Here is a 72,089-nt window from a genome sequence, read left to right on the forward strand (position 1 = left end):
AGTTCTCTGAAACGATGATCCTGCTATTCCAGTTGGGCACACACATGCAGATTTCTGTGATGGTCCATGTTCACAATGGACGTGAGTTTTCTTGTGGCTTTCAGGCGACAACAAGTTTTAGTTGCTTCAAGTGAAGTGAAATGGTGGACCAATGACGACATCGAGAAACTCATACAACTGGGTCGTAAAATACCGTGTTCGTAAAAATTCATACACGAACATTACACAAACAAGCATATAACAAAATAGGGCGTGCAAAGACATGGTTAAAAATTTCTTGATGGTATTCCAGTAGTAAAAATCTAAGCTACAAAATTTGAAATAAAGCTTCAGAAAAGAAATTATTTACTGGTGTGGCCATATTGTGTGTGTTGCCTGATAATTACTGATGGTATTTCAAATCTGTCTTCGCAACTACAGCTCATGAAACAACAGCGAAGTACCTCGAAAACATGCAAGCTGACAATGTTTCCTGATGCGAGCGAAAATCAAATACAAAATATCTTGAGAGAAGTTAACATATTTTACAACGAAGTGTTTTTAAATCTAGAAAGCAAACCAGATAGTGAATATGTTTCATTACAGACCGCTGATGATGTTTTATTTCGATAAAACGACACGCATTTGGCGACATAAGATCACATTTTCTTGTAGCTGCCTCTTGAGAGAAACATAAAAGAGAGTGGGGATGAGTTACGCAAACCAAGAATATGGTGAGTGCCAACAAAAAGTTTCTTATACTATGTTCATAATTGTATTACATGTAATTGTCTTATGCCCATTATTTTAAAGTTGTTACGAATTACTGTGCTTTACAAAGGATCGAGAATGCTCTCTTATTAGCGTATCGAACGTTCACGATTATCAGAGGCACTCTCACGATTCTGAGTCGTATCCCTATATCTGGAATTTTGTCTTTCAGCAATCCATCTTGTGGTGATTTTTCTTTCGAGAAGAGTACAATGGTACAATTCACTGGCCACTGCTACGAGTTTCTTCCTACCACTTCGCCCATAATAATTTTTTCTCGACAATATAAAGGAATTTCAAAATTCTAAATGTACTGTAATCAAATAATGTCTTAAAGGTGCTGTATTGTACAACGTTCATTCGGAGAGACCTAGTCGCAACCCCTGATATCCGTCGCTGTGGCCTCAGACCTGTCGAGTATGCACGGCAGTCCTAGGTCTAGGATAAATCACGAAGATCCTCAGACTTACGCCACACACGAAGGGATCTGGCCTCTGGGCAGATCTGAGAGATTGGTTCCGACTGGTTGGGCCTGCACGCTAGTGGGAAACAAAGAGCCTGAGATCGGTGGACTGTATCCGTCAAAAATGTCCGGGGAACTGGCCCGCGTTGCTGGCCCATCACAGAAATCCACTCATGTGTGGCCAGCTATTGTCAGAGAGGAGCGGGGGAACCTAGAGAGGTAGCAAGTGAACTAGTCTGGGGCGAAAAGCCTTAGACATGCTGCCTAATGTGTTGTTTTCATTTAGTCGGATTACACTAACATTTTTTTGTGACCAAACTCTAAGAAGGATACATTTAAGTGCGATGAAGTTCATTAAATACAAGGTGGTTCTAAAGTCACTATACATTTCAGTGACATAGTAAGTCGTCATACATTTCAGTGATATAGTAAGTCACTGTACATTTCAGTGATATAGTAACGGAATATTTGTTTCTTGCAGGTACTGCAACAGAATGCTAACCAAAGAAGAACGAATCGCTGTTGTTTCTGCTCGTCTTCGTGGAATGACGTATGAACAGGTGTGGACAGACTTTGCCCGTCGATTCCCGAAAACAGGTCCCACCAAGCTTGCTATCAAGACCCTTGTCAATAAATTCCAGCGTACTGGTAGTGCTGCAGATGAAGAACGGCCAGGGAGGCCGACCATAACACCAGACACCGTGCAAAGTGTGCAGGATGCGATCACACGTAGCCCTTCCGCATCTACCAGGAGACTTAGTACGGAGCTTGGTATTCCTCAAACCACTGTATGGAGAATTCTTCGTTACAAGCTGCACAAACGTGCGTACCATATCCAGGTCGTACATAAGCTTGAAGCGGAGGACTACGCAGCCAGACAAGCTGTGTGTCATGACCTGCTACAAGCTGTGGAAAATGATAATTTGATGCAGAATGTCTTGTTCAGTGATGAAGCTACATTTCAAACCTGTGGACATGTGAACAGACACAACTGCAGGATCTGGGCAGACGAACAACCAAGTGTGCAGCAGGAGTGGCAACGGGACACAGCAAAAGTGAATGCGTGGTTACAGATAACGAGGTCAACAGTGTACGGGGCTTTCGTCTTTGCAGAACAAACCGTTACTGGAACCACATACCTAGATATGTTGGAACAGTTTTTGGAGCCCCAGTTGATATCTGATGGGATTATGGGTGCTGTTGTTTTTCAACAGGATGGTGCACCACCCTATTTTGCCCTCGTTGTTCGGGATTATCTGGATCAAGCATTTACCGGCAGATGGATTGGTCGTGCCTCTCCACGGATGTGGGCACCCCGCTCTCCTGACTTAACACCCTTAGACTTTTTTGCATGGGGGTTTATCAGGTCTAAGAAATACCAGGTGAACACTTAACACAGCGGATTCGAGCCCCAGCTTCTGAGATTACACCAGGTATGCTTGGGCTGGTTTTTCGGTCTACAGTGGAGCGCTGGGGGAGGGGGGGGGGAGGGGGTGTGCCGTGTGCCTAGACATGCAATGTGGTCACATTGAAATGTACTGAAATTATGTCCTATTGCAACATAAGTTGCAATGCCATTACATTATATCGCTTGCGCCTTGTCCCGCGGTTACGCAGGGTCGGCCATGGTTAACCGGATTTGGCATGTTAATGTTAAGGGGTGACCGGATGTCCTTCCTGCCGCCACCCTGTAGCCCCCAGGATGGAATTAGTGTAGCCCAGCTGTCTGCGTCGAGTGTAAATCGTGAAACAGTGTGAATGTGTTTCAAATGTCTGTGAGTCGTGTAACTGAGGCTGGACGTGGGGACCAGCCCGGTATTCACCTACGAGGATGTGGAAAACCGCCTAAAGACCACATCCAGGCTGGCCAGCACACCGGCCGTCGTCGTTAATCCGCTGGGCGGATCCGATCCGGGGCCGGCGCTCCTACCCGAGTCCTGCCAGGCTATCCTGGCAGGTTTGCAAGGCTATTACATATGGGTTAATAACATTGTTTAAGTACAAAATGTATAGTGACTTTAGAATCACCCTGTACGTTGTAATACACAAATGACTGAGAAGGGGACCTTAAAGAGTGTGCTTGTAAGATTTGAGGATTAGTCGGACGTTAGTTTCCTTCGGCAGCACGACGCAATTCTCAAAAAAGCTGAAAAAATGCCTTTGAAGATTAGATTTCCGAGTACAGCCTTTCTTTAGGTTTTGATCTCGTATAAAATCAAACACTTAGGGTACTTTGAAATGAAAATTTTTATTTGTTATGTCGTGTAAGGCTAGTGTAAATATTACGCTACTGCATTAAACACAAAATTAATATATAAAAATATAATTCACATAAAAAGATTACGTTATATATAAATAAATATACAGGTTTCAGTTGGAAAGGTAGATCGAAAGTTTGCAAGTCTGCTGACAGATTCGCGGCCTCACTGCACTGTTCGTGGAGGTTTGCGCTTGGAGATGCACAGGCGGATCCCGTTCTGCGCGGACAGCACGGGTGTATGTGGGTCCAAGACCAGCGGGATGTCCGTTTCGCTGCTCACGTCCACCGTGTAGTTAGACAGCAGGTGCACCAGTCCCAGCTTCGCCTGGAGCAGCCCCAGTCGCATGCCTGAAACATATTTCGTCGTGTTGTTGGCAAGTGGTAAACGCAAAGACACGGTTGCAAATGACAAGAATTCTCCGATGGCGACTGTTAAATGGGTAAATCTATACCATTTCAAGTCTCATTAGACATTACAACTACAACTGTCCGGCGCCGGTAGCTGCGTGGTCAGCGCGACAGAGTGTCAATCCTAAGGGCCCGGGTTCGATTCCCGGCTGGGTCGGAGATTTTCTCTGTTCTGGGACTGGGGGTTGTGTTGTCCTAATCATCATCATTTCATCCCCATCGACGAGCAAGTCGCCGAAGTGGCGTCACATCGAAAGACTTGCACCCGGCGTACGGTCTACCCGACGGGAGGCCCTCGTCATACAACTCCAACTCCAGAAAAGATCGGAAGTATGAACTTTTACTTATTGTGCATTTACAGTATAATGGAAGAAATACACGATGAAATTTATGATTTGGTGGTATGCGTGGTGCACGAAGCATCGATTGGAATTGAGCTTGAATGACTGATACAGAAATCTCGTTCTGTGCTGCTTCAATTCTATGTTAAGAGCTGATCAGAGGTAGTGGCTGGCGAGCGGTGGGGCGACATTCTGTCGGTAATAGTGTTTAGTGTATCTGGGATTGTAAAACAGTTAAGATCCTTAGACACCAGGAAGGCATCTGGCCCAGACGGTATCCCCTTAAGATTTTCTTAGGTTGTTCGCAGATGATGCTGTAATTTACCGTCTAGTAAGGTCATCCGAAGACCAGTATCAGTTGCAAAGCGATTTAGAAAAGATTGCTGTATGGTGTAGCAGGTGGCACTTGACGCTAAATAACGAAAAGTGTGAGGTGATCCACATGAGTTCCAAAAGAAACCCGTTGGAATTCGATTACTCGATAAATAGTACAATTCTCAAGGCCGTCAATTCAACTAAGTACCTGGATGTTAAAATTACGAACAACTTCAGTTGGAAAGACCACATAGATAATATTGTGGGGAAGGCGAGCCAAAGGTTGCGTTTCATTGGCAGGACACTTAGAAGATGCAACAAGTCCACTAAATAGACAGCTTACACTACACTCGTTCGTCCTCTGTTAGAATATTGCTGCGCATTGTGGGATCCTTACCAGGTGGGATTGACGGAGGACATCGAAAAGGTGCAAAAAAAGGCAGCACGTTTTGTATTATCACGTAATAGGGGAGAGAGTGTGGCAGATACGATACGCGAGTTGGGATGGAAGGCATTAAAGCAAAGACGTTTTTCGTCGCGGCGAGATCTATTTACGAAATTTCAGTCACCAACTTTCTCTTCTGAATGCGAAAATATTTTGTTGAGCCCAACCTACATAGGTAGGAATGATCATCAAAATAAAATTAGAGAAATCAGAGCTCGAGCAGAAAGGTTTAGGTGTTCGATTTTCCCGCGCGCTGTTCGGGAGTGGAATGGTAGGGAGTATGATTGTGGTTCGATGAACCCTCTGCCAAGCACTTCAATGTGAATTGCGGAGTAATCATGTAGATGCAGATGTAGACTATGCTACGAATATAGCTCCATTCTTATCCATCATCTATCAGAGATCGTTGGAACAGCGGGAAGTTCCACGGGACTGGAAGAAGGCCCAGGTCATAGCAATCTATAAAAAGGGTAGAAAATCGGATGCACACAATTACCGGCCAATTTCACTGACATCGATTTGTTGTAGAATCCTGGAACATATTTTGTGTTCAGACATAATGGCCTTTCTAGACTCTGAGAAGCTCATCTGCAGAAATCAGCACGGTTTTAGGAAACAGCGGTCATGCGAGACACAGCTGGCCCTCTTTGTGCACGATATACAACAGGCTCTAGATACCGCCTGCCAGGTTGATGCCATATTTCTCGACTTTCGAAAGGCGTTCGACTCAGTTCCGCACTGTCGCTTGCTACATGAAGTGCGCGATTACGGTCTATCCGATGACATATGCGGTTGGATAGAAAATTTTTTAACAGATAGGGAGCAGTATGTCGTCCTGAACTGGGTGACTTCAACAGAAACAAGCGTAACTTCAGTTGTGCCCTAGGGCAGCGTAATAGGTCCTCTGCTTTTTACGATTTACATAAACGATCTGGTTGATGGTATTGACAGCGGCCTTAGACTGTTTGCCAATGATGCTGTAGTCTACAGGAAAGTAGTATCACACGAAAGTTGTGAACAAATCAATGAGGATTTGCGGAAAATAAATGCGTGGTGTAATGACTGGCAGTTATCTCTCAATATTAGTAAGTGTAACCTACTGCGTATAACATGGCGAAAATCCCCATTAATGTACGAGTACAAAATAAATGCCCAGTCTTTGGAAGCGGTAACTTCCGTCAAGTATCTGGGTGTGACTATTCGAAATGATCTCAAATGGAATGATCAGATTACACAAGTAACGGGTAAGGCGAACTCTAGATTGCGGTTTAATTGTAGAATCCTGAAGCGATGCAGTCCTTCAACAAATGAAATAGCTTACAATACGTTAGTTCGTCCAGTCTTGAAGTGTTGTTCGTCTGTATGGGACCCTTATCAGTTGGGTCTGATTCAAGAGATTGAGAAGATCCAAAGAAGAGCGGCAAGATTCGTGAGTGGTACATTTACCCATCGCGAGAGCGTTACAAATCTCATAGTTTGAAGTGGGACACATTTGCAGATAGACGGCGCGCTAAACAGAAGGGGCTGCTCACTAAATTCCGAAATCCGGTCTTCACCGAGGATGTAGAGCAAATATTATTACCACCAACTTTCAAATCGCGCTATGATCACCATTCAAAGATCAGGGAAATAAGAGCTCGTACTGAGACTGAGACGTTCAGACAGTCGTTTTTGCCTCGCGCGATCCCCGAGTGGATCAGAACGGTGAAATATGACTTTGGCGCGAATTGTGCCTTCCGCCACACATCACTTGGTGGCTAGCGGAGTATATATGTAGATGTAATCCAATACAGATGTTTTAAATTGGTGAGATATCTGGAGAACGCGCTTGCCAGGAAAACAGTCTAACACCCTCTGTTTTTAGGCTTGTCACGACAACTGGCGATCTTCTGTCACCTTGTTGTAATTTGTCGCAGGGACGTCGAAGGTAGGGAAAAGTTGTTGGTCTTAACGTGTCATAGTTGTAACGGTTGCTGTCTAGCTTACAGGGTACGTGATCGTGTTGTGTATCTAGTGGCACCCCACAACATCATGCTAGGATTGAACCCGTAAGATGATGACGAATGCAATGCGGCAACGTACATGCCTACACGCATGTATATGACCACTGTAATGCTGCATGCTGTAACGGGACTCGTCCCAAAAGACGACGGGTTCCGATTCCTGCGGCCAATGCCGTCGTAGGGCGGTCATTGTCGGTGCGCCACTCTCTACTGCACCAATTGAAACCACGACAACTATCGCTGTCATGACGGTTCATAACGCTCCAGACGTCGCAGTATCCCTGTGGATACTTGTCTTTTGGGCACTAGGTGCACAGGGCCCCTGAGATAGTGCATGGCGTTCAGTATGGTCCTTCTGAACCCTTCGAGTCCATACTCGTATGACTGTCGTGAGATTCCTAACGACGCGAACAGAAGAACTGCAGAACGGTAAACCGCAGTCTCGATACGCCACGATCATACCTCTGTCGAATTATAACGCATCTCCTCACCAAATAAGGCACAACAGACAACATTCAGATGGAATATCTGCATGAGAAACTCTGCACATAATCTTTACTTATGTGTAGAATGAGGATAGTGTTACATCTACTAAAGACAGGTGTTCAGTAAGTAAAACAACATATTTTTTCTCTACCAATTTCGGTTGAAAAAATTCGGATTGTTTGTGGGACATCATGAAATATTCCTGTTCAGCCCTTATTTTCATGATGTTCCATAGGTGGCGACGCTGTATGTAGCTTTCCAAATGGCGTCTGTAACGGAAGTGCGTTCCAAGCAGAGTGCGGTCATTGAGTTTCTTTTGGTGGAAAATGAGAGCATCACAGCTATTCAAAGGCGCCTGCAGAATGTCTCCGCAGATCGTAGTGAACGGAAGCACGCTGAGTCGTTACGCGAGGCGTCTGCCATCATCGCAACAAGGTCTTGCAAACCTGTACGATCTCCCACGTGCCGGCCGCCCGCACACAACTTTGACTCCTGCAATGTTGGACCGTGCAGACACTCATTGGAGGTCGGATCAATCAAACACCTTCCTGTACAACTGGACGCCTCTGTTGGTAGTGCTGATACTCTCATACACCGTTTGGGGTACTCAAAGAAGTGTGCCCGCTGCGTTCCTTGCTGCCGAACACAAGACCACAAAGAGCAACGAAGGACCATCTGTGCGGAACTTCTTACGCGTTTAGACTCTGCTGGTGGAAATATTTTGTCGAACACCGTCACAGACTATGAGACGTGGGTTGGGTATTTTGTTGATGTCCCCCTTCATGGCCCAACAATCATGTCTGGAGTGTATTGTGCTGCCTTCAGGAAATTAAAGAAACGATTAGAATGTGTTCGTCGCCACAAACATGCAAACTCGGGAGAAGCTCGCAAAACTTCACTGGACTGTTCTTATCCATCCATACTACAGCCCGGATCTCGAACCTTCCGACTTCCATCTGTTTGTACGTGGGAGGATATCACTGATGCAGCAACACGACTTTGGCTCCGACATCAACCAGTAGAGTGGCATCACGAGGGCATACTGACCATCTCAGTAAGGTGGCGTATGGCCATAGCATTGAACAGATAGCATGTTGAAAAATAGGGTTTTGTAGACGAGCGGGAAATAATATGATGTTTTGTACTTCGTATGGTTTTGCAGAGATACTAATCATTTGCGTATCCAAGTATGTAGCACACTTTACGCCAGTTTGACATTTGTTTCCTGTCACTCTCAGGATGTAGCAATCTTTATGATCAGAAGTGCACGGTGTTGTCTCAGCAAGTTCCTAGGAAGAGACGAGATGAAGTCTGGTGCCAGCACATATCCCCTGGTGTAAGCAGTTGCTCTTTGCTACCAGGAACCAAAACGTACATCACATGAAGGTGTATGCTTGTATGCAGTAGGGGGCGCAGAGGAAGCATTAGCGTTGCACTATAGCCTGGGGTCCCCAGCTAGCTGGTGCAGAGTCCCTGTACTAACGCAAAATAACCATAAATCAGGGTTAAGACTTCGAAATCATCGGTTTTGGATCATGGCGCCCAGGTGTCGCCGGAGGCTGTCTCTGATTCTTAGCGCTGAGGCACCCGTGCTACATCCACCCGTACAAGACGATAGGGAAGGACTGTTCCTTGTCTGTTTTGGAACTGGTTGGTCTTGAGCCGATAGAGGCTAGGGTCCAGTGCGCTCTTAGGTTGGTTGGGTGCTCATGTTCTTTCCTGCACCCAGGACATGTTCCCTCTAGGGAGTTCATCTGGATCGGACACATGTGAATAGGCTTGATTAATAGTGCATCCCTGTCATTTAACCCCACACTGACCAAAAACCTGGAGTACCTAGGGATCAACAGTAAGATGGTCTGGCCAATTCGCGCTCTGCATCCATACAAATTGTACCACTGCTTCGGTGACATTGGCCTACCGGTTGTTTGAAAATGTTAATCAGCGGCTAAAAGCTCCAGTCTGAAAGATTCATATGACTTTATGTATAAAATAAAGGGCGTTATGTTAAGGATATTGCACTTAAACAATGTCACTTAGCCTTACTCCATCTTACACAGCAGAGATATTAGGGGTTTAAGACATGACACTGATAGACAATTCAGTGATCCTAAGGTATAGTTCTCCATTACTTCTCCTGTTATCAGTCAAATGATGAATATATTCGACACCAGAAATCGAACCCGTTACTTCCGAGTTTCCCTCCACGGCAGTACTACACATTGTCGACTATGAGGCGGTATAGGTTTTCGTGGGTGTTCATACCATGATTCCGTTGTATTGCGTAAGGTGACGCAATTGTGAAATCACCATCCATTATTCTTGATTGAGATTTTCTGTGGTTTTCGTAAAAAAAAATTCGGTGAACGATGTCGTGACCGATCTTCCTTCACATACACGTCCTAATTGACATTCGATGTATAATGAGCGCCATGCCGACGGGACTTTGACTGTAAGCTTTCCTTCCTCCTCCTCCTCCGCCTCCTCAGATTTATATATCTACTGCAGTTTCAAACGTAGTCCGCCAGTAATATCTTTGATAAAAAAACCTCTCACCCCTTGCTAGCTCGTTTCATTATTTACGAACACGAATTCTACAGAATGAGTCCAGGAAGTTTCTGACCAACTAGTATCAGCTACTCTGACAAAGCAGGGTATAGATTTTCGACTTGCTACTTCTCCTGCTGAGAAGCTACTCATTACAATACGGTAAGTTGGTACAGGGGTTTGAGTGACGTTAAAAATGCCACTATGAAAAGTTTATTTTTCGGTAATACCCTAGTATGGTATTTTATTCAACGTGGTACATATGCAAATAGTGGTTACAAATCAATAAAGTTAGGAGAGTATATCTACGAGGGGCGTTTGGAAAGTCTGTGCAAAAATAAAAACTACTTGCGTATTTGGGGAAAACCTTTCTTATTTTTCGACTTAGTCTCCTTTTAGACTTACATACTTCGTCCAACGCTGTTCTAATTTGTTGATCCCTTCCGAATTATAGGAATTGTCTAAGACCGCAAAATAGCTATTAGCAGCTGCAATGACCTCCTCATTTGAATAAAATCTTTGTCCCGCCAGCCATTTCTTCAAATTGGGGAACAAATAGTAGTCCGAGGAAGCCAAGTCTGGAGAATACGGGGGATGTGAAACGAGTTGGAATCCTATTTTCATTAATTTTGCTACCAGAGCTGCTGAGGTGTGTGCTGGTGCATTGTCTTGATGGAAAAGGACTTTTTTGCGGTACAATCGCCGGCGTTTTTCTTGCAGCTCGGTTTTCAAACGGTCCAATAACGATTAATAATATGCACCTGTAATAATTTTACCCTTTTCCAGATAGTCGATGAGGATTATCCTCTGCGAATCCCAAAAGACAGTCGCCATAACCTTTCCGGCCAGCCGGTCGTTGTGGCCGAGTGGTTCTAGGCGCTTCAGTCTGGAACCGCGCGACCGCTACGGTCGCAGGTTCGAATCCTGCCTCGGTCATGGATATGTGTGATGTCCTTAGGTTAGATAGGTTTAAGTAGTTCTAAGTTCTAGGGGACTGATGACCTCAGATGTTAAGTCCCATAGTGCTCAGAGCCATTGAACCAATCTTTCCGGCCGAAGGAATGGTCTTCGCCTTTTTTGGTGCAGATTCTCCCTTGGCAACCCATTGTTTAGGTTGTTGTTTGGTCTCAGGAATATAGTGATGTATCCATGTTTCATCCACAGTGACGAAACGACGCTTAAAGTCCTGCAGGTTCTTCCTGAACAGCTGCAAACCATCCTTGCAACACTTCACACGAGTCAGTTATTGGTCAAAACCGTGAGCAAACGCGGAACCCATGTTGCGGATAGCTTTCTCATGTCCAAATTTTTACGCAAAATATTATGTACCCGTTCATTCGAGATGCCCACAGCGCTAGCAATCTCACGCCCCTTAACTCTTCTGTCATCCATCACCATATCATGGATTTTATCAATGATTTCTGGAGTAGTAACCTCCACAGGGCGTCCAGGACGTTCAGCATCACTTGTGCGCGTATCTCCACTCCGAAAATTTTGAAACCACTTATAAACTGTTCTAATCGAAGGTGCAAAGTCACCGTAATGTTTATCGAGCTTCTCTTTAGTCTCCTGAGGCGTTTTGCCTTTTATAACGTAATGTTTAATCCCCACACGATATTTTTTTTCGTACATTTTTTGACAATCACTCGACTTCCTTGATTCACACGAATGCCAAACACAAAGAACTAGACCAATGTAGCTGAAACTTGGTGTGCGTTCTTTGCAAAGATTCTACTAACTAAACATGACCTCGATACAAGCCGGTGTTGCCATCTCTCGGACTTTGCACGGACTTTTCAAACGCCCCTCGTATAACTGTCCATTTTCGCAAAGTGGTATATGATCAGACTGAGGGGTATTCAGAAGAAATGTTGGTGTAGGCTGTTGAACTCTGCGTGGGGATGGACAACGTGTTTGAAGAAATGGAAGAAGACCATGATGATAAGGGAAACACCGACGTGTTCTGCTAGAGTTGGTCCTCATCATCAGCTGATGAGTCCCGACATCTATTCGTTTTAGCAAGTTTTTTTCGTATCCAGCTTCAGGTTGCATCGGCAGTATGAAAACAAAGCCAAACAAAATGCGGCAGCTCCACGCTCTGCTTAGTAGGTCATAGCAGGTGGCAATAGCCTCTTGTGTGGCACCTGCCCGCCAATATTGTCGCGATCAACCTATATATATTTCAAATATTTTATCGAGAATGAAGAAAGGTATGGCTCTCCTTCCCCCGTTAAAAGCAGTGTCGAAATGTTAGTTACATTTCGTACACAACAATGTATGCCATAAAATGCATCAAACGTAAGCTGGTCAGCGACTATATTTTTCACCGTAAACTTTTCAAAATACATGCGATGTTTTACTTTACTTCGAAGTATCACAAGTAATTATGGGCAACAGCGAAAGGAAAATCAGTTCATTAGCAAGCTGTGATGTCAGATTATAAGATGCGAAAAAATCATTTTTTTATTTTATTTTTTTTACTGAATAGTTTCCTCAAAATCAAATGAGAAAGACTGCGTAGCAGAGAACATACCTGAATCCCACGACCATGGTTTTCAAAGTTTTACTCGAAAAGTAAAGGTTTTATTGAGAAAGTAGCTACAGAGATGGATATAACTTTGCTTCAGCTACATAAAACTATATAATTTCTGAGAGATACTTGAAATTTCTCCTCCCATATCCCGTACGATACAAGTTGCGTGGAGCAACCAGCGTCCGGTGTTCTGTCTGGCGATACGACACACATGGATGTCAGTGTTGCATTGTTAATGTGCCTGTGTGGTGAACCAGTTAAGCCGCTTCCACTATGTTCCTGTGTGCTCCGCTGATGTGGGTTGCTCCTGAATGGTAGCATGAGTGACACAGCGTGTCGAATCACATATCGTATCACCTTAGTGTGAACCCCGTCTTGTAGTAAAAAGTACGGATGTCTCAATGTACACAGTAAATCTACAGATGTGGTATTTCCCGTCCAGATCGAGGGGGGCATGACGCTTGGAGCATTCCATTTCCGACACCTGGAGGGCTATTGCGTCAAGGCTGTAGCTTGAGTACGTCTCAGATTTCAGTTGGAGAAGCATGTCACTGCGTATCATGTAGTGACTGTACGTCCTATGAGTTCATTCCGAGTATTGTTCCATTTACACGCTCTTTTAGAACTAACATAAATGTAAACGTACATACTGTCTGCAGATACAAAATATTCATTTCTCCCCTTGTAGTAATTCTAAATGTACTAGTGCATGTTTCCTTATCAAACTCGGAGGTGTACTTGCGAGAAAAAGTAATGCAGAAAACTAGCCTGCAAACCACTTATTGTGTAAATTTGAACCACCAACTTTCTCCTCCGAATTCGGAAACCCGAGGGGCATTCAGTAAGTAATGTAACACATTTTTTTCTCGGCCAGTTTCACTTGAAAAAATGCGGTATTTTCTGTAGTTTGATGAAGTTTCGATAGGTGGCAGCGCTATACTTAGCCTTCAAAATGGCGTCTGTAATGTAGGTGCGCTCCAAGCGGAGAACTGTGATTGAGTTAATTTTGGCGAAAAACCAGAGCATCGCAGATATACATAGGCACTTGGAGAATGGCCACGGAGACCTGGCAGTGAACAAAAGCACGGTGAGTTGTTGGGCGAGCCGTATGTCATCATCGCTAAGAGGGCATGCAAACCCTTCCGATCTCCCGCTTGCCGGCCGGTTGCACTCAGCCATAACTCCTGCAATGTTGGAACGTGCAGACACTATTTCGAGGTGACCGACAGTTCACAATCAGACACCTCGCTGCACAACTGTATGTCCCTGTTGAGGGTGCTGATACACTCGTCCACCAGTTGGTATAGTCAAATATGTGTGCCCACTGGCATCGACCCTACAGACCGGATCTCGCACCTTCCGATTTCCAACTTCGCCGTGCCAGTAAGGTGGCGTAAGGCCGTCGCATTGAACGGAGATTATTTTGAAACGCAATGTTTTGAAGCCAAAAGGTGGGGAATAGTATGGTATATTGGACTCCTAGATAAAATCACCCTGCTTTCAGAAAAAATAGTATTGCATTACTTACTGAACGCCACCGTATTCTGTTGAACCCCACTTACAAAGGATGAACTGATCAAGGCAATAAAATAAGAAAAACCAGAAATGACTCTAAAGATTTAGGTATTTATTTTTCCTGTGGACTATTCGAGGCTGGAATGGTCGAGAAATAGTCTGAATATTGGTCTATGAACCCTCTGGCAAGCACTTAGGAGTGAAACGCAGAGTGATAATGTAGGTGTATATTGATGAGCCAAAACATTACGACCACATGCTCAACAGGTTGTTTGCCCGTCTTTGCAATGAAATACATCACTGATTCTGTGTATCGTGGATCCGACAATTTGTGGGTAGGTTTGTGGAGATGTGTGGTATCAGATGTCGTCTACACACAGGTCATGTAATTCGCGTCAATAACGTCGCTGATATGCGTACACCGTGATTGCCCGATAGCGACCCAGATGGGTTTCATAGGAAGCGCAGGAGAATGTCTCCCCTGGCATAATACCGCTCTCACCAGCCTGCGCATGTGATGCACTCCATCTTCTGAACCGCCGTTCACCTCAGTGAAGGCCGTTGTGGAGACGACTATCCACCTAGTGTAATAAAAATGTGATTCACCCAAAGAGTCAACACGTTTCCATTGATCGACGGTCGAATCCCGATTGTCCTGCGACCACTGCAATCATTATCGACGATGTCGTTGGATCAACATGTGAACACTTAGGAGTGCTCTGCTGCAGAGCTCCAAGTTCAACAATGTACGGTGAATGGTGTGACCCGAAACACTTGTGCATGCACCACTCATTCGGCAGAGATGCCATAGACTACCATCTACACCACTTTACAGACAGACAAGCCTCCGAACCCCACGTTCTGTGGAGGACTGGGGATGTACAACCATTCAGAGCCTAGTGGTAGTTTCACTGTCCTTCTTACCTCTTTCTGTAGATGCCCACGACAGTAGCACATGAACATTTGACCAGTTTCGCCATTTTCTAGATACTCGTTCACAGGTTCTGCGTAAAAATAATTTTTCCTTTGTCAAAGCTGCTTATCTCAATGGATTTCCCCATTTGCAGCTCATACACTATGTGATCAAAAGTATCCGGACACTCACAAAAACATACGTTTTTCATATAACGTGCATTGTGTTACCACCTACTGCCAGGTACTCCATATCAGTAGTCATTAGGCATCGTGAGAGAGCAGAATGGGGCGATCCGCGGAACTCACGGGCCTCGAACTTCTTCAGGTGGTTGGGTGTCACTTGTGTCATACGTTTGTAGGCGAGATTTCCACACTCCTAAACATCCCTAGGTCCACTGTTTCCGTTGTGACAGTGAAGTGAAAACGTGAAGGGACATGTACAGCACAAAAGCGTACAGGCCGACCTCGTCTGTTGACTAACAGAGAGCGCCGACAGCAGAAGACGGTCGTAATGTGTATTAGGCAGACATCTATCCAGACCATCATACAGGAACTCTAAACTGCATCAGGATCCAGTGCAAGTTCTATGACAGTTAGGCGGGAGGTGAGAAAACTTGGATTTCGTTGTCGAGCGGCTGCTCATAAGCCACACATCACGACGGTAAATGCCAGACGACGCCTCGCTTGGTGGAAGGAGCGTAAACATTTGACGATTGAACAGTGAAAAAACGTTGTGTGGAATGACGAATCACGGTACATATGTGGCGATCCGAAGCAGAGTGTGGGTATGGCGATTGCCCAGTGAACGTCATCTGCCAACGTGTGTAGTGCCAACAGTAAAATTCGGAGGCTGTGGTGTTATGGTGTGGCCGTGTTTCTCATGGAGGGGTCTGGCACCCCTTGTTGTTTTTCATGGCACTATCACAGCACAGGCCTACATTGATGTTTTAAGCACTTTCTTGCTTCCCATTGTAGAAGAGCAATTCGGGGATCGCGATTGCACCTTTCAACACGATCGAGCACCTGTTCTTAACGCGCGGCCTGTGGCGGAGTGGTTACACGACAATAACATCCCTGTAATGGACTGGCCTGCACAGAGTCCTGACCTAAATCCTATAGAACACCTTTCGGATGTTTTGGAACGCCGACTTCGTGACACGCCTCACCAACCGACATAGATACCTCTCCTCAGTGCAGCAGTCCGTGAATAATGGGCTGCCATACCCCAAGAAACCTTCTAGCACCTGATTGAACGTATGCCTGCAAGAGTGGAAGCTGTCATCAAGGCTAAGGGTGGGCTAACACCATACTGAATTCCAGCATTACCGATGGAGGGTGCCACGAACATGTAAGTCATTTTGATCACATAGTGTATCTTCGATAGGGTGATCCCCCGTCCGTGTCTGCTCCGTTTGCATACTTTGTCTCCGCTTCAGTGCCCGTAACGCCACCTGTTGGCAGCCAAGGTCGCTGTGAGCAGTGATCATAATGTTTTGGTTTACCAGCGTAGATATGTTGTAGGGTTGAACTCACCTATGCAGAAACGTGGTCCTTCGCCGAACGGCAGGTAGACGAAGGGATGTCGTGAAGCTTTGGCATCGTCTGAGAAGCGTTCGGGATCGAACCGCTCGGGGTTGGGATAGTGGACAGGGTCGTGGTGTATACTGTGCACAGGGATGACGACGATGATGCCGCGGTCTAGGATCACAGCGGTGTCGCCGCTGCCGTCTGCGCTGGGCAGCCGGTACGGCCGCAGGGTCTCCCGGTTGATAGTAGCCAGTGGTGGGTACTTCCTCAGCGTCTCTGCAACATTTCGATGCTGCGTTAGTTGTTGGGAGTAACTGTCTTCAGACAGGACTGGCTGTAGATGAACTGCTGTGAAGTAAACGGATGTATAGCTCCTGGGCAAAATCTTAGGTTGGTGCATAAAAATGGTTCAAATGGCTCTGAGCACTATGGGACTTAACTTCTGAGGTCATCAGTCCCCTAGAACTTAGAACCACTTAAATCTAACTAACCTAAGGACATCACACACATCCATGCACGAGGCAGGATTCGAGCCTGCGACCGTAGGGGTCGCGCAGTTCCAGACTGTAGCGCCTAGAACCGCTCGGCCACTACGGCCAGCTTGGTGCCTAAGTTCGAAGCGGTTTTGTTTTGCATGTTGGTACTCCGGTTGCTATGGAATTATTTATTAGTTGTCTGTTTTATTTGTAATACACTGCTCCTATTTCAGTTTACATATTGTCATTTTGTCATCTGGAGATATTGGGTGCAGCTGTGGAAAATCGAGTGCCGACTGGAGAAATCGGAACACTCACGACTAATTATTCTGCTCGAGTTCAGTAGAGGAATGACAGCAGCAGAGACAGCCAGAAACATTTGCACCGTCTGTGAGGATAATACTAATGGACAGAGCACGGCAAAAAAAATGGTTTTTTCGTTTTAAGGAGGATCGTTTGACATTAGTGTCTCTCCACGCCCAGAAATTCCTTCACGGTTTGATAAAGATCGTGTAAATGCATGAATCCACACTTACCCACATCAATGTACTCGAGAACTGGTACATGTGAGCAACTGTGATAGCTCCACCATCGGGCGACAATTGCATGAAATGGGGAAGATTTAAAAATCGAGTGTGTGAGTCCGCACGCTCTAAGGCAAGAGCACAAAAATCAGCACGTGGTCATACACTACTGGCCATTAAAATAGCTACACCAAGAAGAAATGCAGATGATAAACGGGTAATCATTGGACAAATATATTATACTAGAACTGACATGTGATTACATTTTCACGCCATTTGGCTGAATAGATCTTGAGAAATCAGTACCCAGAACAACAACCTCTGGCCGTAATAACGGTCTTGATATGCCTGGGCATTGAGTCAAACAGAGCCTGGATGGCTTGTACAGGTACAGCTGCCCATGCAGATTCAACACGATACCACAGTTCATCAACAGTTGTGACTGGTGTATTGTGACGAGCCAGTTGCTCGGCCACAATTGACCAGACGTTTTCAATTGGTGAGAGATCTGGAGAATGTGCTGGCGAGGGCAGCAGTCGAACATTTTCTGTATCCAGAAAGGCCCGTACAGGACCTGCAACATGCAGTCGTACATTATCCCGCTGAAATGTAGGGTTTCGCAGGGATCGAATGAAGGGTAGAGCCATGGGTCGTAACACATCTGAAATGTAACGTCCACTGTTCAAAGTGCCGTCAATGCGAACAAGAGGTGACCGAGACGTATAACCAATGGCACCCCACACCATCACTCCAGATGACTAATACACGCTTCCAATGTGCGCTCACCGCGATGTAGCCAAACACGGATGCGACAATCATGATGCTGTAAACAGAACCTGGATTCATCCGAAAAAATGACGTTTTGCCATTCGTGCACCCAGGTTCGTCGTTGAGTACACCATCGCATGCGCTCCTGTCTGTGATACAGCGTCAAGGGTAACCGCAGCCATGGTCTCCGAGCTGATAGTCCATGCTGCAAACATCGTCGAACTGTTCGTGCAGATGGTTGTTGTCTTGCAAACGTCCCCATCTGTTGACTCAGGGATCGAAACGTGGCTGCACGATCCGTTACAGCCATGCGGATGAGATGCCTGTCATCTCGACTGCTAGTGATACGAGATCATTTGGATCCAGCACGGCGTTCCGTATTACGCTCCTGAACCCACCGATTCCATATTCTGCTAGCAGTCATCGGATCTCGACCAACGCGTGCAGCAATGTCGCGATACGATAAACTGCAATCGCGATAGGCTACCATCCGACTTTTATCAAAGTCGGAAACGTGATGGTACGCATTTCTCCTCCTTACACGAGGCATCACAACAACGTTTCACCAGGCAACGGCGGTCAACTGCTGTTTACGTATGAGAAATCGGTTGGAAACTTTCTTCATTTAAGCACGTTGTAGTTGTCGCCACCGGCGTCAACCTGGTGTGAATGCTCTGAAAAGCTAATCAGTCGCATATCACAGCATCTTCTTCCTGTCGGTTAAATTTCGCGTCTGTAGCACGTGATCTTCGTGGTGTAGCAATTTTAATGACCAGTAGTGTATGTTTATCTCTGCTTGATCATCAATTGGCTCGTGAACGGCCCCGACTATTCCTTCCTGTACCATTACTGGCGACGAGAAATGGTGTTTTTATGCTAACATAAGGGAAAGGAAAACATGGTTGTGCCCAAACAAATCAGCATCTCCGCGTACAACGGCCTGCGCGCATCCACAAAAGATAATGTTATGCATCTGGTGTAACCATTACTACTAACATTTATTGTCAATAATTGAGACGTCTTGATGACGAAATCCAAGAACAACGACCAGGAAGATTGCGTCAAGTGATGCTACTGCACGATAACGCCAGCGCACATTCTGCGAGACCGACAATAACATTATACAGGAATTGGATTAAGAAATCAATCCGCAACCACCTTATTCACATGTCTTGTGTCCTCAGATTTCCAGCTTTTCCTGTCTCCATCGAACAGCCTTCAAGGAACTTCCTTTTCGGATGAAAATGCGCTCCCAACATGGCTCGACGAGTTCTTCGCCTAAAAACTACGTAATTTCTACAGTCGGGAATCGAAAAGTTACCCAAGCGTTGCTAGACTGTTGTAAATAGTGACGAAGAAAATACTGTTGATGAGTAAAGTCTCTGCTGTATCTAAGGACAGCCTTGTCATCTAAAACAAAGAATCGATACGTACAAATACTAAACGGAGTTTAGGGGCTTTACGGTGTTCCTCGCAAAGAAAATGTTCCAGTCACGTGTTATTAAACTTTTCTTCACTGTTTCACCAGTATAGTCCACAAAAGACGTGTCAAAGGACAGAAAGAGCTGCTTATTTAATCGTCCTGTTGATCGAACCATTCTTGAGAGTCATTTTATTCCTCTGCACTTTGATTTCAGTACTCGATAAGGGGGAGTCACGGTAGCGAGTAAAATCGACCTTCAAACTAAAAGAGCACTCAGTTTACAACGTATGTATTAATTCGAATTGTCACAGTCGTCTTACACGTTTTATTTTTTGTGTCGCGATCTAAATTGTGTACCGTTGCTTGGATATCGGTTTTACCTGCTACCAGGCCACCCCCTTATAGAGTATTGAAATATAAGTACAAAGGGAAACAACGACGTGATTTGCTTTTATGTTGTATTTATTTGTGCACACTGTAAATACTCCGTAAAAATTTATACCTTCCCAAAATTTATACCTTCCCAAAATTTATTTGCTCCTAAAAATGTTGCAGAATGGATGTTTTTCGGTAAATTTGGTAATATAGGTGATATTTAATGACGTGGACGTCATCAGAGTGGTTGTTATAGAATAACTTTGGAACGAGCCCGTTGCAGTGGGTAATGGAAAGGTGGACAGGTCTATGTTGTATTGTACTGTATGCATTGTAAGTTAGCTGGGGACCTAGAAACGACGGAGAGGCGTCGTCCCCGCCGCAGCCGCAGTGGTCCACAACCCCACGACGACTACCGCAGTCCACTTCACCCCTCCGCCGCCCCACACCGAACCCAGGGTTGTTGTGAGGTTCGGCCCCCGGTGGACCCCTCCCCCCCCCCCCCCCCCCCCCTCTGTAGCTGTTGTCTGTATGTGCCTAAGTTATGAAATGTAGAAAAATGTAAGCCAGCTTGACACAGTCACGTCGTTTAAATGCTTGGTATAACGTTGCAAAGCGGTATTTATAACGGAACGAGCATGTGAGAATTGTGGTAGGGTAGGCGAACGGTCAGCTTCAGTTTATTGGAAGAATTTTAGGACAATGTGGTTCATCTGTAAAGGAGACCACATATGTAGGAGGCTAGAGCAACCTATTGTTGAATACTGATCGAGTGTTTGTGGGATCCGCACCACCTAGGTCGGATCAAACGAAGACATAGAAGGAATTCAGAGGCGGGCTGATAGATTTGTTATTGTACTCTCAAATGCTGTAGTGCCTGCTTATTACTTAAAGTATTTCCATGCTATCCATCTCCTATTAATGGCAACAGAAGTAACGGTGTTCTTATAGTTTTCATACAGCTACCAGGGACCGACTGCATGTCGGCAAACGTCGTAGTTAAGGCAGAAGGCGCATTGCCATTTACCTTGTTTGTGATTTAAATCAAATTTCTTTTAATGTGTGGTGTAGTATAGCAAAGAAAATTTCCATCTCTGTCTGGTCCCTTAGATTTCTCTGTTCGTAGTTGCTATGTCTCGTATCAGGTCGTGATCGAACATGATCACGACACAAATAAATCAAGGCGGAATGCGAACTCTGTTCTTAATCTTGAGAACGCTACGTCTTCTGCAAACGATTTCAGGTGACATATAAACTATCACATACAGTACTTCAGTTTTTGAAAAGTCTTTGCTCTTCCCGCCAAGAAGTGGTGCGAAACTCACAACTGATTTCTGAATCTTCACAAGAGAATAGTAATTTAATGAAAATATAAATATTTTTTAAAAGAAAAAACACCACAAACACTTTTGAGAAAATTTGGAGAACCGACATTTGAAACTGACTCAACATTTCGCGTAAGGACCTTGAAGATAAGATACGAAAAATTAAGGCTCATACGAAGTCATACTTACTTTGCAGTCCGCTTGATAATGGAAATAGGCCGAAAGAGATCTGTCGTGTAAAATACTAGAGAAACATTATCGCAGCTGGATTCGAGCATTCATTTCCATAATGTCTTATACTGATGTATACTATGCTGCGGGCCCAACAGAAGTGAAATATTGACAATAGTGTCATACGAAGTAATGGCGAATATTCTGCGATTTCTACGCTTAAGGATTAAATTTTGCCGTCGCTCTATCTGCTAGTGGGACAGGAAAGGAAATCACTAGTAGTGGTACGTGATATCCTCCAGCACGCACCATATGGTGATATGCGGAGTGTGTATGTAGATGTAGATTATGGACCTACTGATTTCAGTGCTACAGTGAGACAGCTACAAAGGACTGAGAGCGTACCTGCCAAGACTTTGTCCAGGTACTTCATCTTGCTGAGAGCGTCGTACGTGACGGCCCCACTCTCGGCGAGTACGGAGTCTATCTCGTTCTGTGCCTGCTCCTGGATGTCCGGGTTGACTGCCAGCTCGTAAGTGGCGAAGCTCATCGTTGTCGACGACGTCTCGAAGCCGGCGGTGTAGAACAGGAAGGCCTGCGCTGCCACTTCGTCCTCCGTCAGTTCTACAAAATTTCGTAAATCGAAGTTATTTAGTTAACGCCTAAAAGAGTAAGCTCTACCGTTGCTGTTTAGCAACAGCTTTAGGAATGTCCTAGAATGAATAAATATAACACAGAATCAAATTTTCTTAGCTTAAAATAGACTTGATTTTGTTAGGTTTTAATTCATACAAATGTCAATTTCAGGAGATGGAGACAAGGGTAGAGGTAGGAAGATGGAGTTAGAAAGGATCCTTGTTGGTGAGATTCATCTGAAGTGATGTAGCAGAACCATAAGAAATGTCAGCCTTATGGCCAGACGGTTATTTGAAGTCGAATCCTAGATCAAAACGGTTGAAAGAGCTACAGAATTTCATTACTTTTGAATACATTACGGGAAAGGCAGTGATCAATGTCTTACAAATATTTACTATTAAAAGCAGTCTTGATCACGATTTATTTATCAAGGTGACCGGTTTCGACCACTACTGCGATCATCTTCAGACCATTGAGTAGGAACCTCTTTCTGTTGAAGAATCACCAACAGAAAGAGGTTCCTACTCAATGGTCTGAAGATGACCACAGTAGTGGTCGAAACCGGTCACCTTGATAAATAAATCGTGATCAAGCTGCTTTTAATAGTAAATACAGAATTGCAATCCAAATTATACCCAGGTAGCTCCACAGCTTGTGCCAAACTGGCATAGCTAGATACTCTGTATCTAATAATTATTGTCGTGGAAAACGACATATTTCTTTGGCTGTCAAAGACTGTCCACACTATTAGAAGAAACCATTAAATGCATACACATTATAAAAATTTGTGTGTGTGTGTGTGTGTGTGTGTGTGTGTGTGTGTGTGTGTGTGTGCGTGGCCTCCTAAATCACTGGAACGATTTCGGCCAGATTTGGTACACATATTCTTTGCTGTCGGGAAACAATCGCCATAAGCATCTACCTAATAGAGTTTAGAAGATATGACGCCATAAACACAGATGCGTGAAAAACTGCCGCATTATGCTTGACGTTTAAATTTATTACTCATTTGCTACTGATACTATTCGCAACATGTTTCACAGACCGCTGAATGTACCTACAAGAACACATAGTTCGAGAGATATGACGTCATAAAAACTGAGATGCGCGAAAAGTTGCCCTATCATGCATGAAGTTTTAATGAATTTATTCTTTACTTGTAAGGAACTCTACAGTCGAGTCAAATTAACGAAATCCCTGACACCTGACAGCGCTTTTGGTAGCTTTCAACCACGAAGTACAAACGGCTGGGGGCAAAAACAGTAGCAGTCTATAGAGCCAAGAGGCGCCGCCACTGAGACGTTTACAAAATCGCGTTGTAGCTACGCGAAGCATCTGTGCTCAGCGAACAGAAACTGTCCGGAGTCGTGTTCCTTAAATTGGATACTGTAGTTATACATTTGTTAAATTTCTACAATACGCATATTTCTTTTTACGACTGTTTCATAATTTCAAAAATGTGTACGTGATACGTAGAAATGAAGTATTTTCGATACTTCACTACAAACACATATCATTTTTTTGTTTTCGTTCCTGAAAAAAGTGCCAAAATGAATAACGAAGGACTGCCGCGTTTTTTCAGCTAGTGTTCAAAAACAGGAAAATGAAAATAATGTGAATTTGACAAAAGAAGCATTGAGCTTTAACAACCCCTCCCCCTCTACCCCTCTGATAGAAAAAGAGAGAAAGAAACTGCTTTTGCAGTGATTTTTTTGTGCCGAGCAAGCTTTCCGTAATATTTTGACAGCCAACAATAGCCCAGAAATGAGTGGGTTAGCGGGTGGACTCTAGTTAAGCGTGCATTTCCAACGTTTTATTTATATATTTTTTGGCGAATTTAACCAAATCCACGTGGAAGTAACTAAATATGAGGAATAATCAATCTGTTTTCTAACCACGGTGACGTGATCTTCCGTTTCGGTAACTTTAGTACAAGTGGTGGTCTCCGCTGGTCTTTCTCTCTTTGTTTTCGTAAGCGTTTACGCGGTCTTAGATACTGATTTAGCTGTAATCAAGTTTTGTTGGTTTTATTTTTATGTAACTTTGTGGCCGGATGCCCTGACTGCAGCCGCAGTCATCAGTTATAGCTGTAAATATGAGTAAAGTTTTTGCGTCCCGTGTCTGCGAAGTGGATAAACTTTGTTCACTGTGTGATCGTATTTTAACCCTTGTATGATACGAAAAGTGGGGACTAGCCTAGCATATGTCTAAACGAGCGTGAGAAACCGCTCAAAAGCCACGGTACGGCTGGACACTACAGCGCTTGTTGATGGCCCAGCCTTGAAATCTGCAGCAATTTGCGGAAGGGTTGCACTTCTGTCACAATGAACGATTCTCTTCAGTCGTCGTTGGTCTCGTTCTTGCAAGATCTTTTTCCCGCCGCAGCGATGTCGGAGTTTTGATGTTTTACCAGATTCCTGATATTCACGGTACACTCGTGAAATGGTCGCACGGGAATTGCTACGTCGGAGTGCTGTGTCGCATCGCTCGTGCGCCGACTATAACACCATATTCAATCTCAAATTTTAGTAACCCGCCATTGTAGCAGCAGTAACCGATCTAACAACAGTTGGTAACCTGCTATTGTAGCAGCAGTAACCGATCTAACAACCGCGCTAAGACAATTGTCTTTTATAGGTGTTAACGACCGCAGCGCCGTATTCTGCCTGTTTACATACCTCTGTATTTGAATAAGCATGCCTGTACTAGTTTCTTTGGCGCTTCAGTGTAAAACTCCTTATTGTTAAATTTTACGAAGGGAAAAAGAGAGCAGGAAACAAAATTAGAGCGTCCGGAATGGATTGCGGACTTCGCATTTTTCACGGACTTGACTGCACGCTGCTCACAGTAAGAAATTGCAAGATATGGAGCAATCTATTTCTCATTTGATGGTGACGCATTTAAAAATAAAATCGCCTGACAAAACGCACCACCCATTTCCCTAATGGCACTGTTCTTAACGAAAATACGTGTTTTGATATTCAGTATGGCCTTGAAAGAATTCTAAATGTTTTGAGGGGAATGCCAATCTTACATCTGTTTTCGAGGTGTTTACGAGACCGCTTGTCGGTTCATTTGAAATTGCACCTGTGTTGTGTACATAGTTCCACGTAGTCAGCTCGTACACAACTTTCCCACTAGAGGGTGCCCCGCTAAGCACAACAGCGCAGGCGCAGCACTCGTCTGTCTACACACTACGAGATGGCGCTGCCTTAGAGACGGACCAAATTCTGCTTCGGCCGATCCGCGTATTAATATGTAACGCAGCCAATGAGATTGCTGCTAACGTAGAACCATTTCTCCTTGCGGATCACACTCGCGCAGTGATACCTGAACGCGCGAGGTATTATAACGAGTGTACAGACTTCCGATTAGTCAGGGTGCATTTGTCTGCACTAGTCTGCACCGGTCTGCATTTATCTGCACCAGTCTACATTTGTCTGTACCAGTCTATAGTCAAGTTTCAGTCTGCACCTAATAAGATTACCATATTCCTGTACATAGCCATGAAGATAAATGTATAAACACTTTGTCAAGTATCAGAGACATGTGAGAATAAGATTAACATACCAAGACCAAAGGAACTTCAGATTGTCAATTGTAAATAGCATCCAGAATCTAGTTAAGTAAGGTTTATGCTTGTTATTATTTTAATAAATGTGTGTGAAAATTAATCAAGTTCTGTTTAAAGTTGGTCACCATCAATCTGCTACTCTAAGCATGCAAGTGGCATTTCTATCGTCTGACCTAATGGCTGAAGATAAACACGCCGTGATAAGACCACGAGACATATTGCTGACACTCGCCTACTTCGTTAGAGTGACAAGTCAATTAATCTGATGGTGTGTGTACCAAAGGTCTTACAGTACGCACACCACAACCTGTGTGTGTGCCAATGGAAACGATTGATCTGCAGTGTAATTCCCGTTTAAAAGGCAACTTCTTCTAGGTTAAAACTGTCCAGCACCTCTACATTGCTTCCATCAGGAAGACTAACGAGCTTGGAAACTTGACAGAATATTTCGATCTGCTTATGTGTGTCAAAAACATTTTTCGATTATGAAGCTAAATAAGTCACAATAACGTGGCAACCTGAGTGCAAAAATCTATGAAACTGCCTGCGTTTGTCCGTATGCCGACAGTTTGTACCACATAAAAATTTTACGTCATCAGCGGGCCAATAATAATTAAATAATATTTAAAATTTGATCTGTGTTGTTGATAAATGTGAAATATAAAATCAAATCGTATGCACTGCGACTACGCTGCCATTTAAATGCTCTCGAGCCTAATTCCTGACCGCCCCTTCCATACAGGATCGCAACTTCACTACATGCTAACGTGTACAACAATTGCCTTAACTACAGGAAGTGCATGAGTCCATTCGCTGAAGGACAGACTGATGCATTGCCATGGATGGACGTCACTTTGAGCTCCTCCTATGAACAAGCGTTCAGATATCAGAAAGTTTCCAGACCCAGTTCTAATGGGCTAGTTATTCTTCTTTCGATGACTAGTACCGCCTCTCAAAATATGCAACACTTTTTTAAAAATATGTAAAACGTATGTAAAAAGCTTCCTAAATGTCGATATCTGCATTTAAAACTGTTTTGTGAAATATCTGGAAAACTGCAAATCTGATTAAAAAAAAAGGTTATAATAAAAGCTGTTCGTCTCGAAGTGAGAGGGCAACCGGTTCCCGTCAGATCACCGAAGTTAAGCGCTGTTGGGCGTGGCTGACAGTTGGATGGGTGACCATCAGGGCCGCCGTGCGCTGTTGCCATTTTTCGGGGTGCATTCAGCCTCGTGATGCAAATTGAGGAGCTACTCGACTGAATAGTAGCGGCTCCGGTCAAAGGAAACCATCATAACGGCCAGGAGAGCGGTGTGCTGACCACACGCCCCTCCTATCCGCATCTTCATCTGAGGATGATACGGCGGTCGGATGGTCCTGATGTCCCACTTGTGGCCTGATGAAGGGTACGAGATTTATGATGAGACGGAGTGCTCTCTTAGGGAGACATCCAGTGACATCAAATTCTCCTCCCCCCCCCCCCTCCCCCCGCTACCCCACCCTCAGGAGACTAGAGGGAAGTCTTAGATAGGAACCCCCATTTTTTTTTATAGCGGATTCGGTTTCTCCGCGGAAAAATACGTAACTTTTGCAGATAACATTTTCTCGTTGGGTGATGGACAGCGCTATAGCAGATAAAAATCTAAATGGGTTACAAGCGCTGAAAAATGATATTACCCCAAGAAATACGCGTCAGTTTAGGAACCCAGGAGATCAGAAAGGCAGTCATTCTAAAAAATTTAATGAGAAATCAGTTCTTATAGCAAAAAAACTTGATTCTCCATAATATAATATATTACTTTGTCCATATTACTGGTGTAATTTATTTCTCAGTTCCTGGGTAACTCAGAAAGTAGTTTCTGATTCATTGAATAAACCAACGAATTGGTCCAACTGCTTTCCATCTTAGTAACAAATGCGACAGAAATTACACCAGACTAAGTAAAGTATTATATTCTGGAGAATCAAATTTGGTTGCTATTAAAACAGGTTTCTGATTAAAGATTTTAGAATAACCGCTTTCATAACATCTTGGGATCCTTATCTGATGTACCAGGTGATCAAAAAGTCAGTATAAATTTGAAAATTGAACAAATCACGGGATAATGTAAATAGAGAGGTACAAATTGACACACATGCTTGGAATGACATGGGGTTTTATTAGAACAAAAAAAAAAAAAAAAAAAACAAAAAACTAGAGTTCAAAAAATGTCCGACAGATGGCGCTTCATCTGATCAGAATGGCAATAATTAGCATAACAAAGTAAGACAAAGCAAAGATGATGTTCTTTACAGGAAATGCTCAATATGTCCACCATCATTCCTCAAAAATAGCTGTAGTCCAGGAATAATATTGTGAACAGCACTGAAAGGATGTCCAGAGCTATGGTGAGGCATTGGCGTCGGATGTTGTCTTTCAGCATCCCCAGAGATGTCGGTCGATCACGATACACTTGCGACTTCAGGTAACCCCAAAGCTAATAATCGCACGGACTGAGATCTGGGGACATGGGAGGCCAAGCATGACGAAAGTGGCGGCTGAGCACACGATCATCACCAAACGACGCGCGCAAGAGATCTTTCACGCGTCTAGCAATATGGGGTGGAGCGCCATCCTGCATAAACATCGTACGTTCCAGCAGGTGTTTATCAGCCAGGCTGTGGATGATGCGATTCTGTAACATATCGGCGTACCTCTCACCCGTCACGGTAGCAGCTACAAAACCAGAATCACGCATTTCCTGTAAGAAAAAAGGCCCGATAACGGTAGATGTGGTAAATCTAACCTAATCCGTGACTTTCTCGCCGTGCAATGGAGTTTCCAAGACAGTTCTACGATTTTCGGTAGCCCAAATTCTGCAGTTGTGGGCGTTGACAGACCCTCGGAGCGTGAAATGAGCTTCATCGGTCCACAACACGTTACTCAACCAATCGTCATCTTCCGCGATCTTTTGAAACGCCCACACCGCAAATGCCCTCCGCTTCACTAAATCGCCAGGTAACAGTTCAAGATGCCGATGGATTTTGTACGGATAGCATCGGAGGGTACGACTAAGTGCCAACCAAACAGTAGTGTATGGAATGCCGGTGCGACGAGCGACTGCACGAGCGCTGACTTTCCCGTGCATAGACGAACCCGCTACAGTCTCCTTCCTGAACTGTCTCTGCAGCATTACGCCTTGTGCTTGGTCGGCCACTGCGGGGTCTATCGTCTAAACAACCCGTGGCTTCGAACTGCGAAATCATTCTCGCCACAGCTGCATTTGTCAACGGACCTTTACCCGTTCGAATCCCGTTCCTATGGCGATAGGATCGTAACGCTGAACTAGCACATTCCCCATTCTGATAATACAGCTTCACTTAAAGCGCCTTTTCAGGTACCGTCAACATGCTGCTACTGCTGGCGCATCTGATTCTCTATCTCATTACAGCTCCTTTTATACACGATTGTCATGAGCAGTCACTGACGTTTTGCTGTCCAGTGCCATCTGCCGGACATTTTTTTTTGTTCTCATAAAACCCCACGTCATTCCAAGTATGTGTGTCAATTTTTACCTCTCTGTCTACATTATTCCGTGGTTTATTAAGTTTTCAAATTTATACTGACTTTTTGATCACCCGGGATATTTCTTAAGATATTATAATTTTTTATTGGTTTTTAGTCCATTTTGATTTTTGTCGATTACAGTACCATCTGTCACGCAACGAAAAAAATGTTAAATTCAAAAGTCAAAAGTTACGTACTTTTTCCGGAGAATCCGAACCCGCAAAAATAATGCGGGTTCCTATTTAAGATTTCAAAGTTAACGCCCCTCCGGCTCCATGAGTGTCGGGCAGGAGTGTCGAGTTTAGCGTCAATGGATGTCCCCTTAGAGACGAATAACTTTTATTTCAACTTTTTGTAGTTCCGATTTGTAGTTTTCTAGATATTTCCAAAAACCAGTGCCCCACCTCGTTGTGATGAAATCTAAATATTCTTTGAAGGACGTAAACAGTAACGATTTGTATCACATTGCTTTAAGAAATCATACTAAGCTTACGTAAATTATGAAATGGGGACAACATCTTTTAAGTAGCAACACCACATTTGCAAACAGACAATCAGCACTCACTCCATCCCTCGCCTCCATTCTTCTCCCCATCGACGGAGCCCTTGGTGTGTAGTTGAGTGAACAGGTCCATGAAGTCGTTTCTTTTTGTACCACTCTTCAGGCGCTGCTGGAGCGTTTCCTTTGCCATGTCATCGAAGAATTTGAAAATGTCCCTCCTACCTGCTTTGTATCTGAAAAATAAATGAAAATATGCTGAAACTAGTTTTGAAACCGGTACCGTGAAGAATGTGACAAGAGTGAAGAATGTGAAAAGAAAATCCCTTCCTAGACTGATACATTGTCTAAACTGAAAACAGTGATATTTCTGTGGGGTGATTTTGAACAATAGAAACAGACTGTGAAAGACTATTCCCAATCTGTCTTACTCCCCAGACTTTGGATTAGGCTATAACAGTATAGTAATACTATTGTTTGCTGACGCAACTGCTCTGTATCGTGTGATATAAGAAGGCACTCAGTGAATTGTATGCCAGGATTTGTACAAACGATAGGAGTCGAATGATATCGAGTAGTATTAGCTAATTTCTAGTTGTTGCCAGTTTTATATAACAAACAGTAATATGGTTTTTTTGAAATGATCTGGATATTCAGCCAGGCGGCGTCGTCCAAATGGTGCGGTATTTCGGAAAACTGCATGGTTGCCATCTTCAGGCGGGCCTGATAACTGATTGTCTTCTGGTCGCTTATCTGTCGAGCATACCTTGCTCGGCTTGTGCGCAGGTTAAACATTAGCATGTTATTTCTGCTACACCTCACGTTGTGATATCATGATTACCTGACTTGCCGGATGGTGAGTTGCTTGTCCTCAGTTCCTGCGGACAAAACTACTCTCGCACAAGGAGTGGCGTCTGCTGATGTGGAAGCGAATTGTCTTCAGGCAGCTACAGAGAAAATTATTCTCTCAGCAGGTCTGGCCAACGTGTTGTCGGTATGTGATGTTGTTGGTGATCCAGTTCCAGGAGGAGCCGACTGGAGGATGACTCGACTTCTCACATGGAAGGCCCTTCTAGTGAGGTAGGACCAAAGAAAGACCCAGTGCGTCGTCAGTATCCCGAGTTCAAAGAGCTTGCACACAAAGCCGTCGTGCCATATGGAGCCAAATGCCCTGGATACGTCGAGAAGCACATCTCTAAGGTACTAAGGTACTCACTTGTTTCCAGCGCCCTTATCGCCGGTTCCATCAGCAGCAGCAGCAGATGGTGAGAGGTGGAGTGGCCACTCCGAAATCTAAACTGTTTGTCTGGTATGGTACCCTCTTGATTGATGTGTTGTATGCGCCTCTTCATGTACAGACTCTCGAACACATTCTAGATGGGCAGGAGGAAGCTGATGAGACTGTAGCTGGCTGTCTGATGTTGTTCCTTGTAGGATTTTGAGATAACCACTACTTCCACATGCTTCCATGTGGAGGTATAGGTTCACGACCGATGTATCTTACTGAAGATATCGGTTAATGGCTGATGGATCCCTCGTGAACGGTTCTTCAGCAGGTGGTTGTTGTCCCCACCACCGTCTCCTGCCCTCCTGGAGTTCCAGTGACCAGAGTCGCAGAGTTACTTCTTCCTCTGCGTTCAGTTGAATGATGTCTGTCTCTGCCCTGGATGCCAAGAAGGCTGGCAGGCGCCCTTCCACTCGACGGAGGTGATTCTCCTTCACGGTGTCAGTAACTGGCTTGAAGTTGGCCACAAATGTGTCGATCAGCACGCTGGCCTTGGCATCTGGCTCACAGAAGAAGTCTTGGCAGACCTGCAGTGGTGGGATGCGCTGCTGGTGACACAAAAAACTTTTGATAACTCTCCGTGTGCTGCTTTCATTAGGATTGTCTGTGCACACAAGATCTGACCAGTTTCAGTCCCTGTGCTCTTCAACGGCCACTTGCACCTCCTGCTACACGCGGCTGAGGCAGCGTTTCGTGTCTGATTGGTGGGTGGGCTGCCAGTCAGGGAACAGCCGGTCCTTCTCGGTGAACGCCGCCAGTATGTGGGACGGGAGTTGGCTTGAGAAGTCTCGCGACTGTTGTGCTGCTCAGTGTTCTGCAGTTGAGAGAGGCTAGTAATGTGTCGGCCCCAACTTTATCAGGAGTGAGGTAAGTCGAGCGCTCGCCGTCCATGTTTCGGTAGTTTGGGCAGCTAGCTGACAGCTTTGCACCGATAACGTTCACGTCGAAATTGAAAGGGGCGTGATGCAATGACAGGATGTTTTGCGCCATGGCAGACTTGAATTGCCCTACAACCCACTGGAGGACAATGTAGAGCATCAAGTTACCTTCCATTAGGAATGTGGGTGCAGTCAACGACTGTGATATGACTTTCAAATGATAGAGGCCAGCAAACAGCCATCCTTTTCTTTCAGGCAAATTTAGATTTTGGCTAGTGCCTAGCCATTATCAGTGCACTATTTCATGATATCAATGCATGTCCTAGTACGTCAGTCCCCTGTTGTCTGGGGTCATTTCATTCAAGAGTAGTCTGTAACAGAAGCCCGAACAACAGGGGATGGACGTACTGTGACATGCATTGATGCTACGAATGAGTAGTCTTGAACGAACTGTGGCAGAAGCCCACACAACAGGGGACTGATGTACTAGGAGATGCATTGATACAATGAATTAGTGCATTGATAATGGCTAGGAACTAGCCGAAAACTATATTTCCTTAATAAAACCTGAAAGAAAAGGACGACTGATTGCTGTGCTCTATCATTTGCAAGCAGTGTAGAGCATGTCTGGCAGGCCTCTGCTGAGATAGCTGGTGGGGTCGAATGATCCCAGGGTGACAGCGCCGTTTCGTTGTACAGCGCGAGAAAAACGACGGCCACTGGCGAGAATTCCATTCCGTGCTCTTTGTGTTGAAATCGACCGCAATAAAAAGTCCCCACCCCCTCCCCCAACACCACGGCGAGCAGGGGGTCGAAGTCTGCCTCTTGGAGCAGTCCTCATGTGGCCGGTGTCCACGACAAAGACTATATTCCGGCAGTGGTGTTGACAGCCACCCCTTTGGTTGGTGTGACTAACTCCGGCAGATGGATTTGGTGATGCCTTAGTGATGTCTTGACTTAGATAACAGTACCACCTCCTGCCTGTATGGTAGCACTTGTAGTTGACTGTCTGCACATTGACGCTGGGTTTGAAGAAATTTTCCTGTCTTCTGCTGGACGTGGTGTTATATATCCCTCCTGCTATTGATCAAAAATGGTTCAAATGCCTCTGAGCACTATGGGACTTAACAGCTGAGATCATCAGTCTCCTAGAACTTAGAACTACTTAAAAATAACTAACCTAAGGACATCACACACATCCATGCCTGAGGCAGGATTTGAACCTGCGACCGTAGCGGTCGCGCGGTTCCAGACTGAAACGCCTAGAACCGCTCGGCCACAGCGGCCGGCTGCTATTGATCATGAGTCCGCCATGACCAGGCACTGCTTTGCTGCCGAGGTGTTGGGCGAAGTGCGCAGGTCGGGGTAAGAACGCCACTACCTCACATCGCTAACTGCCATACTGTGAAATGAAGCTGGGGTAGCAAGATGCAACTTTCAGGGTTTACTTAACGCTAGTGCTGTGGTTGTAGATTTGGTAGACACAGGAGATCCAGTGTTATCGTCAGAATTTGGCAGAGCTTTGGAAGACTTGCAAGCAAGCAAGGCAGGAGGCATAAATAACATTCCTTCGGTGTTTTTGAAATCTGTGGCTGAAGTGGGAACCAAACGACTATTTAGCTTAGTGTCCGAAACTTGTGGCAGAGTATGATCCTCACAATTCTGAAGATGACAACGGCAGAGGAATATAAGACTATCACATAATCAGCTTAATAGTATATGTATCCAGGCTGCTGGTAAAAGTAGTTTAGAGAAGAAGAGAAAAGAAAATTAAGGATTTGTCAGATGATGTAGTTCCAGCATTGTATGGAAATAAATCATGGACTGTGGGAAAAATGGAAAGAAAAGCAAATTGAGTTGGGGTTGAAACGTGCCGGGCTGAATCCTTGTATTAGTGCCACTTAAAGTTCATGTCACCCAGTAGATAGTGCGTAGTGTTCCCGACCTACCTTTCTTTGCTTATTCAATATTGTCTTCTCGGTATCTGCGTCCGTCTCACCTAAATCACACTGCAATTAAGAAGCCGGGATCCTAGATTACGTTTTCCAAAACCAAAAGTCTAGACCGTATTCATTGTTGAACACTTATGACAACCACAGTGCGATTTATTTGTTATCACTAACATACACAATATTCATGTGACCAGGCCTCTTAAACTTAATAATCGTCACATTAGGTAGGTCAAAAACTTCCAGTCTTTAAAAATGTTCACAATACGCGTTAAATGCTCAAAGCCGAATACAATTGCACGTTTTTGGTACCGAACGGAAAAGTTAAGCTTCTGTTTCAAGTATTATCACATCACATTCCGGCTCCGACTTGCCGCACTTTTGCTCCATGAGAGTCTGACCGAGAACTAACTGAGAACTGCACCAGCTCGGACCTTATATAGACGAGTGCTTGAATATTTGACTATTTCTGTTAATTATTATAGTTTATAAATTCCCAGGGTTAAAATGATCCTTTGTAATTGGTTTTGAAGGTAACTATTGGGTTTTATTATTTAAATAACATGAGTGAGCTGTATCAATTTAAATACGTAGAACTAACTTATGCATCCGCAGTGGGAATTCCCGACTTATAACCATGGCAGCCCTCTTGAACAATAATTTTTACTTATTCAGATTTACTTAATTCTTAATTAATGCACTTACAAAGTTGAGACTGGAGTCATTTTACGTAGAAAAATATAGTTAGCAAAAGTATCAAAACAGATCTCGGAATTATTCAGTAGTTTGGCCACAATTGGCACTGAAAGTCATACAGGCTACAGATTTCAAGTCTTAATATCTATTTAACTAATAGATTTCAGGTTAATTTAAACACTTTGCTGGAATCAGTAAAATTTAGGCTTTCTTTTGGATGCAGTCTTATAGCTAAATTCGATCTATTAGCTCATTCGAATTTTACTTAATATGTATTGCACAATATGTCACTGTTCATAACTTTTAATAGGATGCATTTCCAATAAAACTAATTAGCTCATTACTTTCAGAATAGACATTACGATGTACTGAAATAATGGCTTTTACTAGGGGAATTTTATTTAAACTATTTCTGAATTCTGTGCTGTGAGGCTGAAGGCCGCAGAATCTGTACTCAGAATCTGAGTAGTGAAAATGAAAAAAAAAGTTAATTGCATAACTAAGTTACTAAAGGAGTGTAAAACCAAAACAGGATAGCAGTGGGCAGCCCTGCTTCGTTACAGGGTGTTATAGAGCGATAATGAAATTAATTGGACTTATAAGATAAGAAATGGTTCTCTGTAGAAGCGCCAAAGAAAGGAATTTGTGGCAAACGCTGACTGGAAGCTGGCTGGAAGAAGACATAGGATGGTAGGGCACGTGTTAAGGCACAACGCAATTACTTGCATGGTACTAGAAGGGAGTTGCAAAGGGTAAAACCGGTAGGGCAACGAATTGCGTTCCGTGTAAGAGCTACAATGAGATGAAGAGTTGGATGCAAGAGAGGAAGTCATGGCAGATTGCATCAAACCTGTTGGAAAACTAACAACGCAAAAATGTAAAAAGCGCCTCCGTCGTGCACGCGCGTGGCTTACGTGAGGAGTTTCCAGATGTGCGGGGCAAACGTTTCCATAAGGACTCGCTCGATCTGGGGTGGCTGTGGGCGGAAGAGCGCCCTCGCCCAGCGCCGGAAGTCGCAGTCGGGGTTCCGCTGGCAGTTCAGCTTGACGCCGAAGGCCAGCGAGCCGATCACCTCGGTCGTGTAGAGCGCGCACGCCTCTCGGAACTCGATGACGCTGCACTTCTGCGCCGCTTCGGACAGCACCTCCACCATCTCGGTGCCGCACTCGTTCAGCGTCTGCGAACAAACGGGGCTTCAGCTGAGGCTCCCTGGACGAGACGACTGTGTCGCTCGTCTCTGTGACGCTCGCCTCAGCAGCTCTGACACGCCTTACACTGCCACGCGATGACTAGATGGCAAAACGCAATCACACAAATGAATTTTTCTTGTCCTTGAATGAGGATACCTCAAGTCGTGTGTAAATTTACTGTCACGACTTTTACGCTGATGAGCCAAAATACACTACTGGCCATTAAAATTGTCACACCAAGAAGAAATGCACATGATAACGGGTATTCATTGGACAAATATATTATACTAGAACTGACATGTCATTACATTTTCATGCAGTTTAGGTGCATAGATCCAGAGGAATCAGTACCCAGACCAACCACCTCTGGCCGCAATAACGGCCTTGACACGCCTGGGCATTGAGTCAGAGCTTGCATGGCCTGTACAGGTACAGTTGCCCATGTAGCTTCATCACGATACCACAGTTCATCAAGAGTAGTGACTGGCGTATTGTGACGAGCCAGCTGCTCGGCCACCATTGACCAGACGTTTTCAATTGGTGAGTGATATGGAGAGTGTGATGGCCAGGGCAGCAGTCGAACATTTTCTGTACCCAGAAAGGCCCGTACAAGACCTGCAACACACGTAACACATCTGAAATGTAACGTCCACTGTTCAAAATGCCGTCAATGCGAACAAGAGGTGACCGAGATGTGTAACCAATGGCACCCCATACCATCAAATGGTTCAAATGGCTCTGAGCACTATGCGACGTAACTTCTGAGGTCATCAGTCGCCTAGAACTTAGAACTAATTAAACCTAACTAACCTAAGGACATCACACACGTCCATGCCCGAGGCAGGATTCGAACCTGCGACCGTAGCGGTCGCTCGGTTCCAGACTGTAGCGCCTAGAACCGCACGGCCACTTCGGCCGGCCCCATACCATCACGCCGGGTGATACGCCAATATGACGATGACGAATACACGCTTCCAATGTGCGTTTACCGCGATGTCGCCAAACACGGATGCGACCATCATGATGCTGTAAACAGAACCTGGATTCATCCGAAAAAATGACGTTTTGCCATTCGTGCACCCAGCTTCGTCGTTGAGTACACCATCGCGCTCCTGTCTCTGATGCAGCGTCAAGGGTAACCTCAGCCATGGTCTCGGAGCTGATAGTCCATGCTGCTGCAAACGTCGTCGAACTGTTCGTGCAGATCGTTGTTGTCTTGTAAACGTCCCCATCTGTTGACTCAGGGATCGAGACGTGGCTGCACGATCCGTTACAGCCATGCGGATAAGACGCCTGTCATCTCGACTGCTGGTGATACGAGGCCGTTGGGATACAGCAGGGCGTTCCGTATTACCCTCCTGAACCCACCGATTCCATATTCTGCTAACAGTCATTGGATCTCGACCAACGCGAGCAGCATTGTCGCGATACGATAAACCGCAATCGCGATACGCTACAATCCGATCTTTATCAAAGTCGGAAACGTGATGGTACGCGTTTCTCCTCCTTACACGAGGCATCACAACAACGTTTCACCAAGCAACGCCGGTAGACTGCTGTTTGTGTATGAGAAATCGGTTGGAATTTTCCTCATGTCAGCACGTTGTAGGTGTCGCCACCGTCGCCAACCTTGTGTGAATGCTCTGAAAAGCTAATCATTTGCATATCACAGCATCTTCTTCCTGTCGGTTAAATTTCGCGTCTGTAGCTCGTCACCTTCGTGGTGTAGCAATTTTAGTGGCCAGTGGTGTATTATGACCACCTACTGAAAAGTGTGTTGGTCCACTTCTGGAACGCAATTCGGCAGAGTATCTGTGGGGCACAGATTCGAAGAGTACTTGATTCCAGAGTGTTGTGGCACCAGATGCATGCGCACAAGTCACACACTTGCCGTAAATCACGGCAGTGGGTTTGTGGGTACGGGGCTGGCGTCCGATAGCGTCCCACTTGGGTTTCGTCGTATTCAGATAAGCCGAATTTGATGGCCAAAACATCAACGTGGGTTCACTGTCATGCTCCTCAAAACCATTGCAGCAGGATTTTCGAACTATTCGCCAATTTTAAGTACACTGACGTGGGTCGTCGTAGAGTAATGCGTTTAAATGACCTACATCATACCTCGAAGGTCTTTTCCTGAACGTGGAGAGTAACTAGTATCAAAATGATCCTGCTTAAAACGAGAAAAGCATTTTCTCGTTGTGCCCTGTCCAACGCCATTATTCTCATACTTCTGGCTGCCTCCGTTGCTGTCACCCCTCTATTGAACTTTAAAACAAGAATATGTCGGAAATATTCCTGTTTCTCCACTTGGCATATCATTAGCGTCCTAAACTTCACTCACTATACAAAGATGACAATATGTAAACTCAAATAGCAACAGTGAACTACAAATATAAATGAGAATCGATAAATAAACCCATAGCAACCAGAATACCAACATGCAAAACAAAAACGCTACGAACTTAGGTGCCGAACTAATACACTGGACTTAATTTGAGGCCGGCCGGGGTGGCCGAGCGGTTCTAGGTGCTACAGTCTGGAACCGCGCGACCGCTACGGTCGCAGGTTCGAATCCTGCCTCGGGCATGGATGTGTGTGATGTCGTTAGGTTAGTTAGGTTTAAGTAGTTCTAAATTCTAGGGGACTCATGACCTTAGAAGTTAAGTCCCATAGTACTCAGAGCCATTTGAACCATTTGAACTTAATTTGAGGAAGAAATTTCTGAGGACGTACGTGTGGAGCACAGCATTTGAAAGTTATTTGCTCTGACCCGATCGTTCGTTCGTTCATGAGCACTAAAATGTTTGCCTGTTTTTTACTCAAAACTTAATTTACTGTCCTCTGTTACCACTACCAAAACCAAACTATGCGCTGCCCCAAAAAATTGAAACACTGAAATTACGTAGCAACACTATGAAACACACACTGTTCACTGGCACAATAAAATTTCAATTACAAAGAAAATTCTTAGAATTTGCGCACTGGAAATGTGAGATGAGAAGCGGAAGAACCAACAAAATATGGAAAGAATCTCACGTGAAATATTACAGCACAATCAGCAACAACAGTCCAGCATGAAGAAATGGGGCCAGCAAAAGTATGCTAAAGTAAAACTTAAATGCTGGGAGAAAGATTGGGATGATTTTCTCATACCAAAGAAAATTCTTATTTGAAATGAAAATTCTAATCTGTTCATTACACTGACGACACTGTATTGTAAACTCTTATTTCATAAGAAGGTAAAACTCACAGGAAAACAAAATCTTTACTTTCTTTACAAAAGTATTACAAGACAATGCATTTACGATTATGCAAATTGAAATGAATTAAGCTGAAATGACTTAAACAGAGGTGGAGAGGTGGACTGTTCTAATGCAAGAATCACTAACGGTATCAGTGTGCACCGGCAAAAAATTATTACCTTGAAAACATATCTATAATGCAATTCTATTCTGTCTGTTCCATAAATGCTGCGTCTGTACGTCCTTAGATCGGGTTAATAATTCACAACAATTTTCTTCAGCAAAATCCTCCTCCAACATGCACTACACTAAAAGTTCTACCAGCTTACTCCAAACATGGGTACAAAGAAGGTAACTGCGAAGAAACCATGGGTAACAGAAGAAATGCCGGCTTCGGTGGCCGAGTGGTTCTAGGCGCTACAGTCTGGAACCGCGCGACTGCTACGGTCGCAGGTTCGAATCCTGCCTCTGGCATAGATGTGTGTGATGTCCTTAGGTTAGTTAGGTTTAAGTAGTTCTAAGTTCTAGGGGACTGATGACCTCAGAAGTTAAGTCGTATAGTGCTCAGAGCCATTTGAACCATTTTTAACTGATCCCTACTATATCTAGATTGAGCCTTTGCATTTCCCTTTTCAGATTTTCTAGTTTCTTTACCACGTTCAAGATTCTGACATTCCACGCCCCGACTCGTAGAACGTTATCCTTCCGTTGATTAGTCAATCTTTCTTTCATGGTAACCTCCCCCTTAGCAGTCCCCTCCCAGAGATCAGAATGGGGGACTATTCCGGAATCTTTTGCCAATGGAGAGATCATCATGACACTTCTTCAATTGCAGGTCACATGTTCTGTGGATACACGTTACTTGTCTGTAATGCAGTGGTTTCCATTGCCTTCTGCATCCTCACGCCGTTGATCTATGCTGATTCTTCCGCCTTTAGGGGCAGTTTCCCACCCCTAGGACAAGAGAGTGCCCTGTACCTCTGTCCGCTCCTCAGCCCTCTTTGACAAGACATTTGCCAGAATGAGTGTGACTTTTTATGCAGGAAGTCTTCGGCCGCCAATGCTGATTATTAATCAAAATTGAAGTAGCGGCGGGATTCGAAACCGAGACGAAGACATTTTGATTACGAATCTAAGACGCTCACCTTTCTGAAACTTGGTGAGTTACTCCTCAGGCATGTCCTCAAGTAGTAATAGGCCAACTTTTTTATTTTAATTTATTCATTAGCTGTTGCAGAATACAGACCAAAAACATATTTCAGTACCACATCTTTGTTTCAGGCGTCTGCCGTTTTTCATTTTATCATATTTCAGAAAACTGTGGTACTACCTCCTGCACAATAGCCTAAAAATTAAGAAAATTGTTAGTTTTCTTATTTCAAATAAGATTTGCAGACTGCAGGACTTCCGTCATGGACACACTTCAGATGGACAGGGCAACTTTAACTCCTCCGATGGGGGGGTGTTTCATGATGCCTGAATTTCTTCTTAAAAAATTAGAAAATGTTGTCCAAGAGTCAATAGACAATGTACAAAAAGATCTACGTTGATTTATTCATTAGTTTTGCCAAAAAATTCGTAAAAAGTCTTACACTATAGGCTGAGTGAGGAAAATGGACCCTAAGTCCAGTATTTGCTTAATGACCAATTGCCTGGTTAGTGGAGAAGTTGAGTCAGCCCTGTGAATGCTCACCCCATTCTCAGTGCCACACAGAATTTGATTTTTATCTTGGGAATTAACCAAAGAGTTACACTGGAGGTAAAGATGTTATGTCAGTCACGCTGGATTGGGTTTGACAAAAATTCGTACCCAGGTCTGTCATATGTAGAATTCCAACAGAAATCACTTTGGTCCTTAAAACACAATGAAGTGAAAATCTAAACTATTGTGAGGCAACATTTTACGGCGTGAGTTGTTCTTCTTCTGGTAAAGATTACTGAGTTTCAGTTGTAATGTGCATGTATTTTTCCATCAGAGTAACAGATATCTTGTCAGTGCACAAGAGACATTATAGCTTAAATTAAATGTTTTATTTTATAACATAGGTAGGAATGACAGGAGTGGAGTTTAATTATTGATTTTTTGTTCTTATATATAAAAAAAGCTGCTGTTGAACACTCTAGAGAAAGAGACGATCCGAGAAAACAATGAGAATACCATCTGGCTGTGAGCAATAAAAACTTGAGAGACAGAGAGAGAGAAGAGAATTAGCTACAGTTTAATTACGTCTCACTGGCCACGTTCTAAAAATGTATAATGTTCTTTAGTTTAGAGGTATAACAATGATATACAATTACTGCGATTGTAAAAGTGAGATGGGCATTCAAAACGTTGTTCGAGATTGTAAAGATGTATCGTGTAATTTGTTCTAGATGCAATACGGGGCACATTACTGAAAGGAGCTATTATTCATTGTTCAGATTGCTGGCTGTTATTTAAAAAAATCCGTTTATAGAGAAATGAATATAGGCTTTTGGATTTTCCGTAAGGTGTATCTCTACAGCTACATCTACGTGATTACTCTGCTATTCACAATAAAGTCCTTGGCAGAGGGTTCAATGAACCACTTTCAAGCTGTCTCTCGACCGTTCCACTCTCGAACGGCACGCAGGAAAAACGAGCACTTCAATTTTTCTGTGCGAGCCCTGATTTCTCTTATTTTAACGTGATGATCATTTCTCCCTGCGTAGGTGGGTGGTAACAGAATGTTTTCGCAATCGGAGGAGAAAACTGGTGATTGGAATTTCATGAGAAGATCCCGTCGCAACGAAAAACGCCTTTGCTTTAATGATTGCCACTCCAATTCACGTGTCTCGCCTATTTCGTGATAATACAAAACGAGCTGCCCTTCTTTGTACTTTTTCGATGTCATCCGTCAGTCCCACCTGATGCGGATCCCACACCGCACAGCAATACTCCAGAATAAGGCGGACAAGCGTGGTGTAAGCAGTCTCTTTAGTAGACCTGTTGCACTTTCTAAGTAATCTGCCAATGAATCGCAGTCTGTGGTTTGCTCTACCCACAATATTATGTATGCGATCGTTCTAATTTAGGTTATTTGTAATTGTAATCCCTAAGTATTTAGTTGAATTTATAGCCTTCGGATTAGTGTGACTTATCGTGTAATCGAAATTTAGCTGATTTCTTTTAGTACTCATGTGAATAACTTAACACTTTTCCTTACACAGGGTCAATTGCCACTTTTCGCACTATACAGATATCTAAATCATTTTGCAAGTCGTTATCATCATCTGATGACTTTACAAGACACTCAATGACAGCATCATCTGCAAACAATCTAAGACGGCTACTGAGATTGTCTCCTATGTCGTTAATATAGATCAGGAACAATAGAGGGCCTGTAATACTTCATTGGGGAACGCCGGATATTACTTTTGTTTTAATCGATGACTTTACGTCTATTACTATAAACTGTGGCCTTTCTGACAGGAAATGACGAATCCAGTCGCACAACTGAGGCGATACTCCGTAGGCACCCAGTTTGGTTAGAAGAAGCGTGTGAGGAACGGTGTCGAATGCCTTCTCGAAATCTAAAAATATGGAGTCAATTTGACATCCCTTGTCGATAGCACTTATTACTTAATGAGTATAAAGAGCTGGTTGTGTTTCACAAGAACGATATTTTCTGAAACCATGCTGACTATGTGTCAATGAATCGTTTTCTTCGAGGTACTTCATAATGTTCGAACACAGTATATGTTCCAAAACCCTGCTGAAAATCGACGTTAGTGATATAAGCCTGTAATTCAGCGGATTACGTCTACTTCCCTTTTTGGGTATTGGTGTGACTTGAGCAATTTTCCAGTCTTTAGGTACGGATCTTTCTGTGAGCGAGTGGTTGCATATAACTGCTAAATATGGAGCTATTTTATCAGCATACTCTGAGAGGAACCTGACTGGTATACAATCTGGACCGGAGGCCTTGCCTTTATTAAGTGATTGAAGCTGCTTCGTTACACCGAGGATATCTACTTCTATGTTTCTCAACTTGGCAGTTGTTCTTGATTGGAATTCAGGAATATTTACTCCGTCTTCTTTGGTGAAGGAGTTTTGGAAAACGGTGTTTAACAACTCTGCTTTAGTGGCACTGTTGTTATCGCGCAGTGAAGGTATTGATTGCGTCTTGCCACTGGTGCCCTTTATACAGGGTGGTCCATTGATCGTGACCGGACCAAATATCTCACGAAATAAGCGTCAAACGAAAAAACTACAAAGAACGTAAGTTGTCTTGCTTGAAGGGGGAAACCAGATGACGCTATGGTTGGCCCACTAGATGGCGCTGCCATAGGTCAAACTGATATTAACTGCGTTTTTTAAAATAGGAACCCCCATTTTTTATTACATATTCGCGTATTACGTAAAGAAATATGAATGTTTTAGTTGGACCACTTTTTTCGCTTTGTGATAGATGGCGCTGTAATAGTCACAAACATGTGGCCCACAATTTTAGACGAACAATTGGTAACAGGTAGGCTTTTTTAAATTAAAATACAGAACGTAGGTACGTTTAAACCACTGGCTTCTATCCCGACCTGTGGAAAACCTCCCGTATCCTGATGTTCTCCAAACCCAATCAGCCTCCATCTGATGCCTCTTCCTATCGTCCTATCTGTCTCACGTCGGTGTTCAGCAAGCTCTTGGAATCCATCCTTTCCCGGCGCATCCATCTCCACCTCCACCAAAACCACCTCCTCCCAAACACCCAATGTGGCTTTCGACCTTCCTTCTCTGCTGATGACCAATCCTCCGCCTCACTCATCTCCTCTCCCTCCAGCTTAACTCCCGTCGCTCCGCCATTTTTGTCTCACTTGACCTTGAAAAGGCCTACGACCGTGTCTGGCATCCCGGTCTCCTGTTTAAACTCCAAACCTACGCCCTTCCTATCAACTACATCCGTCTGGTGGCCTCCTTCCTCTCCCGCCGCCCCTCCTACGTTACCATCCATCATGCCAATTCCCGCACCTTCTACCCCTCTGCCGGTGTGCCCCAGGGCTCTGTCCTCTCCCCTCTCCTCTACCTCCTGTACACAGCAGATATGCCCCAACCCCCCCCTCCAGTGCACCTCTTGCAATATGCTGATGACACCGAATTCCTCGCCCTCGCTCCTACCCTCCAACGGTCCCAACGCCTTCTCCAGAATCACCTTGACCTTTTTGCTGCATGGTGTAACCAATGGCTCCTGAAACTCAATCCTTCCAAGACCCAGGCAATCATCGTAGGTCGTACCACTCGCTCCTTCCGGCTCCTGGATTTCTCCCTTACTGTCTGCGCACGTCCTGTCCGTCTCACCCCCACCCTCACCTACCTTGGCCTCACCATTGACCGTCACCTCACCTGGATCCCTCATCTCCGATCCATCCAATCCAAAGCCCACAACCGCCTCCGCCTCCTCAAACTCCTCTCTGGCCGGACATGGGGGTTGCACCCCTCTACCATCCTCCACACCTACAAATCCTTAATCCGTCCCATCCTCTGTTATGCCAGTCCTGCCTGGATATCTGCCCCCCCCAAATTCTATCAGTCCCTCCAGATCCTTGAGCGTCATGCACTCCGCCTCGCCTTCCGTATCCGCCTCCCGTCCCCCACGCGGCTCCTCTATGATCTCATTCCTTTCCCCCATCTGCTCCTCTTCCTCGAACATATCCGCATCCTCTACACCTCCCGCCGTCTTGAACCCCCTCACCCCCTGGTTGCTCCTCTCCTCTCCCATCCTCGCCCCCTGCCCCGTCTTCACCGTTGTGTCCCCCCTACCCTCCATCTCTACACCCTCCATCTCCTTTCCCAAGGTGGCTTCCGTCAACTCCCCCTCCCGGATGATGCCCTCTCTCCCTCCATTTATCCTTCCTATCAACTCTGATCCTCCCTCCCCCTCCTTTCCTCTGTCCTTTCCCTGGGCTCCCTCTTCCCCCCCCTTCCGTCCTGTTTCCTCCCCACTACACCTCTCCCTACCTCCCTTCTCCCCCCCAGTCCTTTTGTATTCCCCTCCTCTGCCTACCCCCCCCCCCCCTCCCTGTCGCGTCTGCCCCCCACCCCTCTTATGGGTCCTCATCCTCCATCAGCTCCTTTCCCGGTTCCCCCCCCCCCCTTCGCTTTTACTCTCCTTTCCCCCCCTTTTTGTTTTCCCATCTCCTGTTCAGTTTCCCCCCACGTGCTCTCGACTGTGGTGTCACCTTTGCCGACTTTTTCGTGCTGTGTCCTAGTGACTATTCAGTGTTGTGTTGCGAACAGAAACCATGCTGTCGCTGGGTGTGCGTTTTATATACTTTGCGAACAGAATCCAGACTGTCGCCGTGTTTTTTTAATTGTCTATTGTTTCCCCTGTCTGCTCCGTATGTATTTTTATTCGCTTCATCATCCCTCTGTTGTTTGTTTTCATTTCCCCATTTTCTTTTCACCTTGTTACTCAATGAGTCCCCGATTTTATCGCCTGTTTTTTATTATTATTTATTCTCCTGCTCTTTGTCAGAAAACCTGTAGGCTGCAGAGCGGCGTCCTAAGCTGCTGCCAGCCCGCCCCCTTCGGGGGGAATTGAAATTCAATAAAGAAAAAAAAAAAAAAAAAAAAGTACGTTTAAACATTTTATTTCGGTTGTTCCAATGTGATACATGTACCTTTGTGAACTTACCATTTCTGAGAACGCATGCTGTCACAGCGTGATTACCTGTAAATACCACATTAATCCAATAAAAGCTCAAAATGATGTCCGTCAACCTCAATGCTTTTGGCAATACGTGTAACGTCATTCCTCTCAACAGCGAGTAGTTCGCCTTCCGTAAAGTTCGCACATGTGTAAGGTGTCAGGCAAATCCAACACCTTCCATGAAAACCCTGACATGATAAGCAAATCCAGTAGTATGTCACATAGCTCCGAATAAATCCTGACATTAAATTAACCAAAGTAATACGAGTAACGAGTGAGCAAATGGAATACCACAGACTAACACAAGAATGCCTAAATGCATGTCATACCTTCCCACCGTGAGACAGACGCAGTTCCGAGGGGAGAAACGAGAACAGAAGCCGAGAGCAGAACCGTGTTAAGCTAGAAGGCCCTACGATAAGGGACGGACACCCACGTCGCCAGCTAACCAAGAGGACCACCCCCCAGCCCACGTTAAAAGCTAGAGCCCTCCAGAAGAACAGTATAGATCTTACGATAACACTAAAAGGGCCACACCAGCCGCAAGTTTTAGCATGAGACTTTTTCGCGTCTCTGTTACGTTGCAAACTTTAAAAACATTGCCCCACCACTAAAAGTAACCGACAGGACCACCCCCCAGCCCATGTTAAATGATAGAGCCCTCCAGAAGAACAGTATAGATCTTACGATAACACTAAAAGGGCCACGCCAGCTGCAAGTTTTAGCGTCAGACTTTTTCGCGTCTCTGTTACGTTGCAAACTTTAAAAACATTGCCCCACCACGAAAAGTATAACGTTTCTCATTGGATAGACAGAACTTTTGTAGGCGGAACTTAAGGTTAACATTGAGACCCTGATTGGTCAGATGAAAACACAGCCAGATAGTTTTTTTTTTAAACCAACTTCGGTAAATTGTAGTAACGAGAAGTTAGGGGGGAGTTGCTTCCGAGACGGCGAAGGTGGAGCTGCGCCGCCCGCTGCCCCTGAAGCTGCCTAACCAACGACAAGGTAATGAACGCACGCGATGCCGCATAACAGCGCATAAAGCTTCACTCAGAACTGCAGAAGTCTCATCTGTTATATCCCAGTTTTGCGTAATACTACTGTCGATCGTCAATTAAAGCTCATGGTATTCACATTTGCTACTTACGTTAAAATCTGAAACGCGATGATTTTTCTGTTATATAATTATTGAAAAGCCACATCAGCCACTGTAATTTACGACAAGTTAGATAAGTAATTAAAGACAATTGAGGGTCACTGTAGACCATTTTGATAGTTTTCTCTCTTGTGAAACTTATTTTAAACCTAGATTATAGATGTGATATGGCATAGGTCATCCTTCGATGCATTGTAGAACTTGGAAACCCATTCAGGGAATATTCGTTCACATTCTTGTTGAACGCAGTTGGTTTTTATCATCCTGTATTAAAATATTTCCTTTTATCAATAGTGCAATTTATAAACAATGTTTTGTGAGTAGAATAAAATTTCCAATGGTAAACTTAACTGCTTTTTCGACGTTATTTTACCAGCTAACTAAAAATAGGAAAGCCTTGAACCCCTTCCACTAAATTTAGTTAGTATTAAGATTATTTTACAGGGAGTGCAGTGGAGCTGACGCTGAAATCATTAAGTATTTGGTTATATCATCGCTAGTCTCACTGAACCCTTCTGAACTCTACATGTCATGTGTGGTCTGGCGTCTCCTTACCAGCAACAGGTCCCAGGTTCAAACTAGTCAATTCCCTAAAAAACACGCTCAGGGCGTCGTTGCGCGAAAGTGGTAGGGAGACATGACTTAGAACTAACAGACACCACGCAGAATGTTAGACATGCATTGACAATTCGCTGACGCATGTAGTCAGGCGTTGTCGGTGGATCACGATAGAAATATCCTTCAACTTTACCCACAGAAAGAAATTCGGGGACGTCAGATCCGGTGAACGTGCGGGGCATGGTATGGTGCTTCGACGACCGATCCACCTGTCATGAAATATGCTACTCAGTACCGTTTCAACCGCACACGAGCTATGTGCCAGACATCCACCATGTTGGAAATACATCGCCATTCTGTCATACAGTGAAACATCTTGTAGTAACATCGGTAGAACATTACGTAGGAAATCAGCATACATTGCACCATTTAGATTGCCATCGATCAAATGGGGGCCAATTATCCTTCCTCCCATAACGCCGCACCATACATTAACCCGCCAAGGTCGCTGATGTTCCACTTGTCGCAGCCATCGTGGATTTTCCGTTGTCCAATAGTACATATTATGCCGGTTTACGTTACCGCTGTTGGTGAATGACGCTTCGTCGCTAAATAGAACGCGTGCAAAAATCTGTCATCGTCCTGTAATTTCTCTTGTGCCCAGTGGCAGAACTGTACACGACGTTCAAAGTCGTCGCCATGCAATTCCTGGTGCATATAAATATGGTATGGGTGCAATCGATGTTGATGTAGCATTCTCAAAAGCGACGTTTTTGAGGTTCCCGATTCTCGCGCAATTTGTCTGCTACTGATGTGCGGATTAGCTGCGACAGCAGCTAAATCAACTACTTGGGCATCATCATTTGTTGCAGGTCGTGGTTGACGTTTCACATGTGGCTGAACATTTCCTGTTTCCTTAAATAACGTAACTATCCGTCCAACGGTCCGGACACTTGGATGATGTCGTCCAGGATACCGAGCAGCATGCATAGCACACGCCCGTTGGCCATTTTGATCACAATAGCCGTACATCAACACGATATCGACCTTTTCCGCAATTGGTAAACGGTCCATTTCAACACGGGTAATGTATCACGAAGCAAATACCGTCCACACTGGCGGAATGTTACGTGATACTACGTACTTATACGTTTGTGACTATTACAGCGCCATCTGTCACAAAAGCGAAAAAAGTGGTCCAACTAAAACATTCATATTTCTTTAAGTACTACACGAATATGTAATAAAAATGGGGGTTCCTATTTTAAAATACGTAGTTGATATCAGTTTGACCTATGGCAGCGCCATCTTACGGGTCAACTATAGCGCCATCTGGTTTCCCCCTTCAAGGTAGACGAGTTTCGTACTTTGTAGCTTTTTAGTTTGATGCTTATTTCGTGAGATATTTGGTCCGGTCACTATCAATGGACCACCCTGTATACCACATAAATTGGTCAGTGATGGTACTGATCCCCTATGGTACACAAAACGGATCAGATCGCTGCTGCAGAAGCAGCGAGAAAAGCATGCCAAATTTGAAAGAACGCAAAATCCCCAAGATTGGCTTAGTTTTGCAGAAGTTAGAAATATAGCGAGTGCTTCAATGCGAGATGCTTTTAATAATTTCTACAACGAAACTCTGTCTCAGAATCTGGCAGAAAACCCAAAGAGATAGTGGTCATACATAAACCACACCTGTGGCAAGACGCAATCAATACCTTCACTGCGCCATAACAACGGTGAAGTCACCGATGAAATGGTTCTAATGGCTGTGAGCACTATGGGACTTAACAGCTGAGATCATCAGTCCCCTAGAAGTTAGAACTACTTAAACCTAACTAACCTAAGGACATCACACACATCCATGCCCGAGGCAGGATTCGAACCTGCGACCGTAGCAGTCGCGCGTTCCAGACTGAAGCGCCTAGAACCGCTCGGCCACTCCGGCCGGGAGTCACTGATGACAGTGCCACTAAAGCAGAGTTTTCCGAAACTCCTTCACCAAAGAAGACGAAATAAATATTCCTGAATTCCAATCAAGAGCAACTGCCAAGATGAGAAACGTAGAAGTAGATACCCTCGGCGTAGCAAAGCAGCTTAAATCACTTATTAAAGGCAAGGGATCCGGTCCAGATTGTATAACAGTCAGGTTCCTTTCAGAGTACGCTGATAGAATAGCTCTATATTTAGCAATTATATACAATCGTTCGTTCACAGAAAGCTCCGTACCTAAAGTCTGGAAAATTGCTCAAGTCTCACAAATACCCACAAAGGGAAATAGGAGTAATCCGCTGAATTATAGGCCCATATCACTAACGTCGATTTGTAGTTGGGTTTTGGAACGTATAATGCCAACGGCCTTGCCGCAGTGATAACACCTGTTCCCGTCAGATCGCCGAAGTTAAGCGCTGTCGGGCTTGGCTAGCACTTGGATGGGTCACCGTCCGGTATGCCGAGCGCTGTTGGCAAGCGGGCTGCACTCAGCCCTTGTGAGGCCAATTGAGGAGCTATCTGACTAAGAAGTAGCGGCTCCGGTCTCGAACATTGAAAACGGCTGGGAGTGCGGTGTGCCGACCACATGCCCCTCGATATCCGCATCCAATGACGCCTGTAGTCTGAGGATGACACGGCGGTCGGTCAGTACCGTTAGGGTCTTCCGTGATCTGTTAGGACGGACTTAAGTTTAGTTTTAGTTTGGAGCACATAATGTGTTCGAACATTATAAATTACCTAGAAGAAAACGAGTTATTGACACATTGCACGTATTCAGAAAACATCGTTCTTGTGAAACACAACTATGTAGCTCGTTCTTGTGAAACACAACTATGTAGCTCTCTATACTCATGAAGTAATGAGTGCTATCGACAGGGGATGTCAATTGATTCCATATTTTTAGATTTCCGGAAGGCTTTCGACACCGTTCCTCACAAGCGTCAACCAAACTGCGTGCCTGTGGAACATCGCCTCAGTTGTGCGACTGGATTCGTGATTTCCTGTCAGAAAGGTAACAGTTCATAGCAAGAGACGGAAAGTCATCGAGTAAAACAGAAGTAATATCCGGCGTTCCCTAAGGAAGTGTTATAGGCCCTCTGTTGTTCCTGATCTATATTAACGACAGAGGAGACAATGTGAGTAGCCCTATTAGATTGTTTGCAGATGATGCTGTCATTGACTGTCTTGTAAAGTCATCAGATGACCAAAACGAATTGCAAAATGATTTAGATAAGATATCTGTGTCGTGCGAAAAGTGGCAATTGACCCTGAATAAAGAAAAGTGTGAAGTTATTCACATGAGTACTACGAGAAATCAGCTAAATTTCGATTACGCGATAACTCACACAAATCTTCAGTCGAAATTCAACTAAATCCTTAGACATTACAGTTACAGATACCCTAAATTGGAACGATCACATAGATAATATTGCGGGTAGAGCAAACCAAAGGCTGTGATTCATTGGCAGGACACTTAGAAGGTGCAAAATGAAATTCGCAACACTAAAGTAAATTTCGAACGTAAAATCGATCGTTAGAACACAAAGGTTATGTTTGTCGACTACAGCGCCGTCCACCACGAATGAGAGCGATGGTTTGAGGAAACAGTACGTACTTTTTGACATAGAATCCGAATATGCAATAAAAATGGGTGTTTCTCACCAGGAAATACAAAATTGACCTTGTCCGTGCGGGCAGGTTGGTTAGTAGGCGGCTAAGTGCAGTACAGAAAAATGTCCCCTTTACTAATATCAACTTTTCACGTAGAACATTTTTTTTTCGTATGATGCATCACTTTCGGAATTCTTAGTTGTCTCAAGTTAAAACAAACACCCTGTGTTTTAGGATAGTTTCATCTATTGTTCATTTTTTGACTGAAGAATGTATTACTGACACGATTGAATTATTTGGCTTGTGCATTTGTAGATCGCCTAGCGATGTGACCACAGGACTTTGTAACGACTGTGGTTTTCTTATTCCGACCCGGCCGCTGTGGCCGAGCCGTTCTAGGCGCTTCAGCCCGGAACCGAGTTGCTGCTACGCTCGCGGGTTCGAATCCTGCCTCGGGCATGGATGTGTGCGATGTCCTTAGGTTAGTTAGGTTTAAGTAGTTCTAAGTTCTAGGGGACTGATGACCTCAGATGTTAAGTTCCATAGTGCTCAGAGCCATTTGAGCCATTTGAATCTTTTTCCGAGCAACGTTAACGTAGTTAGTAAAGTAACTGACATCACTCGTGAAATTTCAACTACTTCGCTTGATCTTGAAGAAAATATATACCAACAGTTGTAATTTTATTTAATAATTTTATTTAGCCACCAGTTTCGGTGCCTCATTCACCCCATCCTTGGGCCCCTACACACGTAGCTAGATAAGTCATCTAATCGTTTGCGCCATTATAGGGACTACTATGTCCAGCTGGACTCCGTAGACCTTCTCGGCAGACGTGGACCCTTCGCAAGCTACAATTGAACATACGATTAGATGACTTTGTAGTAGTTACGTCTCTATGGGCCTGAGGACAGTGCCAGTGAAACTGGTAGCTAAATGGAAATGAGCGTATGGCATCGTTGGCTGGGAGGCCCCATTCGGGGACGTTCGGCCGCCAAGTGCAATTCTTATTTCATTCGACGCCACATTGGGCGACTTGGGGGCCGGCGATGAGGATGAAATGATGGTGAGGACAACACAGCACCCAGTCCACGAGCGGAGAAAATCTCCAACCCGGCCGGGATTCGAACCCGAGCCCGCTTGCATGGGAGGCAAGCACGTTACCACCCAGCTAAGCAGGTGGACTGGTAGCTAAATAAAGTTGTTAAATAAAATTACGGCTGTCGGTATCTATTTTCTTCAAGTCTTCGACCAGCCGCAGTCCAATTCCATCTACAGAAGATGGAGTTACAGAAAACTTTGCTTCATAGTCTGCCTGATCTTGGATAGCCGAGTCACGTATAGTAGCAGCTCATTTCAGTCAACAGGACCTAATCAAAATTCTGATTCCTCGTCTTTCACGGTGCTGAGACAGTTACTTAGACTGATGACGCCAGGTCACTACAATTTACAGAACTTTGAAATCTTTTCTGTTACGTTCAGATCCATGAACAGAAGTTTCATTGGAAAAGAGGTCACTACAGTGGACACAGTGTTAACATTTGTAGGGGGAAGATTATACACTGAATAACGGATGTTAAAACCATTTGCAACGTGATTGAATTGCTGAGGTGTGTCAGCTTTCATGTAAGTTACTGTACAACAGCTTGACCACTGTAATGGAAGAAGTGTGGAGCCTGATACTTCTCTTAATTGACTTGCAGAAAATGCTATAGAGCTCATTAGGCACCTCACAGCTCAGCTTTTGTATACGCTAACGAAAAGTAAAACACAGTGAAATTAACCTGATCACAAATGCATGAAATAAAACTGGAAAAGCTCTCAATGTGAGCTATCGGCGCATGAAGGATTACTGGTTAATTCCTCGGTTTCAACAGAACCATTTTGCAATGTACTATTTGCCCATGACACAACAGTTTTTGGCTTCGGTACTTCCAATAGCTTAATACCTACTACTTCTCTCCAGCGAATGTCAAATGCTACTCTAAGGTTAACGTATTCTTGTTTCCAGTTTACAGTTTGGTGAACACAAGGCTGTAATGAGCATCGTCGATAGCAAAGTTCCCGGAACTGTTCTCCTAGACTATAAGTAGCTTCATCTTTGCAATAAACACTTACCTGAAACATATTCTTGAGCTTCCCACTGGTGAATAAGGGACTGAGTTTGTTGCGCAAATGCCGCCATCTTTCGCCCTTCATGAAGAACAGTTGATTCTCCAGTACCGGTTCCTTGAAGGAGAGACGTTCTCGGTCCATGAAGAAATCGAAGTCTTTGACGAATACTTGACGAATGAGTTCTGGATCGATGACTAGCAAGCTGGGAGCCCGTTTGCGATAAATCCCTACGTAACGCTTATCTGAAACAAATATTGACATCTGTTTTGTGAGTCAAATAAACAAATGTGTACTCATTGTGGACTTCACATTCAAAAAGCTGATCACAACTGGGAAAATTATAAACGGGAAGAGAAAAGATGATCAACCACGGTAAATGAACATCAAAATTTTTCACAACCTGAATTGCGCTCTGTAAGTAGAAAACTTGTAATCTACTTCGAAAAGACACTTGAATCATCGTAATGAATAATACACTCCTGGAAATTGAAATAAGAACACCGTGAATTCATTGTCCCAGGAAGGGGAAACTTTATTGACACATTCCTGGGGTCAGATACATCACATGATCACACTGACAGAACCACAGGCACATAGACACAGGCAACAGAGCATGCACAATGTCGGCACTAGTACAGTGTATATCCACCTTTCGCAGCAATGCAGGCTGCTATTCTCCCATGGAGACGATCGTAGAGATGCTGGATGTAGTCCTGTGGAACGGCTTGCCATGCCATTTCCACCTGGCGCCTCAGTTGGACCAGCGTTCGTGCTGGACGTGCAGACCGCGTGAGACGACGCTTCATCCAGTCCCAAACATGCTCAATGGGGGACAGATCCGGAGATCTTGCTGGCCAGGGTAGTTGACTTACACCTTCTAGAGCACGTTGGGTGGCACGGGATACATGCGGACGTGCATTGTCCTGTTGGAACAGCAAGTTCCCTTTCCGGTCTCGGAATGGTAGAATGATGGGTTCGATGACGGTTTGGATGTACCGTGCACTATCCAGTGTCCCCTCGACGATCACCAGTGGTGTACAGCCAGTGTAGGAGATCGCTCCCCACACCATGATGCCGGGTGTTGGCCCTGTGTGCCTCGGTCGTATGCAGTCCTGATTGTGGCGCTCACCTGCACGGCGCCAAACACGCATACGACCATCATTGGCACCAAGGCAGAAGCGACTCTCATCGCTGAAGATGACACGTCTCCATTCGTCCCTCCATTCACGCCTGTCGCGACACCACTGGAGGCGGGCTGCACGATGTTGGGGCGTGAGCGGAAGACGGCCTAACGGTGTGCGGGACCGTAGCCCAGCTTCATGGAGACGGTTGCGAATGGTCCTCGCCGATACCCCAGGAGCAACAGTGTCCCTAATTTGCTGGGAAGTGGCGGTGCGGTCCCCTACGGCACTGCGTAGGATCCTACGGTCTTGGCGTGCATCCGTGCGTCGCTGCGGTCCGGTCCCAGGTCGACGGGCACGTGCACCTTCCGCCGACCACTGGCGACAACATCGATGTACTGTGGAGACCTCACGCCCCACGTGTTGAGCAATTCGGCGGTACGTCCACCCGACCTCCCGCATGCCCACTATACGCCCTCGCTCAAAGTCCGTCAACTGCACATACGGTTCACGTCCACGCTGTCGCGGCATGCTACCAGTGTTAAAGACTGCGATGGAGCTCCGTATGCCACGGCAAACTGGCTGACACTGACGGCGGCGGTGCACAAATGCTGCGCAGCTAGCGCCATTCGACGGCCAACACCGCGGTTCCTGGTGTGTCCGCTGTGCCGTGCGTGTGATCATTGCTTGTACAGCCCTCTCGCAGTGTCCGGAGCAAGTATGGTGGGTCTGACACACCGGTGTCAATGTGTTCTTTTTTCCATTTCCAGGAGTGTAGTACATTAGATCCAATATATAGAGCATGTCAGAGTGTTTACATACGTAGTGGTGAAACTAAGAAGCGATATGAAATGGCACTGGAAGAGAAAAGGAGGATGAAAAACTTACATGTAATGAAAGGATTTTAGGAAGTTCACTTAATCTCTGAATGAAATGACACATAAGGTAACAGCGTGACAAGAGCTAGGATATTGCCCCAGCGTTTAGAGTTCTATCAAGTAACCACGACAGAAAACATCTAAAGAAATCAGAGGCGCGCTGCTAGGATCGTAAAAGGGCAGCTTAGCCCCGACGATAGTGCAACAGATATACTCGGGAAGCTTAAATGGGAGCACTTGGGAGCTTGACATTCTTGCAAAACCCCGTTGACTAAATTTAGGGAATTATTTTTCGAGGAAGACCGTGGGAAAATTCTGCTTTCGCAGTCGCATATCTCTGGTAGGGATCGTGGGAACTACGTAAGAGAGCTTAGGGTGCTTGCAGAGATAAGTTGGCGATCATTTCTCTTCCGCTCATAACGCCAACTGAGTACAACAAAGTCGCTAATATTGACAGATAGACTACTTATGGTACTCTAGAGAAGACCAGAGAACTAATCTGCCTGTATCTTGCAAGTTCAACATCAAAAGTAAAATTTCTTAGGAAAAAGTAAAATTCCTTCGTAAAGTCTCTGGGCCTTCAGACATATGTACTAATTTTCGACAACGAGACAGTCTTTCCCCCATTCGCCTCCCCTCCCCCCCAGTCTCCCTCCCCCTCTTCCTGCTGTTGTTTGACTAAATTCTGGACGGAAATTACGAACGCAAAATCAGTGTTAACTGCTTATCCTTCGCTGATGACCTAGAAACTAATATTAAGGCTAAGACTGAAATTAAATATGTCAGAGAAAAACTCAGCAAGGTAGCGACACTGAGAAAACCCATTACTTTGAAATCTGCGTCAAAACTTCGTTTATATTTACCCCGTTATTGGTTGCGAACATCGGTAAAGACATTACATCTCACTGTAAAGTTTATTTCAGTCAATACTCACGGGATTATTTTTGGTTATACCGGTTTAGATTGTATGCTGTGAGTCAGTATTTCATTGAGGCTATTACTAGAAGAGCATTGACCGAAATAAACTTTGTAGTAGACTTGGCCACTGTTTCTATGTTTCGATACAGTGTATCGATACGTGGAACTGTTTCAGTGTTTCGGAACCGCTGTGGTTCACTGTTTCGAAACAGTGGTGTTTCATTCCGCCTCTGTCTCGAGATTCAATCTCGAGCCAGACACAGAAACTGTATCGTTGTTTCAAAATAAGACTGTTTCAGTCCACCTGTGCTTGGAACGGACTAATTGTATCGAAACAGTGATGTTTCATTCTGCTCTGTGTCGGACGAGATTCGGGCTTGGCACAGGTGCTGAAACACAACAGACCACTTCATGAAACACTTTCAAGAGTGTCGAAATCTTTTTGACAAGCATTAGCATGAAGCTTAAGATATGCGAAAATAAAGCTTCGTTTCTAGCTGACTGTCCTATTCCGAAATGGCGTAACATCTGCTTTATAAACACTAACCAAACAATAAAACAACGCATACTATTCACATTCAAAATAACGAATATGTGAAAATCATTCAGTTAAATTACACTTTTTTATAACATACTCTTCTCTGTTCGTGTACAGTAATTATATTAAGAAACGCAAGTAAGACTACAACATTTTGAATAAAAAAAGGCGTAGAGTGACAGTTATTAGACATATACATAAATTTGATGTAGGAATAATTGCAAGCAATCTGTTTGACGTATCACTTATAGTGTAATGGTGAACGGGAAGGGCTGGGAAACATGGTGAATTCATAGGAACGGTTCGAAACACCTTGAAAGACAAAATTTTTTCTGTTATATTTTGTTATTTATTCGAATTATTTGGTGCTATTTGTGAGTCTATAGTCACTGTGCCTATTATCCACAGTGTATGCATGGAAATTAGTAGAATGGGTATATTACCCATACTAACGGAATGTGGGAATCCCAATAGCATATCCGTTGTTTCTGCAGTTTGCTCCCACCTCCAGTTCCGTTCGTGGTGGTTCTTCTGTCTTCAGCTATGGCTGTCCTCAGCCAATTGAAAAGTATGAAAGTCACGACACTAAAGCAGCGCATTTGCTGCAGGGAATGCGAAACTGCCAAGACGCCTAAGTGATAGTTTCATACTTTCTGCGATACGATAGCGCTCTCTCACCTCATTTGTGTTTATATAGACATACTTATACAGTAGACATTCAAGATGATAAAATGTGTAGGTTTACTAGATTGCAAAACACAAACTGTTTCACTGTTTCGAAACAGCGTATCGAAACATTACGTTGTACTGTTTCATTTGTTTCGAAACAGTTACGTGTTTCAGTTTGCCCATCTCTACTTTGTAGTACATCAAAGCAGCACGGAAGTTCCATTGAAGATAAAATAGCGGATTGCTTTACAAGCATCCTTTTTCGGATTCCTTGGAGAAGTCATCAGAATTAGAAAATAGCACAAATTTAGAAACAGCCACCAAACTTCGAAAGACATTGAGAAAAGCGTGAAACCACTTCAACACAAAAAGTAATTCTGTCCAAACAAAAACTGCAGTATAAGGCAACAGTTCTGTAGCTGGAAGCAATAACTCCATAAAAGGTAACAAAATATAATGTCCTGCGAGAGAGAATTGAATTCGGATGAAGCGGAGAAGTTCACGCAAGTGATGTTTGAAATTCTATGGCAATATTTATAGGGTGGTCAATAATAGACTCCCAAAAGATGACTCAACGTTATGAATTCAAAGAGGCGCAAAATCAGTTAGGGGCGATTTTCATGCCATAAATATCGCAGAGGAAAGGCGTAGTAAACTGTCTAGCCTTTGGAATACTGGTTACAAACCACAGATTCATGGAGAAGCTTAAGAAGATAATTGTATAGTTGTGGGCAGAAAAATGAAACAAAAAATAAATAATAGTGAATACGTGAAAATATTTTGGTAGGATAATAGGCAGAAACCGTCAAGCCAGTTACCAAATTTAAAGGTGCTCTGTACGCGGACAAAACGAAAAATGAAGAAGGTACGAAGTATACTCTATCAAGCAGTATATAGCGCCTTTCGGAGCATACACAGGTAAATATTTCAGTCACATTTGCAATATCTTAGTGAGCATGGCGCATTATCTTAGTGAAGTTAAGATCTTAATGGCACAAAGAGGCCACTTAGATTTTGATTCGCATGGGAGAGTCCGTCCATTGTATGTAATCTCTCCAAATAAACTTTTAAAGTAACAGCGCCTTCCACACACTTAACGTAAAACAGAGTATATGAGTTTGTCTGTCAAAGTGCAATGCCTGAGGCTTTCAGTGACTACTGTAGCAGTATCTTATGGCAAAACCTCTTACAAAATCCAAAGAAATTCGGAACATAATGTGGCACCAAAGTTAGTGTCCAGACGTTCATGAAGACGCAGAAACTGAAACTGGGATTAGCAAAGCACAAGCAGAAATGCTAAAATCTGTTTTCAAATTTTTCTTCGCAAAAAGAAGATACAAGACGACTCTTCCAGATCAGTTCTTGCACCACTGCAAAGCTGGGTGATATAGATATTAGTGTCAGATATTAGAAGCAACTGAAATCGCAAACACTGAACAAAGCTCCAGAGCCCATAGGAATGTCTATAAGGTTCGGTACAGAATCTGCGGGGAGTTAACACCTCCTTTAACCATAAAATCCTCACACCTAGAAGAAAGCAAAGGTCACACTCATCTACAAGACGGGTAGTAAACGTGATTCATAAAACAACTGTCAAGTGACATTCATCTGTTGTAGAATCTTTGAGCATATTCCGAGGTGCAAAGCAATTCCGTATCTCGAGCAGGATGGCCTTCTCTGTGCCACCCAGCATGGATTCCGAAAACATCCATCATGCGAAACCCAACTCGCACTTTTCTGACATGACATCCTGAAAGCCATGGTTTAAGGCGATGCTTTATTTCATGAGTTCCGAAAAGCATTTGTCTCAACACCACTCTAACTGCCGGCCGGGGTGGCCGAGCGGTTCTGGGCGCTACAGTCTGGAACCGCGCGACCGCTACGGTCGCAGGTTCGGATCCTGCCTCGGGCATGGATGTGTGTGATGTCCTTAGGTTAATTAGGTTTAAGTAGTTCTAATTTCTAGGGGACTGATGACCTCAGAAGTTGAGTCCCATAGTGCTCAGAGCCATTTGAAGATTTTGAACCACTCTAAGTCTTGTTAACGAAAGTACGATCGTATAGAGTATCAAGTAAATTTGCGACCGGATTAAGGATTTCTTGGTGGGAAAGACGTAGGAGAGTCACTGGCAGATGCAGAAGTAACTTCAGGAGTGCCCCAGGGAAGTGTGTTAGGATCACTGCCGTTCATATTGCATATTAATTGCGTGGCAGACAAGTTTATAGTAGCTTCAGATCTTTTGCAAATGACGCTGTTATCTATAGTGAAGTATTATCTGAGTAAGGCTCCACAAATATTTTTTCTGGCTCTGATGGTATTTGAAAGTGGTGCAAATTTTGGTAATTTGCTTTAAATGGTGAAAATGTAAAATTCCGCGATAACTTAGTATCCTATGACTACAATATCTGTTTGAAAGTGGTGCGAATTTTGGCAACTTGTTTTAAATGTTCAGAAACGTACAAGCGTGCACTTCATAAAACGCAAAAATATCAGTGAGTAACAACTGGGATCACTCACCTTCTACAAATACCTGGACTTAACACTTTGTAGGCGTGTGTAATGAAGTGATTATAGACGCTCAGTAGTAGATGAAGCAGGTGAGAGACATATTTTCATTGGCACGATACAGGGAAAATGTGATGAATCTATAAATGAGACTGCTTCCAAAAAAACCTGTGCTACTGATCCTCGAATATTGTTCGAGTGTGTGGGACCTATACGAAGTATACTCTCCAATCACGTTAATGCGACCACCTGTCAAAAACCTGTGTAACCAGTTTTTGAAGCGCGGACCGCTGCGAGACGAGCAGGAAGACTGACAGTGGGGTTATGGAAGGTACCGACTGGAATGTGGATTCATGCCAACACCATTTCCGTAGCCAGCTGCACCAGGTTTCTCGTTTCCGTAGCGCGGACATCCTGAACGACGTGGTCCCACGGATTCTCGATTGGGTTTCAATCCGCGGAGTTTGGTGATCAGGGGTGTACGGTTTACTCACCTTGGTGCTCTTCGAACCACGCACGTACTTGCCTAAGTGTGTGGCACATTACATTGCCCCGCTAGTAGATGCCCTCGTCCTGAGCAAAAACAATCTGTATGTAGGGGTGGAGATGGTCCCCAAGTATAGATGCTTACTTGTGTTGATCCATTGTGTCTTTCAAAATGGCGAGATGCCACCAAAACATTCCCCAGACTACAACGCTCTCTCCCTCGTCAATAATTTCTCACAAGAACTATTTTTGTTGTGCTTTGTACGATTAGGGTCGTGATAGGACCTCTGAAATTCACACCAACGCCTTGGCTGTCAGTACTCGCCAATACTGCCCCTCTAAATCTCCGAGGACAACAAGCAGTAACATATGAATGGATTAAACTCAAAAGACCCAGACACCTATCTATTCATGAAACATTAAACAACTTACCAATCACTCGATTAAGATCTAGAGAACCAGTCTGGATAAACGTTGGCCAACTCGTCCTAGAAAGCTATAATCTAAGAGATGAATGGCGAAATCAGTGGACGGCCTTCCATAGTCATAAGAAATTAGGCGACATATGTCCGACCTTTCAACTGCCTGAAATGAAACAGCCAGGAAAAATATGGATCTTCCTCAACCGTATGAGAACTCGCCACTTCGTGAGCAAAGCAAAGCTACACAAGTGGGGACTTACCGATGATGACTAGTGCGACTGCGGAACATCGGAACAAGAACACATTTTGCACGAACGCCCAAGAAGAAAATTGCGGGTACCTGCAGAGACTTTGCAGAAGCAACTCCCGCAGCAATTAACTGGTTAAAGTCCTTGGTTATCGAACTAAGATGAAAAATGTATCGTTCAACTTCTTCTGTCTACTGCCGGTTCTCCAGCTTCGTTTACTTCCTGTGCATACATATTTTCTGCATATATATTACATTATATCATCTCAATTGTATGTACTTTTAAAATACTTATAATTCTGTAAGCCACTCGCTAAATAAATAAATAAACTCTACCTCCTCTGGCCTGGACCCCTTTGGTTTATGTTGCCCTGTGGGGTCCGCTGTTTTTCCAAGATTTAGCAATGTTTGTGTTAAGTTGGTGGCGGGGATGCCCCTTCTATCGCCACAGTCGTCGGTTAACCTAAAAGCGTCTGTGAATAATGTAAACTTTGTTCTATGTGTTACCCTTTTTTAACTGTTTACATATCGTATTTTCTGAGGCCGAGATTGAGGAACACCCCAGAATTTCCCTCAATGTGCTTGGAAAATCGCCAAAAAATCACACTCAGGCTGGCCGGTATGCCAGGCCGATGATTGTTAATCCGCTGCGTATATCCCATCCGGTTCTGGTTCACCTCCCTGTCTCGTAAGCTAGTGTACAACGTACTATTATAACCTAACGCACAATGCGTTTGGTTATAATATTGGGTCTACTAGTAGCGTACAAATTTGTAATAATTTTAAACGAATTGAAAAGACATATACAGTAAAAAAAAAAATACACTTCTACAAAGTATCTGGATTTTGTGAAAATTTTCTTCCCTGTTAGTCCATATGGAAATTTCTGTCTGTTGCTTGAACTTGATCACATAACACCACAAGAAATTAATGTACGGTAACAATGGTCGCTTGAGCAATCTAGTTCACTCAGCGTAGTTATACTCTACGGATATACTACACTTAAGAGCCAAAGAAACTGGTACACCTGGTTAATATCGTGTAGGGCCCCTTTGAGCCCATAGAAGTGCCGCAACACGACGTGGCATGGACTCGAGTAATGTCTGAAGTAGTGGTGGAGGGAATTGAAAGCGTGAATCCTGCAGGGCTGTACATAAATCCGTAAGAGTACGAGGGGGAGGAGATCTCTTCTGAACAGCACGTTGCAAGGCATCCCAGTTATGCTCAATTATGGTCACGTCTGGAGAGGTTGATAGCAACGGAAGTGTTTAAACTCCGAAGAGTGTTACTGGAACCACTCTGTAACAATTCTCGACGTCTGTGGTGTTGCATTGTCCTGCTGTAATTACCCAAGTCCGTCGGAATGCACAATGGACATGAGTGGATGCAGGTGATCAGACAGGATGCTTACATACGTGTTATCTTTCAGAGTCGTATCTAGACGTATCAGGGGTGCCATATCACTCCAACTGCACACGCTCCGCATCATTACAGTGCCTTCACCAGTTTGAACAGTCCCCTGCTGACATGCAGGGTCTGAAATATAACTCCTCAAAATTTGTCTGTACTGCCTTGAAACATCCTATACAGAAATGTCGTACAGTCATTCGTTTAACCGATAAACCCTCGCAGAGTAGCAATGAAGCCATTGGCTTTGCGAAATGCTTGCGCTAGGAGGTGTTCTTCAAAAGTGAGGTGAGTTTCTGGTGAATAACGCTGTCTGCCACTGTTCGCGGGGGAGCGTAGGCGGCGTAACTCGTAAGCCGGGTCGTATATCACTGAGACGAGCTAGTCAGCGCACAGCTTTCACACCGACCCGGTACAGTACTTCTCTGTTCATCATTCGTCTTAACCTATCTCAACTGTATACGTTTACCCCTTGAGTGTGACCTGAGAGATTAAGTGAAAAGCCTGTTACTGTTACGAAATATTTGTGTTGTATTGCTACCGCACAGTTCACATTCACGGTATGTTTTAATTAGAAACATGGCGATCCGTCTCTGGAGTATTTCTCCCTGTCCTCTCGAGTGTGATCCCTGAGCATTAACCACTGTGGAATCTCGCTCGATTAAACGATAAAGAACGTACTCAGAGACTGTATATTTTAGTAGCTGCAGTGTTCGACATTGCCCGCGATGCTTAATAATTGCCATACAAAGTACTTGGTCCTGCGCTTTATTGATACTCATAGTAAAAGCAAGCCGCATTTGAAACAGCCGTCGCTTTAAATTGAAGGACATATTTGGATATTTGGATGACTGGATGTCAACGGAATGCGACGAATGAGTTCGTCTTCACCCGTTTGAAAAGACGATTAGTTGCGCGACCCGTTGTTACATTTCCGAGAACTCATCTTCCATTGTTTTAGCTCTGTTTTCACTTTTTCAGATATGTCTGTGTTTACGTCACTGTTTGGGAATTCTTGGGTTCTCTTCGATCTTTTGGTCGGCCGCCGACCTAGCGATCTAGTGATTTTATTGGAACTGTATCCACCACCTGCATTATGGCACTGTAGATTTTAATAATTAAAATAACTGTGTAGCGCGGACTAAAATATCTTCTATGGTTTATGCCATGTGTAATAACGGCAACTAATCAATAAATAAGAGTTTGCAATCATATGAAATTCACACTGGGTGATCAAAAAGTCAGTATAAATTTGAAAACTGAATAAATCAGGGAATAATGTAGACAGAGAGGTACAAATTGACACATATGCTTGGAATGACATGGGGTTTTATTAGAACCAAAAAAATACAAAAGTTCAAAAAATGTCCGACAGATGGCGCTTCATCTGATCAGAATAGCAATAATTAGCATAACAAAGTAAGACAAAGCAAAGATGATGTTCTTTACAGGAAATGCTCAATATGTCCACCATCATTCCTCAACAACAGCTGTAGTCGAGGAATAATGTTGTGAACAGCACTGTAAAGCATGTCCGGAGTTATGGTGAGGCATTGGCGTCGGATGTTGTCTTTCAGCATCCCTAGAGATGTCGGTCGGTCACGATACACATGCGACTTCAGGTAACCCCAAAGCCAACAACCGCACGGACTGGGGTCTGGGGACCTGGGAGGCCAAGCATGACGAAAGTGGCGGCTGAGCACACGATCATCACCAAACGACGCGCGCAAGAGATCTTTCACGCGCCATCTGTCGGACATTTTGTGAACTTTGTTTTTTTTATGTTCTAATTAAACTCCATGTCATTCTAAGCATGTGTGTCAATTTTTACCTCTCTATCTACATTATTCCGTGGTTTATTAAGTTTTCAAATTTATACTGACTTTTTGATCACCCTATATATATATATATATATATATATATATATATATATATATATATATATATATATATATTGTCTATGTCAAAAATAGACATCCTATGTCGGCCCAAACGTTCATTAGGGAACCGTGAAGTAAATCGGCCAAGAGCTTTTAGAGTTTTTTGGTAACAACCTTTCCCCTTTATATATAACATACATATATGTTTCAAATTTGGTTACGATAGCTTGTATAGGCAATGATCTTTCTCTTGTCCTGAAGGCAAAGCGTGCAGAATAAAACTGCAGATTTGTATGAATTACAAACAAACAAATGGACACTCTTCTTTATATATAATGATAATTCATGCTAAAGGCAGAAACTGACGTTTCAAACTCAAGCAATGGGTAAGAAAATGTTGCGTATCAACGTGGCACGTGGTCATGGTGTCTTTAGACCTGGCTATCTTAGTCGCACTTCTCCTGAAGACGGTCCAGATACGTCAGCCCTGCTTATCAGATCGTGACTAGTTGCATGGGACTCTCCATCTCTCAGAGCGCTGCCGAGGTCAACTGCTTTCCTGCAGTCAACAAAGTACGGATAATAGGGCTCTCAGTCAGCTAGCTGGCACTGTCACAGTGGATGCACGATCCACAGTACGACAGTTCAGGAATGGCCAACAACGTATGAGCGGCATACGACCTCCAGCCATCTTGAAACTTCCTGGCAGATTAAAACTGTGTGCCGGAGCGAGACTCGAACTCGGGACCTTTGCCTTTCGCGGGCAAGTGTTCTACCAACTGAGCAACCCAAGCACGACTCACGACCCGTCCTCACAGCTTCAATTCTGCCAGTACCTCGTCTCCTACCTTCCACAGAAGCTCTTCTGCGAACATTGCAGAACTAACACTCCTGGAAAGAAGGATATTACGGAGACATGGCTTAGCCACAGCCTGGGGGATGTTTCCAGAATGAGATTTTCACTCTGCAGCGGAGTGTGTGCTGGTATGAAACTTCCTGGCAGATTAAAACTGATTGCCAGACCGAGACTCGGTAGAGCACTTGCCCACGATAGGCAAAGTTTCCGAGTTTGAGTCTCGGTCCGGCACACAGTTTTAATCTGCCAGGAAGTTTCATATCAGCGCACACTCCGCTGCAGAGTGAAAGTCTCATTCTGGATACAACCATCTTACTAATCGGGCACATTATCCAACGAGTACACCTGAAACTGCAACTCACTGGGCACGGAGATTAGCGTGGATGCACGAACATCAGCATTTATCTCTCAGAGCACAGGAAAAGACCATCTAGACTGAAAAGTCGAGGAACACGTTGGTACACGCCAAAAGAATGATACTAGTACGTCGTACAGCATACGGTATGAGGTTTCCCTCTAGCCACCAAGATACAAACTAAGCCGATGGTGGTCTGTGTATATGAATTGTGTAAAATGGGACTCCTAAGTTTTTCTATAGTGAGCAGATCTGATGTAGATGTTTATTAGGTATCCCATCCTCACAAAGTGTTCGTGCAGCGTATGGCGAACACTCCATGGAGCTGGCAGTAGTTGCAATGTTTGACTGACTTCACAGCTGTTACGTACATTTGACTTTCTGTCGATAGACGTGTAAATATGTTAAGTCCTGCTCTGACTGCTCACCGTGAAGTTTACTCCACAGTCAAGTGATTGAGTGTGGGCAACCAATGCTCCCATTTCTTAATAGAGACCATCCCACAACAAATCATAAGGGGCACTAACTCCCTTTCGAAAACAATCTTTCAATTGAACTTCTCATTAGTGATCGACACTGAAATATACGATACGCCACGATTTACCAGTAGCTCACAGAATTCCATGTGTAATGCAATGTGACTATGAGAGTGGGAAATGAGTCGTGCGCTCCTGTCGTGTTATCTTCTGAGAACTTGATACGGGTTTGTTTGCAATAGAATTTAACCTGACAACAACCTCTGAACTGTAGAGAACAAGCGCCACAGATGCACGTATGCGTTCGCTACTTGTTTGCTACATTCACAGTGAGAGGCGAGAATCGACTACAGTAGGTGAAAAACAAAACCTGAGCTCGCTGTCAAAACTAATGTAGTGCAGTTATTGATCACTTGAAAGTGGTAATTGGGACCGAAATCAGCTGACTGTGCAAGATGTGTAATACGGTCTACTAGGCATGTCGGGCCATACAGTTCCGACCGACCGCCGTGTTATCCGCTGCCAATGGCGTCATTTGGATGCGATTTGGAGGGGCACTGGATCATCAAACCACACTCCCAGCCACTGCCAGCTTCCCAGGACTTACGAGGAGAACACGGCAAGTGCCATAACTCGATTTCGCAGAAACTTCGGTCAGTGGAAGTTAAGACAAAATAAGCGACCACGTTTCTCGTCTTTTCCGTAGTCGACCTTTTCTGAGGGATCGGCCATCGAAGTTTCCGAAATACCTCAGATGCCTTGTAGCGCACGATAAGCTCAGCGCAACTGGTGGCTAGCGTCGTGGCCTCTCACTTTCGTGTCCCGTGTTCGAAATCTGATTACTGTTTTTATTTATTTCATTTTTTCATTTATCCACTCATGTACGCAGGAGGTTACTACACGAATGTTTCTTATCAAGTTGGAGTATATAAAGACGTTATATTAATTGTAATAACAACTGGGTTACGCTACATGTGTCATACATTTATTTCATGATGTATGAGTGTATGCTATTTTCTGGACTTACAATCTTTTTAAATTATCATGTTTTTATACTCCATTGTTATATCAATTCTTTTGTTACCTCTTGTAATTTATTCTTGTTTATTCTTTAGGAAGATGTGGTGCATCTCCTTGGGGGATACCGATCGTAAAAATATATGAAACATAGTAATTCCAAACACCAGGAACATCGCGCAAAGGCTTTGCCACAGCGACATTTCTTGATATGAATCTCGCTCGGGAAAGAAACGTCGTTAACATTGCTGAAGACTTCACGCGTTGGCAATAATTTCGCGGCAAAGCACTTATAAAGGATCACTTTTCCAAAAAGTGGCAACTGATTGAATGAATCAAGATAGGGTACAGGAACTTCACCGAAAAAATTTCAAATTATTTCCATGCAGTTATTGTGTACTTTTTTTCATTCACTATACATACAATTAGTAGGTGAATAAGGTCAACGTTATTACAATATACGCGGGAAAACATTCGTTCAGTAATCTTTTACGGACACGGGTTGATAAAATAAAAACAAAAATAAAATTAAAAATAATAAACAAGTTTCGAACACGGGAGGATAAAGTGTGAAGCCGTGACACTGGCCGCTGTGCCAGCGCTTTGGCTGAACTACACTGCTGGCCATTAAAATTGCTACACCACGAAGATGACGTGCTACAGAAGCGAAATTTAACCGACAGGAGGAAGATGATGTGATATGCAAATGATTAGCTTTTCAGAGCATTCACACAAGGTTGGCGCCGGTGGCGACACCTACAACGTGCTGACATGAGGAAAGTTTCCAACCGATTTCTCATACACAAACAGCAGTTGACCGGCGTTGCCTGGTGAGACGTTGTTGTGATGCCTCGTGTAAGGAGGAGAAATGCGTACCATCACGTTTCCGACTGTCGGATTGTAGCCTATCACGATTGCGGTTTATCGTATCGCGACATTGCTGCTCGCGTTGGTCGAGGTCAAATGACTGTTAGCAGAATATGGAATCGGTGAGTTCAGGAGGGTAATACGGAACGCGGTGCTGGTTCCCAACGGCCTCGTATCACTAGCAGTCGAGATGACAGGCATCTTATCCACATGCCTGTAACGGACCGTGGAGACACATCTCGATATCTGAGTCAACAGATGGGGACGTTTGCAAGAAAACAACCATCTGCACGAACAGTTCGACGACGGTTGCAGCAGCGTGGACTATCAGCTCAGAGACCATGGCTGCGGTTACCCTTGACGCTGCATCACAGACAGGAGTGCATGCGTTGGTGTACTCAACGATGGACCTGGGTGCACGAATGGCAAAACGTCATTTTTTCGGATGAATCCAGGTTCTGTTTACAGCATCATGATGGTCGCATCCGTGTTTGGCGACATCGCGGTGAACGCACATTGGAAGCGTGTATTCGTCATCGCCATACTGGCGTATCACCCGGCGTGATGGTTTGGGGTGCCATTGGTTACACGTCTCGGTCACCTCTTGTTCGCATTGACGCCACTTTGAACAGTGGACGTTACGTTTCAGATGTGTTACGACCCGTGGCTCTACCCTTCATTCGATCCCTGCGAAACCCTACATTTCAGCAGGATAATGCACGACCGCATGTTGCAGGTCCTGTACGGGCCCTTCTGGATACAGAAAATGTTCGACCGCTGCCCTGGCCAGCACATTCTCAAGATCTCTCACCAATTGAAAATGTCTGGTCAATTGTGGCCGAGCAACTGGCTCGTCACAATACACCAGTCACTACTGTTGATGAACTGTGGTATAGTGTTGAATCTGTATGGGCAGCTGTACCTGTACACGCCATCCAAGCTCTGTTTGACTCAATGCCCAGGCATATCAAGGCCGTTATTACGGCCAGAGGTTGTTGTTTTGGGTACTGATTTCTCAAGATCTATACACCCAAATTGCGTGAAAATATAATCACATGTCAGTTTTAGTATAATATATTTGTGCAATGAATACCCATTTATCATGTGCATTTCTTCTTGGTGTAGCAATTTCAATGGCCAGTAATGTACTTACTCGCTAAGAGGCACAAAGTTTGCTCAGTAAAAGATAGAGCATCCACACCTAAACCGAGACGCGTGTTCGCTTATTTTGAGCACTCTTCCACTCAATGAAGCTTCTGGGAAATCGGGTTATGGCACTTGCCGTGTTCTCCTCGTTAGAACCGCTACATTGCGCTCATATAGCGCCTTAACTGACATCAGGAGGCTGAGTGCACTTGCCTCCAATCCTCCCACCAGGGAAAAATCTCTGGCAGTACCGGAAATTGAGTCATGGTCGTCCACATAGCTGTCGGACGTACTGAGCATTTAGCTAAGGGGGCGGGGAAGGTGCGTAGAACTGGTCTCATTAGTACAGCCAAATAGGGGAACAAGGGCTTCAGCTACGACATTATAACCGCGAAATGCCCCTTGTGCTGTCAATGCTCTTACGTCCATTTGGAGCGTGTTCTCACCTCTAAACCGTTGGTACATCTCGTCGAGGTCATCGGCCAAACTCTGGGTGCCGAGAATGCTCTTGCGGGTGTTCCCAAACGGCGTCCAGGGCCAGAGCTGCGGCACGTCCCTAGTGCTCCAGTAGATGTAGTGCCTGTAGTAGCACACCCACAACAGCACCAGCACCGCCAGCGCCGACAGCACCAGCTCTCTCGGGCACCACTCCACACCCTCCATCAAGGCGAGCCTCTGCTGCGGTCAGCGGATGTCGGGACTATGCAGATTCTGAAAAGAATGAGCACCAGATGCATATAACCAAGAACCTGCGAATGAACCATTTAAAGCTTCGTTCTCGAAGCAGTCACTTTCTTAGGAAGTTGTAAACGTCAGCTCCTCCTGTGGTTTTCCTCAGTCACTTCACTTGAATGCCGAGATGGTTCCCTCAACAGCTCTACACAATATGGTCAAAACTCTACGGTTGCTTCACTGAAGGCTTTCTGTGGAACACCAGGTTACTCGTCCAAGTCTGCCACAATACCCCTTTTAGTCCGTGAACGACTCAAAATATCGAAACGAGGTTGTCGGCAAATGGCAGCACTCAGAGTGTCGTGTAACTCTATTGCATGGTTAATACTCATAAATCTCGTATCGACTGATACAGTGAAGCAAGTATATTTCTTGGAATGGAATGATACACGAAGGGCGTTCAATAAGTAATACAACACATTTTTCTCTCGCCCAATTTCGGCTGAAAAAAAATGCAGAATCTGTTGTGAGTAATCGTGGAACATTCCCGTTTCATAAACTGCCGACTGGTGGCGGTTCTACACGTAGCCTTAAAGATGACGTCAGTAAGGGAGGCGCGTTCCAAGCAGAGAGCTGTCATTGAGTTCCTTTTGGTGGAAAACCAGAGCATCACAGACATCGATAGGTGCTTGCTGAAAGTCTGCGAGACCTGGAAGTGAACGAAAGCACGGCGAGTCGTTGGGCGAGACGTCTGTCATCATCGCAACAAGTTGCGCAAACCTGTCTGATCTCCCGCGTGCCGTCCGGCCGCACACAACTGTGACTTCTGTAATGTTGGAACATGCGGGTAAACACCTCGCTGCTCAACGGAACGTCGATGTTGGTAATGCTGACACACTCGTCCACTAGTCGGGGTCCTCAAAGTTGTGTACCAGCTCGGTTCATCGCCGCCTAACAGAAGACCATAAACAATGAAGGTGCAATCTGTGGGAAGCAGTACGTGGAAGATCGGGAAGTTATTGATGCAGCATGGCGTTGGCTCCGACGTCGACCAGCAGGGTGGTACCATACGGGTATAAAGGGCCCTCCCAGTAAGGTGCCGTAAGGTTGTCGCATTGATCGGAGATTATGTTAAAAAATATGGTTTTTGTAGCCGAAAGAGGGGGAATAATTTGAAAGCCCCTCGTACATTTTAATCACAGTCGGAGTCTCTTGAAAAGGCTAATACTGTGATACAATGCTTGCTAATGTTGCTTTGAAACATTTCGTTAAGGTATTCGAGAAATCTGCTAAAACTTCATGGCTATTGTTACGTAAACACCGCCAAGTTCTGATGCCAAACTCCTTCGTTATATGCAACAAGAAGATAGGCCTATGCTGCTAATATAAAACGTGTTTCCTTTTAGCGCTACTACTACTACATACAGTACTTGCTGATAGATTTGTTATCGGTGAGTTCGATCAACACGCGAGTGTTACGGAGATGCTTCCAGCACTCGAACGGGAATCCCTGGAGGGATGACGATGTCCTCTCTGCGGAACACTACCGAGAAAATATAGAGAACCGGCATTTTTGGCTGACTGCAGAACGATTCTGCTGCCGTCAACGTACATTTGTTTTTTTCGTGATGACCGCGAAGACAAGACAAGAGTAATTAGAGCTCGCACGGAGTCATAAGACAGTCGCTTTCCCTCCCTGCATTTGCGCATGGAACGGTAAAGGAATGTCTAGCAGTGGTGCAAGATAACGTTTGTCACGCACAGCACGGTGGCATGCATAGTGTGGCCGGCCGTGGTGGCCGAGCGGTTCTAGGCGCTACAGTCTGGAACCGCGCGACCGCTACGGTTGCAGGTTAGAATCCTGCTTCGGGCATGGATGTGTGTGATGTCCATAGGTTAATTACGTTCAAGTAGTTCTAAGTTCTAGGGGACTGATGGCCTCAGAAGTTAAGTCCCTTAGTGCTCAGAGCCATTTGAAAACAAGTAAACAGTCTAAAGGCTTGATACACCGCTAGCGAATGGCACGAGAGCCGCACTTCACGATGTTTACAACGGAATGTCTGATTCAGGCTCCTTGTTTGTCAACATTTATCGGGTTCAAAATGGCTCTGAGCACCATGGGACTTAACTTCTGAGGTCATCAGTCCCCTAGAACTTAGAACTATTTAAACCTAACTAACCTAAGGACATCACTCACATCCTTGCCCGAGGCAGGATTCGAACTTGCGAACGTAGCGGTCGCGCGGTTTCAGACTGTAGCGCCTAGAACCGCTCGGCCACTCCAGTTGGCCATTTATCGGGTATTTTTGCTAAAAGTTTCGACTTCAGCATTAAGAAGCTTTGCATCACTGTACTACATCTACATCTGCATGGATACTCTGCAAATCACATTTAAGTGAGGGTTCATCGAACAACCTCCACAATTATCTATTATTCCAATCTCGTATAGCGCACGGAAACAAGGAAC

At 44.5% G+C, this 72,089-nt stretch overlaps 1 protein-coding gene and 1 pseudogene across 1 annotated transcript; one reads left to right on the forward strand and one right to left on the reverse strand.

Moving 5' to 3' along the window:
• Positions 1 to 3,636: 3,636 nt before the first annotated feature.
• LOC124798810 (probable cytochrome P450 6a14) lies at positions 3,637 to 53,288 on the reverse strand. Its single transcript, XM_047262339.1, has 6 exons — positions 53,165 to 53,288; positions 35,549 to 35,811; positions 29,893 to 30,062; positions 21,976 to 22,194; positions 16,515 to 16,784; positions 3,637 to 3,821 (listed from the first exon to the last, which is right to left on the reverse strand). Exons 1-6 carry the CDS (start codon positions 53,243 to 53,245, stop codon positions 3,637 to 3,639), a joined length of 1,188 nt encoding a protein of 395 aa, XP_047118295.1. The 5' UTR covers positions 53,246 to 53,288.
• Positions 49,796 to 49,913, forward strand: LOC124799499 (annotated as a pseudogene).
• Positions 53,289 to 72,089: the final 18,801 nt, after the last annotated feature.

This window comes from Schistocerca piceifrons, chromosome 5, assembly GCF_021461385.2.
Source record: "Schistocerca piceifrons isolate TAMUIC-IGC-003096 chromosome 5, iqSchPice1.1, whole genome shotgun sequence".
NCBI lineage: Eukaryota > Metazoa > Arthropoda > Insecta > Orthoptera > Acrididae > Schistocerca > Schistocerca piceifrons.

Excerpts from the sequence above, each read along its gene's own strand:
- LOC124798810 (XM_047262339.1), bottom strand. The coding sequence starts at position 53,245 with ATGAAGGGCGAAAGATGGCGGCATTTGCGCAACAAACTCAGTCCCTTA. Across the intron at positions 30,063-35,548 it reads CACATCTGGAAACTCCTCAC|ATACAAAGCAGGTAGGAGGG; the intron begins GTAAGCCACGCG and ends TTTATTTTTCAG. Across the intron at positions 22,195-29,892 it reads GAATGGAGGCGAGGGATGGA|AACTGACGGAGGACGAAGTG; the intron begins GTGAGTGCTGAT and ends GAAATTTTGTAG.